Source organism: Strongylocentrotus purpuratus, unplaced genomic scaffold (genome assembly GCF_000002235.5).
Source record: "Strongylocentrotus purpuratus isolate Spur 01 unplaced genomic scaffold, Spur_5.0 spur5_scaffold_19, whole genome shotgun sequence".
Taxonomy (NCBI): Eukaryota; Metazoa; Echinodermata; class Echinoidea; order Camarodonta; family Strongylocentrotidae; genus Strongylocentrotus; species Strongylocentrotus purpuratus.
Genome location: NW_022145604.1, coordinates 17,093,740 through 17,165,828, shown reverse-complemented (window position 1 = coordinate 17,165,828; position 72,089 = coordinate 17,093,740). Strand labels below are relative to the sequence as shown.

At 36.5% G+C, this 72,089-nt stretch overlaps 1 protein-coding gene across 1 annotated transcript; it reads left to right on the top strand.

Moving 5' to 3' along the window:
• Positions 1–43,214: 43,214 nt before the first annotated feature.
• Positions 43,215–71,144, top strand: LOC115926076 (sodium- and chloride-dependent GABA transporter 1-like). The gene is made up of 14 exons (XM_030990446.1): positions 43,215–43,451; positions 45,997–46,128; positions 49,184–49,347; positions 51,132–51,310; positions 53,013–53,151; positions 54,475–54,609; positions 56,010–56,113; positions 58,673–58,797; positions 61,058–61,170; positions 64,446–64,583; positions 65,890–65,992; positions 66,795–66,895; positions 67,905–68,060; positions 69,098–71,144. Exons 1-14 carry the CDS (start codon positions 43,319–43,321, stop codon positions 69,173–69,175), a joined length of 1,800 nt encoding a protein of 599 aa, XP_030846306.1. The 5' UTR covers positions 43,215–43,318; the 3' UTR covers positions 69,176–71,144.
• Positions 71,145–72,089: the final 945 nt, after the last annotated feature.

Here is a 72,089-nt window from a genome sequence, read left to right as displayed (position 1 = left end):
AAAATAAAATAGATGCTATTGATCTTCTAAATATATACTCACCCAGCGTGCCTGTCTGAAAGGGTGTGCTGAAAATATTAGTACTTTTTATTGTGTATAACTATATATCATTATTACCCGGTTGAATGATAACATAATACAAATGTAACAGACAAATAATTGCTCCTGTAATACCCTCATATTTCAAATATAATCTACATGTACAATATTTTCCACAGTAATTTTCAGGTTGCACGTGCGTAATGTTTTCCTTCACATTGAGCTATCGTTGATCTTTGAAAATGTCATTTGCGATCTTTTTTGTATAAACAACTTTGATTTAAGTGTTATTTTAGCATTAAATCAGAACCTCGAACTATTTAAGTCAATGTTCGATGGTTGCACATAATAAATGACTCAGGAGGCACAAACAAAATATATATTGTCAGACCGAGGAGTTTACTCCTGGATGAGAAAGATGAGAAATGTAAAATGTTTATCATACAATTTTATAATTGACTTCATAAAATTAATTTAAATCATATAACGCCTCGGCTCTCATCTGCAATAAGTAACTTCACAAAATGCATCCCTCTAACTTTTAATCGTTAAAAATAGTGAATAGCGATTAAGTAGTGGGGAAACGAAAAAAAAGAAGACATAAAAAATGACCGGAAGAATATTGTCATGAAGTTAAAATTAAAATGCGGTATTTATTGTTGATTTGGTTGCAAGTATGTATTCCACTTACTATAACTTTTTTATTTTTAAATAGCACCGCAATCTATTAATACATATGAATTTTGTTATCCAGCATTGAGTATTGATTGCTAATGTTGATGGGTTTCAGCTCCACTTTCATGCGGCTACTAAATTTAGCTTACTTTGGTTATATCTGTCATTTCGTGTTTTTTTTAAGGTCCGCGTTACAGTACATCGAACTAATTAATTTTTCAAATACACTTAGAGAATTATTACAGTTTGATGAAATGGTTTATATTTCTCATAACAAAGTAGAAGAGATTACCGCTTTCCAATTCCGACAAAAAAAGGTGTGTTTCGTGACAAATGTTGATGTTTGCGTTTTTAACGTCTTATCTTTTCCTTTTATATTTGTTCTCTATTTTCTTCTCCATTGCATTCTTTGAACTGAAAATGCATTTCCTATTTAGGTATAGAATGTGTATCCTAACCTATCCTCTCTATTCTAATGGTGCAATTTGCGGTAACCACTCTGGGTATTTGAAGTGTGTACTTACCATTTTTGTACCGGCGTACATACGAGGAATGGAGAAGAGAGTAGCGATGGGGAGAAAGTCCGGATGAACGTAATGCTTGTTACCTAGCAACGGATCCAAGGTTGCTAGGCGACGGCAGCTGCCAGACGACTACCTAGATTGGGTGACAGCAAGGTAAAGGGTATAGCGAGGGAGTTGGAGAGAAGGAAGGTAAAGGGTATAGAGAGGGAGATGGAGAGGGGGAAGGTAAAGGGTAAAGAGAGGGAGGTGGAGAGAAGGAAAGTAAAGTGTAAAAAGAGGGAGATGAGGAGAAGGAAAGTAAATGGTGAAGAGAGGGAGATGGAGAGAAGGAAAGTAAAGGGTAAAGAGAGGGAGATGGCGAGAAAGAAAGTAAAGGGTAAAGAGAGGGAGATGGCGAGAAAGAAAGTAAAGGGTAAAGAGAGGGAGATGGAGAGAAGGAAAGTAAATGGTGAAGAGAGGGAGATGGAGAGAAGGAAAGTAAATGGTAAAGAGAGGGAGATGGCGAGAAAGAAAGTAAAGGGTAAAGAGAGGGAGATGGCGAGAAAGAAAGTAAAGGGTAAAGAGAGGGAGATGGCGAGAAAGAAAGTAAAGGGTAAAGAGAGGGAGATGGCGAGAAAGAAAGTAAAGGGTAAAGAGAGGGAGATGGAGAGAAGGAAAGTAAATGGTGAAGAGAGGGAGATGGAGAGAAGGAAAGTAAAGAGTAAAGAGAGGGAGATGGAGAGAAGGAAAGTAAATGGTATAGAGAGGGAGATGGAGAGAAGGAAAGTAAATGGTATAGAGAGGGAGATGGCGAGAAAGAAAGTAAAGGGTATATAGAGGGAGATGGAGAGAAGGAAAGTAAATGGTAGAGAGAGGGAGATGGCGAGAAAGAAAGTAAAGGGTAAAGAGAGGGAGATGGCGAGAAAGAAAGTAAAGGGTAAAGAGAGGGAGATGGAGAGAAGGAAAGTAAATGGTGAAGAGAGGGAGATGGAGAGAAGGAAAGCAAAGAGTAAAGAGAGGGAGATGGAGAGAAGGAAAGTAAATGGTATAGAGAGGGAGATGGAGAGAAGGAAAGTAAATGGTATAGAGAGGGAGATGGAGAGAAGGAAAGTAAAGGGTATATAAAGGGAGATGGAGAGAAGGAAAGTAAAGGGTAAAGAGAGGGAGATGGAGAGAAGAAAAGTAAAGGGTATATAGAGGGAGACGGAGAGAAGGAAAGTAAAGGGTAAAGAGAGGTAGATGGAGAGAAGGAAAGAAAAGGGTAAAGAGAGGGAGTGGAGAGAAGGAAAGAAAAAGGTAAAGAGAGGGAGATGGAGAGAAGGAAAGTAAATGGTAAAGGGAGGTAGATGCAGAAGGAGAAATAAAGGGGCTTAAAAAGGAAGGTGGAGAGAAGGACCGTAACGGATATGTGGAGGGGCATTAAGGAAAAGAAGGAGTTAGTGAGTAATATAGATTTTGGTGAAAGGGTAGGATAAAAGGGCTATACTAAAGACATGTCATCCTGCCTTCGATTCACTAGCCTCATTGCGGAGTAAAATCAAGATCACATGATGATGCAGAATGATTATCAGAATGTTCTATTAAAAATTAAAAGGTAGCAGGATAATGTAGGAAAGTAATAAAAAAAAATGGGCAGAAAGAGGGAGTAGGGGGATAAACAAGAAACAAGGAACAAGAGCTTGAGATATTGGCTTTGGTTAAATGATTATAATGATAATAATAATAACAATAATAATAATAATACTTTTGTTTACCAAAGGAAGCCTAATCAGATCCAATTCTGTTCTTCCTGGGGGCCCTCCAATTTTAATTGCACATGCAAATTCCAGTTACCCATTTTCAACCTGGGTAGAGAGTATGTGAATTAATGTCATGCAAAAGTTCCTTAGTACCAGGCTGGGATTCGAACCCAATAACGCGACACCTCCACAATAATAAGTATATATAGTTTGCGCTTATTTACAACGATCTGGTTTCTGTTTACCTTTCTGAAATGAATAATAAATTCAACTTACAGGAAAGTTTATAAAAACATTCTGTGGAGATAGGTGGTGCAGGTTCGTCTACACCATATGAATGTATTTTGACACATGTATCAACCAGTTACCATGGCTTCTGAAAGAGCAAGAGACAGTTAACATCACTACTATCCTCATTAACTGGAGTAGTAGTAGCATTAGTAGTATAAGTAGATAGTAGTACTACATCTACTACTGCTACTTATGATAATAGTAATAGTAATAATAATAATGATAATAATAGTGATAGTATTAATAATAGTGATAGTAATAATACAAGTGATCATAATAATAATAATAATAATAGTCATAATAATAATAGTGATAATAAAAATAGCCCCAAGGTGTAGTTGGAAGATAAACTAGGTTGCTAATGAAAGTAAAAAGAAAGTAAGTTCTTATCTTTAAAGGTGTTTAACCATAATCAGTACGACAAACCCGACACAAACAAGAAAGTCAGACAACTGGAAATACAGCGGCTATCAATCTAAATTTACAACACTGAATAAGAAACTTTATGAATTATGCAAAAGAATACGACGAAATGTAGAGAAGAAAACAGAATCAACATGAAGAATGTTTTTCCAGAATGTCGAGGCGTTAAAGATGTGCGAAAAGAGCCTAAAGCGGTAGGCGAGTGTTAATAGATTACATTTTTCAGGGTAAAACGTCGAGGGGCATTTACACTGTGTTCCAAACACGCCAAAAAAATGCCAAACCGGAGCCTGACCGCGATGTTACCAAGGGCAACTACGCTTTACCGGCAGACATGCCAAGCCCGAAACATTCCAAAACGAATTGTGATCTTTTGGCGTGTTTTGGCGTGTTTGGCAAGTATGAACGCACGCAGTTGTAACATCGCGATGTTAGGTCACTTGACTTGGGGAGCGGAGCTAGCTGCCGTCCTTGAAGAAAATGATAGAAGGAAGAAACAAAGAATAACATAAGGAAACACAGAAAGAGAAAGTGATAGTAGGAAGAAACAAAGAATAACATAAGGAAAGACAGAAAAAGAAAGTGATAGAATGATAAAAAAAAAAGAATAACATAAGAGAAAGTGATAGAAGGAAGAAACAAATAATAACATAAGGAAAGACAGAAAGAGAAAGTGATAGAAGGAAGAAACAAAGAATAACATAAGGAAACACAGAAAGAGGAAGTGATAGAAGGAAGAAACAAAGAATAACATAAGGAAACACAGAAAGAGAAAGTGATAGTAGGAAAAAACAAAGAATAACATAAGGAAAGACAGAAAAAGAAAGTGATAGAATGATAAAAAAAAAAGAATAACATAAGAGAAAGTGATAGAAGGAAGAAACAAATAATAACATAAGGAAACACAGAAAGAGAAAGTGATAGAAGGAAGAAACAAAGAATAACATAAGGAAACACAGAAAGAGAAAGTGATAGAAGGAAGAAACAAAGAATAACATAAGGAAACACAGAAAGAGAAAGTGATAGAAGGAAGAAACAAAGAATAACATAAAGAAAGACAGAAAAAGAAAGTGATAGAAGGAAGAAACAAAGAATAACATAAAGAAAGACAGAAAAAGAAAGTGATAGAATGATGAAAAAAAAGAATATCATAAGAGAAGGTAATAGAAGGAATAAATAAAGAATATCATAAGGAAACACAAAGGAGGAAGTGATAGAAAGAGACACATAATAACATAAGGAAACACAGAAAGAGAAAGTGATAGAAGGAAGACACACAGAATAACATAAGGAAACACAGAAAGAGAAAGTGATAGAAGGAAGTGATCAAGAATTACATAAGAGAAGGTGCTAGAAGGAAAAACAATGAATAACATAAGGAAAGACAGAAAGGGGGAAGTTTTTGCATCGGAGTGCCGCGCATGCGCATTACCAACTAAAACACGCCAAAACATCACTGAGCTTTTCAGTCGGTGATGTTTCCGCACAAGTGTAAACGGGTGCGCGAAACATCGCGACTTTTCAAAATGAGGTATTTGACAGTATAAATGCGCCGTCGGTCGACTATCCCTGGGGCAAACATATGGGATAGATAGGTGTCCCAACACTAAGTTTGTAAGATTAAGAAAAGATAGAATGATTTGTAGTGGATAAAACGTATTAAAAATGTCATTTCTTCGTAGGCCCAGCTCTTTTACAAAAGAGAAGGATGCACTTTACCGCTTTTTCAGTGAAATTTAGCATATGTGTTTTGCTAGCCCGAGGTAGTTTCAGCTTAATCTTGAAGAAGAGCACTCGCGTCTGGCGGGTAAAAGAGAGGAAAAGGTAAACATGATTACAAGTTTTGTTTTCGTGCTACACCTCAGCGTGGAATTTGAGTGAACCATCGTCATCTAATTAAGATCGCTTCGAGCAAAAATAGCCATACAAGGTGTCTTATTGTCAATGATGAATAGTCACTAAAATGAAGGCGTGCTCGTTAGGGCTCGTTCATTGGAATGAGTGTTTTGAGGGTTGCTTGAAAGTGCGTAGAGGTTTGATAATTAATGGGATGGTTTAGACGGGGCATTTGAAATGGGAACATTATCAGCAGCGGTAACAGGGAAAAACAAGGCGGGCCTTATTATTCATCTTTATTGGCGCATCAAATAATACTCCGAAGGCGAGTTGTTTCCTCATATGGCTGAGGTTAGCTAACATCCCTCCCCTTCCCCCTCCCCCCCCCCACACACACACACACATCTTAAAGATGAAGTTGAGTTCTGGTCTTGCGATTGAAACGGTGTGGAATTGACCAGAAAAGGTTGATCATCTAGCATAATAAGAATGTTTGTGTATTGCAAGGTTCTGGAATCATCAAAATGATAAGAAATTGGCCAATTCTTGGTAAAGTTACAAACACTGTACACAGAAAGATGTATATGGGACTACACGAACACGTGGCGTAAAAAACCTACCCCCCCCCCCAGGTTTACGATGTACATGACATATTTAGAATATGAAGGCATTTGAAGAGCCATCCTTTTCAGGGAACATGTCTTATCTGATGTTCTTCCACACTTGCATAATAAGAATGATAACGCTCACAAATTATTTTTCACTTCTTCCCAGAATTCAACCTTCTCTTTAATACCTAACTATTTGGCCATTTTTTTAACGACCAAGCGGAAATAGAGGACGGTTTCTTAACATGGACAACAAAATATTATTTCGTCGTTCAAAGATACTCCAGGGAAAGTATAACATTACACATCCGGGCACCTCATTGCCTGAATAGGAGAAAAACAGTTGCCTGATTTTTCTATTTTCAAAGTTTCTAGGGGGTAGAGCTCCCATACGCCTATGCTATAAAAGTTGACTCGTGCCTTCTTTTTATAAATGTATCTCAAATTGGCTTAGAATGCAAGGAAAGACACCCCTGAATGGTTTTAGGAAACCCTTGAATCCGAAAGGTGTGACGATCGCGATCCATGATACAATGATTATTCAAGCTGAAGTACAAATCGGATACCTGTTGTTCTCATTGAAATGAATAAACTTTACTTTGCTGAACAACGAATTCATCTCGATAGGAGCAATTGTTATCCGAGTCGAGTAGTGCTTTCAGCTTGAATAATCATCGCATCAAGGATATACCCATGTATAGACAAGTAATTTCAAAAGAATTTCATACTGATGTCGCGATCCTTTAAAGTTAAACCTTGCTTCCCATCACCATTCGGACTCAATGTTCAGCATACATTTTTTAGAAATATACATGCAGTACCCTTTAAAAGCATCGATCGCGAAAAAGTATATGTATTCGGATATTTTAGTTTAATGCGTGTAAACAGTTGATATCAGCTTCAATATTTGTATTGTAAAACGATATCACATTCAAGTACGAATGCATGTGCATACAGGTAAAAGCGACTCGTGATAAGATTATTCAATGACCCCGTGCTTGTCTTTCCTCCAGTAGTTTTCATCATTAATCATCTCAAATAATTACATGTTTCATTTATTTTCTGTGTGATTAATGTAATATTTTTTTATAATGGTAAAAGAAAAGATTAAGGTGAGATTTCTTATTAGATCATCTGTGTTAAGATGCCATGTTTACAATTAACGGATTGCTTGTAGTAGTGTCTTCATATTCAAAATATAACCTGTCAAACATTAAAGATAAACTTGAGTTCTGGTAAAAAAGAGAAAATGAATTCTCACAGAATCTAACGAAACTCACACTGAATGTTCAAGATTACAAATAAATGTCATGTGCCAAACAATTTTGGAAGAAAATGTATACTGGCTGAGTAATGAGCATAGAAAGATAAGGAAATCAGGGTAGTACTAGCCCCGACACCATGTGTATTGTCCCATATACATCTTTCTGTGTAAGTGATTGTTACTTTACCAAGACTCTGCCAAATTTATGATGGTTTTGATGACTCCAGAACCTTGCATTACACACCATTACTTACATGCTATATGATCAACTTTTCTGATCCATTCCACACCTTTTCTTTCACAATGCAATCGCATTACCAGAACTCAAGTTTATCTTTAACATTTAAACAAATATTGAAGCTAAATGTGTTTGTAGCCATACCCATATTGGTGTCACGTGCTTTTAACTGTTTTTATTTACATCTAGATAAGTCACTATGTCATTATTTTGATGATTCCGAAATCATTCGACACTTTATTCTCATCAACGTCATAATAAACATTCCCAGTAACTTCAATAGAGAGAGTTACTTTTAAGATGCAATCGATTTAACTTCTGTACTCAACCTCCTTTTTGAGAACCTATCGTAGTTTCTGACGACTTCATCTTCTAGAGACGTCAACGGATAATGGGTGATCACGTAAGTCATCACTAACAAGCAAATTACCGCCATCAAAGCGACTATCCTTTGTTCCAAGGGAATACGCTCATTACCAAGACGTATTAAGGATGAATTGTCTAAAGCGTCAATGAATTTGTTATTCTCTGTAAGTGTGCGTTTGTGTGTATGTCTCTCTCTCTCTCTCTCTTTCTCTCTCTCTCTAACTTTCTATCTGATTTGCTCACCCCTCCCCCCCCCCAGGTTTTTCTTTTTTCTTTGTGCTTTTTTCCATTATATTTCTTTCATCTTTATATCTCTTCTTATTTCTCCCTTTATTTTCTATCTCCCTTATCTCTGTATACAACTTTCGCATCACTCTCTTATTCAACTGTTCATTCTCCTCTTGTCTTTTGTGTGTTAATTCTGTTTCATTTTCTTTCAGTTATACCGTACAATGAATTCGTAAAAATACACTTTCTATAAAATATTCATTATTTTTATAAATATAAACTTGACAATGTTGTCTAAGGTATCATTTCTATTTGTGTTTTATGAATTTATTTATTTTGTAAATCACACATTTCGTCATCCATTCTTCACAACGCTTATTCCATCCTATCTGAAGTTCAAAAATTATCAATTAACAAAAACGATTGAAACTTTGTACTAGAGAAATAGAACATTAAAACGAGAACCATATTTTGCATTGATGATTTACATATTTAATGGGAAAAATCATTTAAAGGTACTATGTCCCATTTGCAGGCCAAAAAAAATGAAAAAGTTAAATTCCAACTGCATTTGAAAGATAATACTAATTTAGAACTTCACTAAAAAAGGTGGGGCTTGAAAATGTCTTCAAGTGGGAAAATAACGACTATTAGTTGTCAAATCGACTTTAGGGCTATAGAGCCCAAAAGTAATAGTCTTGATTTTCAGACAATTGTACCGAATGGTCATACGTTTTATGCTGCGCAAAGATTCAATCAGTTTAATCTTGGCCATCACAAGAAGTGGGTTATTGATGTAGACAAATGCTCATGTAACCTTTACAACTCTTTTCATGTATGTTATTACCAAAGAAGAAAAAAAGCCAGTCAGTCACTCAATAGTGTCTGACAGTGAAGTATAGCAAGTAAACGGGTTTCCTTGCATAATTTGAATATGAGGACACTGCTAACGTTTAAATTTCACAGATAGGACGTACATGACATATTCATAATTCCTGCAAAGTTCTACAGAATTTGAGATGGCTGCAAAAGGGACATAGTACCTTTAATAGCTATGACAAAAAGAAGTCAGATTTATTATTTTGATCGTTGATATCAACCACGAACATTAAAAAAACAGTATAGACATTTAGATTGTAATGAATGATAATCACTATCAAATAAACATAAACATCGAAGCAATACATTTTATCGCAGAAATCTTACACGTATCAAAATGAGAACTTGGTTTGGATACAATCTTATGGTCTCAACGGAGCAGGGAGAGATAATGTCACTACAGGCAAAAAGTGGGGCGATGGGAAGAGGTAATCTTTAATCAAATTCTCATCCAACAAGCCGTTTCAGGCAAGAGTTAGCCGTCACACATCTTCAGCCACTGCAAATATTCCTTGGTTACATATCTTTCATCTTGTATTAAGGTTCAGTTTGGCAATGTTGTAAGTTGAATCATGACGGGCGATAGACGGTGATGGGAAGTGCTTCCTCGCCGTAAGATTGCAAAATACCCTTGGGAAATGCAATATTGCCTGGTGCCGAGTATCACCCAGCATTCAAACAGCTCAGGTGTTTCATTAAGTCAGAAAATCCATCCCGGATTGAATTGGACGTGTCCTGAATTTCATAACAAGGTTTTTGAGATTTCCTCGGTGACGATGGAGTTAAAACAAGATGCTGCCTCTTTGAGGGATTGTGACAACAAGCAAAGAATTAACGACGGGAAATTTACAAAAACCTAACCCAAGTCTTGTTTAATTTCTTGCATATTGTCCCTTTTGTTCTTTCACTGGCAGGAACCTTTGCTCTGTGCCTTTTATGATGGGTTGCTAAATGGAGCTAGATGACCTTTAACGTTTATATATCTTCTTGAATTTTAAAGTGAAAAGGACCGGTAATTTATCTTACATGCTTACTGCTCGGGTATTCAGACGATGTTGACAGATGAAAATGTTAAGAGTGCTTGTCTATAGAGCGAGGCAATGTTGACATTTTCTTCAGAATGGATCATTGCCTTCTCTCTCTCTCTCTCTCTCTATCTCTCTCTCTCTCTCTCTCTCTCTTTACCCCTCACTCTATTTAATCCGACTCTGTGTGCCTCTGTCGCCATTTCCTGTCATGTGTATGCCTCTTTCTTGTTATCCTTCTACCTATTCCTCTCTTCCTTTCCATATAAATGACATGAATGTACAGTATGTATCATGTGTGTGTGTGTGTGTGTGTGTGTGTGTGTGTGAGAGAGAGAGTATGTGGAATATATGTGCGTGTTTTTTGTGTGTGTTTAGTGTGCGTGTGCGTGTGTAAGTGTGTGTATGTATACACTCGCGCACGCGCAGACACTAAAACATATATTTTGTATCTGTATTTCTACACTAGCCTTTCTATATCTGTATTTTATTTGATTTATATGTTTTGCCTACGAGAAAAAACTCCTAGGTAAATGTCACGGCCAAAACCAATAAACATGCAGACATGACAATACACCTGAAAGAAGAGTTCACTCATTCGTTTGTCTCCTTCACGATTCTAAGTCATGTTTGACATTTACAACATGATGTTGATATGTTTTTCTTCCGATCTTCGTTAGGCAAACATTGTTATAAACGCAAGGATGCTGCTAAAACCTTTTTTCAATCATATGGGAATGTTAAATATCAAAGTGTCAATTGACTTTTCTTTTCGGAATTTATGACATCGCTTGAACAGGAAGGAGACAAGGCTTGATCTGAAGGTTACATTGTAGTTATTTTGGTTAGTCTCTCTCTCTCTCTTTCTCATTCTTTCTTTCTGATTCGTTTGTAATAAAACAAATCGAGCGGAAGAACAAATTTAGCATCAAAATGTGGGATACCCCCCTCCCCCCGAGAAAAACAGTGGTTTCATAGTTGTGTCTTAATAAATTATTTTCCAATCGATGCCTTTGTTGATACCTTTTTTAAATGTTGTAAATACGCTTATTCACCTTTGGCCCCAGAAATTTGCTTCCAAAAATATGTTCCGTTCTTAATAACTTCTAAATTTTCATGACAACAATGTAATTTTAGATTAGCTCGTTGCCTACTTTCGATGTTGGTAATAAAACCCTGAACCTCGATTCTGAGAGCAGTGCATTGCTGAAGATATACAAAAATTCCATCATTCATTTCGCCAATCCCTGAGGCTTTCATCATGATTTAATTCCGCTGTGGTCTCGGTTTATGCAATGTTTACTTTAATCAATGTTCATGGGGATATTCTTTATTAAAACCACTTCACGAATGTATGATGAGCTTGTGGCTATTTGTAAAAGGTTGCGTGGAATGGAAACCACAGAGGTTCATAAAATTCATCAACTTTGCCAGTATCTCATCAAAAAGCGAGGGCTTGAACCAATTGCAAGTTAAATAAATTGATTTAGCAATAACTCTAGGTGACCAGGCGTTCTAAAAAAATAACGATGATTGGATTTGTTTAAATATCAGTATCGCCATTGCAATGAAAATGCATTTTTTTATGAAAATTAAATGTCTTCAAAATGGTCATTTGACATGTAAGATTGTGACCTAAGTCAGTAAAAACAAATGTAAAAAGAAATCCATGTACAGTTAAACGTTCACAACAAAAAATGCACATACAACTGGAATATCTGTAATTTAATTTGGAATTACAGTTAAAATTCCATATATTACAGGTCTTTAATACGGAAGAGTTATATCCCTATTTCAAATCAATTTTGTACGTAAGTAATGTATGTTTACCCCTACTCTTCACCCCTCCCCCCCCCCTCCCACACACACACACACACTTGAAAATTACTCTTGATCTGCCACTGACCTCATAAATAATTAGAGGGTGGTTACTTCGAAACACGTCACATTTAGATATGAATGTAGTGAATGCTTGCATGCTTATTGCGAATGCATGGGTGGGTATGCGGTGTTAGAATAGCATTCAGATCACATTAGAAAATATGTATGACGTAAGCTCATGTCTATACATATTAATCAACGTGTGACAATAGAACGCAGTAAATCAAGAATGGTGTTCCGATATTCATGATGAAACCGTCGCATTTCAGATTAATCTCACATGGAATATATTTCGTTTTATGCCAACAGAATATGGCAATATGCTCGTCTCTTCGTAGCATGGGCCAGGAGTAAAGAGAATTATGATCCGAAATTAAATTTTAAATAAAACGTGTGTTTTTGAATACGTCAGAGACCTTTTCGTCGAAATGCAAAAGACCCTTAAAAATGATACTGAGAAAGGTTGCTCACCGATTTAATGCTGAACCGCTCAATCTTCTATCGACGCTAGACTTAGAAAACAGACCTAAATCTAGTCAGTATATCAAGGACAATATAAATATTTCTATTTTTCCTACATTTAATTTGTTCTATTACTGATTTAACATACGGTTGTTCTGGGATGTATACAGCTGATTCCATATGGTTATAATGCTTTTGTTTACCAAGCATAGTTTTAAAAATATAACATGTGCGATAACAAAGCTGAAACAATTTTACTTTCAAGAACTATTATGTAAGGCCATATCAGCATATTACTGTATTGCCTCGTACATCTCTTTGTTTTCTCTATATATTGTTCGCCTTTTAAGACATTTAGACACTGCACAATAAATGTTAAGCCTGTGAAATATCCAAGGTATAACATTTTCGTCATTGTTATCTTTTGTTTTCTATTTACTACGGACCATACTTGGTTAGTAATTCCCCTGAACGCAACATTTACACGATAACTACTTAAGGATATTTGTTTTACACCATTACGTTGTGCTAATTTATACTTATCATATGATATCAAACAGAGTAAACATAAGTAGACTTCTACTTACAATACCCTAAGATTAGCAATTACGTGGTACAATAACTACAGGACATTCTCCTAAGCCCTCACCGCGTTTTACTACTTACTTTATTTATTTATACATGTATAAGATGGTAAGTTCACATAAAGAGATGAAATCAAAAGTGCTCGTGAAGTTCCTCTTGTGTGAACTCCACATGATGTGGTGAACTCTAAAGCTTCCTTCAACACTGCTTACCGTCTGAACTCTGTTCCTTTAAGAATAAATTCTGTATGTATTCAAACGTACACATATCCAGTTTTTTGATACTCCAATATGCATATCACTTACATACAAACACTCGCACTTACACGCAAACACATACACACGCACATACGCACACACCTAGGGAGTTTGACGAGTGAACAAATCATTTAAATACCTGTTTTAAGAAGAAAACAATGAGCAGCTACATCATAAGTACGAGTTTAAAGACTAGCACATTTTAATTTTGTAGTATCCTCGTATTATATCGAAGGACATTCACGGGGAAGATCACTTTGCCTTAACAACAGATCCTACCAAGAAAAAGGAGAATAAATGAAATGTTATTGAAGAGAAAAACCTCGAAAGGGAAGTCAGATTCTTCGAATTTGTCCAAAATATATCGAACGCAGGGGTAATGTATACGAGTGTATTACGTCACTCGTTCGACACCACAGAACATTTTGTTGTATTTCAGTAATAAAAGCCTTTCCATTTAATTTTTTTTTTAACATTGTAGATATTAAATTTACGTTTTAATCTTTTGACCGAAAAAAACATTGTAACAAAATGTTGAAGAAGGAATACTCTTTCTCAATGTCTTAAATATATAATTTTTACTATTCCTCTAATACTGTAATACTGCCAGTACTATTTAAATACAATTCCTTCAACACAAGATAAGTGATTTGATGCGTATCAAAATAATTACGACCAAAATAAAACAATAACGAACGTGTGGAAATCAAACGTATACAAACATAATGAACTAGAAGACAAATTTGGGAAAGAAATAAAAAAAAATTAAAAAAACGCGCGCTTTGAGCATTTCATTTTTAAGTGAGTTTGGCACCTTATAAATCATTTATATTATTATATTAGGACGACAAGAAATCTACATTTTTAAACAGAGAAAAGTGGAAATCATGGTATGGCCTTCAAATAATGTAAACAATTGTTAAAACAGCAAAATAAATGAAATCAGTACATGACCAACGACTGTGTAATAAAAAAAAATAACCATCAGACATTTACAGTATAGAGATATTATTATAAAACCTACACCATCAAACCGATTTCCAAACCAACCCAAGTAATGTTTTTATGGTAATTTCTTCTAGGTAATGGAGCAATTGTAAGAGAAGCATATACATGTGGTATCCCGAATCGGAGGTATAGCTTTCTCTGACGCACTTGTAAATGAGTTCCAATCCTTGCGTATCGTTGAACGTGAATATTGCCGATTCGACTTTCAAACTCAATTCTTTCGTTTTCTTTTCTTTTTTCATTTGTGGGAGGGGGTTGTGGAGTAGGCGTTATTCATTGTTTGGGCGTTTATACCTATTACTCATCCCCAATGAAGCAAGCCAAGTGGTAATGACTTTGGACGATAATCTACTTAGATTTACTTAACAATGTGTTATCTGCATTTGTTTTGTTTCGTTATGAATATCAATAGTTCGTCTATTTAAAGTAGAAATGGCTGGTTACCTATCATTCAGAACGAATTGTAGTTACCACTATTACAAAACAACAACAATAATATTAACATCCCTTTATGATCGATAAACAAAAATTGGTGTACTATATACTCCTTAAATGTCAAGCTATGAAAAAAAATCTTTTCCAGGGTATCAAAAAATGGAACAATGAAGAGTGAAGTATTTATAGAAGCATCTGAGTCAAGGACTTTCAGCCCTTTGTTGTTGCTCGATAACAGCTTCCCATACTGGATGAGAATTGGAGTATACTGGTACTCTAAATGGCTTTAAACGATGTTTGATAATTTATTATCACGAAATCAAGTAATGCTGCCAATTGTATTGTTTTGGCTATAGTGGTGTAGTTTAATTAATTGTATTTGCACTCAGACTCTGTATTAATATATATATGTATATATTTATTTATTTCTCACTCTGCCTGTCTGTCTCTCTCTCTCTCTCTCTCTCTCTTTCTATTTATCTACGTATATATCTATTATATACCTATATATATATATCTCTATCGCTCTCTTTTCTCTCTGAATTTTTCTTTTCTTTTCATTTCGCTAAACAAACTCTCTTCTTCTCTCTTCTCTCAATCCTGTCTGTCATTTTATTTAAATTTTAGCGCTACCCCCCCCCCCCTCTCACCCCTTCTCTTTCTCTCTTTCTCTCTTTCCTTCACTGTCTCTGTCTCTCTCTCATTTATTTTCTCTTTATGTACTCCCCTCTCACATTGTCGTTTTCTTGTTTCATGTTATTCCTGAATGCAACATTCTAATTATTTCTCTTTTCCTAGAAGTGTTTTGAACACAATTCCAGAATGCGTTAAATATTAAAGGACATGGTGTTTGATTACCTGCGCGTGATCACGAGCACGTTATAAAAACAGTACTTGGGATCAGTGTCGAGGGTAGGAGACACGGGGATACTACTTTGCACCCCCTTTGGTGAAAGCTGAAAGAAAGAGAAATAATGCAAAAGGAAGAAAACAACATTTAAAAAAGATACCATCACATCTCATGTACAATTTGCCACTAATTCTATGGCCATGTTAAATTTTATTTTCCCGCCCATTAAAGATAAAGACCAGTTATGGTCATGCGATTGCATTTTGAAAGAAACGGTTGTGAAATCGATCAGAAAATGTTGATCATCTAGCATAGATGTACTGCAAGGTTCTGGAATCATCAAAATGATAAGAAATTTGGCCCAGTCTTCATAAAGTTACAAGCACTGTACACAGAAAGATGTACATGGGACTACGCACACATGCACGACACGTGCGTTTTTATCTCTCATATCCCAATAGATAAAATAATTTACCAAATATATCAATTAGTAAGCGGTTTCCCGGCAAAATTTGTATCATCATGTATTATTCAAAGCATATTCTTTCACATAATTGGTAATCAGAGCTTCCATTTCATTTTTTGAAATGGGGCGTTTCCAATACTGGTCTCTACCTTTAAGGCTGTCACCCATAACGCCATTATCCCCTGGATGGCTAAGCCTCCACTACGCCACTGTTTGGAATGGTAGTGTGTGTATCGAAGCGCGCCAAACGATGCAGATAAATTCAATCTGACCACGTGGTTCACGTTTGGCGTCAAGGCGAGTGAGGTATACAAAAACAACCAACTGAAAATTATAACACACATCAAGCTTTGATTACCATCTTCCAAAAACCAGAATTCGATTTGCCTACAATAGCCTACTTTTCAGTTCCTAAATACTGAAACTCTCTCAACCCCGAAGTAAGAAGATATTTAAAGATAAAGTTGAGTTCTGGTCATGCGATTGAATTGTGAAAGAAACGGTGTGGAATCGATCAGGAAAGTTTATATTGTAGCATATAAGTATTGGTGTATATTGCAAGGTTCTGGAATCATCAAACTGATAATAAAGTTGGCCCCTTTTGGGTAACAGTAACAAGAGTTGTACACAAAAAGATCTAAATGGGACTACACAAACATGTGGCATAAAAATGTGGTCCTCATTTTTAAGCTGTTACATGTCATTTTTAGACTATGAAGGCATTTGAAGAGCCATACTTTTTAGGGAACATTTTATCTCTGACGTTCTTCCACACTTTCATAATAACAATGAAAATGCTCACAAAATATTTTGTACCCCTCCCCAGAACTCAACCTTCTCTTTAAGTGTATTTGGATTGTAAAGAAAACTAATGATGTTTCTTTTGAAAGCATATTACAATTTGTAACACTCAGCTAAAAGCTTCAACTCATTTATATGAAAATGCATTGGATACCGATTTTTGAGTTTGAGTTTGAGTTTGAGTTTATTAACAACAAAAATAATAACAAGTAAAACATGATGTATCAAGCATGATTACATAAAATATAACAATATAACACAAGATCGATAACATAACACATGAAAAATATAAATATTGTTTTACAAAGTATGTCTTATATAAATGGAATAAAATATTATGTGTACACTTTTGTTGTTAAAGGGGGTACCAGAAGTTAGCACAAGTGCTAGTCGAGTCTGGTTCCCTGTCTTTGGCAATAATTTTAAAACTATTTTTTTTAAATATTTTTTTACTATACTACATTATATACATGTAACATAAACTATATAAGTAAACAAAGAAATAGAATAGTAATTTAGAAATATTCCTTACTTAATATACATGGAAGTCAAACGTGTGTTACTTCCGTATCAAAACCAAACATACAGTAAAATAAAAAATATATCATTATCTAGTGATATTTTTAGAAATTCTCTAATCTGAGATTTATTTTTGCCATTTTAAGAAGTCTTAACTTTTGTTTAACTCTAAGTATTTAGATGTTTCGTTAACCCCTTCCGAAAAGCATTTTTAGATCGTATTCCTCTTAAATCGTATGGTATACTATTCCATATTTTCACGCCCATAAATGATATTGAAAATTGACCTTGTGTGGTTTTGATATCCTTTATTTGCATGTATACACTCATAATTCCGTAATGATCTATATTATTATACATATTGCTGTATCATACGCCGCGACTTAAAAATTGACATTTGAAATATCAGCTGCAGATTCAATACAACTTGTTTGACCATCCTTTCTTATCTTGTCTAGTATCCGGTTTATTTATTTTTGTACTTATATTGTGCCAGTGGGGACACTTTTTCAGCGTGAACAATGAATAATATATTAATCTTAATCTGATCATTACAAAAAGTTCTTATAACATAAATGTTTAAAAGCGTTCTTAAAATACATGAGGCATTTTTTGTTTTAACGTTAACATTATTTGTTTTTAATTTTATATTAATATTTTTTTTACTTACAAATAATTATCTTTTTGACTTCCTGCCTGATAAGTCACACGAATGGTGGGTTCTTTTTACATCTTTGTTTCTAATTTAATAGATTTTATAAGTTTAGTACTAGTCACGTTTTTATTCTGCAATGCACAAGTAATTACGCTGTAATTGTTCTTTGTTTCTAATGAATAGGTTTTAAAAGTTCAGTAATAGTCACGATTTTATTCTGCAATGCACAAGGAACCCATTACACTGTAGTGATTCTTGTAGTGATTCATATATCGCAATGTTCATTTGTTTTCACCTACCTGTTTTCTAATCCAACCCACAGATCGTTGGTGAAGAAGTTAATTCTGACATGCATTCACTTCATTAAATTTGATGAGTCGAAGGACAAACTATACTAATATTGCAAACTCCGGTGTTCAATAAGAAAAATTATTATCCCTATCAGACCTCTGAGTAGTGGTATTATAAAATCATATTACCCTCCTTGTTAATGCTAACAGGGCTAAGCATGCAATTTGTTCTTATATTACCCGGGATATTACCCTTCTCGGAAAAGTCTATGGACTTTACGTGTTAAAAAAGCAGTCAATGTAGCCTCATATTGATCGCTGTCTTCCATCCGAGAACTTTACAATCAAACAGTGCAAACCTTTTTTTTTCTTCTCAGCAAGAAAATCTTGCGAACAAGAGCCATTTGCAATAGGTTTAAACGTAAATTAAGCGGATGGCCGCCTCTTTTTGTATGTGGTGCAGCGCTCAGCAGTAATGCAGCACGTATTCGACATTGCTCGCGCAGCTATTATACAAATAATGAATGGTTATGAGTTCAATAGTGCGAATATTTTCATGAGTTGAAAGATTAACATTCTATTCAACGAGGCGTCAGCCGAGTTGAATAGAATTAACGTTAATCTTTCAACGAATGAAAATATTCGCACTATTGAACGAATGAAAAACATTCATTATTTGTTTTACACAACATCGAAGAAGATCTAATAGAACGTTAATCAACAAATTATGCTTTACTCCTTATATTAAGGTTAAATTAAAGTTGGAGTCAAGCCTTTTCGATTACATTCAGATTGCCTTCGCGTCAGATACACGCAGGGATACTCGCGCGCACGGCTGAGAGGTACGCAGTCTGCATATAACCAAAGATGCACGGCGTGTATAACCAAAAATGCACGACCGTGCAATATAACATCTATTGAATATCATGTGACCAACAATCCTCCAATTAAATGACAAGGATCCACGTAGGTGTTGTATAAAATATTCTATTTGATATTGATATTTTGTTTTACTTTATTAATACAAATAACTTTCTTCTTGTATCCCTGCCTGATAAGTCACAGAATGGTGGGTTTTTCACATCTTTGTTTCCAATTAAATAGGTTTTATAAGTTCAGTAATAGTCACGTTTTTATTCTGCAATGCACAAGAAACTCATTACGCTGTAATTATTCTTTGTTTCTAATTAAAATAGGTTTTATAACTTTAGTAATAGTCACGTTTTTATTCTGCAATGCAAAAAACCTCATTATGCTGTAATAATGCTTTGTTTTTAATTGAAAAGGTTTTATAAGTTTATTAATAGTCACGATTTTATTCTGCAATGCACAAGGAACCCATTACACTGTAATGATTCTTGTAGTGATTCATCTATCGTAATATTCATTTGTTTTTCACCTACCTGTTTTCTAATCCAACCCACAGGTTGTCGGTGAAGAAGTTAATTTTGACATGTATTAACTGCAGTACATTTGATGAGTCGAAGGACAAATTATATCAATACTTTACGCTCTGGCCTTTAATATGACAAATTTTCATCCGTATCAGACATCTGAGGAGTGGTTTTACAAAATCTTATTACCCTCGTTGCAAATGCTAACAGGGCTAAGCAGGCATTTTTTTCCTTTTTAATATTACCCTTTTTGGAAAAGTCTATGGACATTACGTATTAAAAAAGCAGTCAATAAAGTCTGATATTGACCGCTGTCTAACATCCGGGAACTTTGCAATCAAATAGAGCGAAACCGTTTTTTCTTCTCCGATCACGCAAACGAGCCTGTGAAAGCAAGCATTTCTATATAATAGTTTTGTTGAGTTTTAATACAAAGTATGGCTTCCAACTTCTATGTATGTTTTCCTCTCTTCATTTATCTATCGACACTTACTTACAGGTAGTCCAAAAGAAAGCAGAAAATGCACAGATCAAACTTATCATAGTTGAATGCAATCGGACAAACAATGAGAAAGATATGAATTTGTGACGGTTGTAATCACTATTATGTATGAGCACTCCAAATTGGTTGAATCGGTAATTTCACTGTCACTGGGAAAATTTCCAATTTGTTTCAATACACGAAATGACGTATAACTCGGGAGGAATATTTCTTAATAATATCCTATAACCTGAAGGAAGCAGAAGAATTCAACGGAACAAATCAACGATTTACGAAATGGGCATGTTAAGTTGGGACTCATAAAAGGGGAGGGAAAACTAGAATATAAGATGTAATGGAGAGGTAGACTACATGAGAGAACAAGAGAAGGAGAAAGAGAGAGAGAGAGAGAGATGGGGAGGGTCGATGACAGAGGGGAATAGAGAAGGGATGACAGATGATGGGAAAATATATTTACAGAAGGGATGGAAGCGATGGGGACAAAATCCACAATGAGATAGAGAGAAAGACAGACGATCGACAGGGACAGGATTGGGGTAGACAGGGTAAGAGAGATGGGAGGAGGAATTGGAGAAAGAATGATGAAGTGATATAGACAGAGAAAGGTGAAGAGAGAGAGAAAGAGTAAGGAGGAAGAAAAGGAGAAAGAGGAGGAGGAGAAAAGGAAAAGTATCACGTCGCTCTATACTTTACAGATACCATACAAAGTTAGTTTCCATGGTAAGGTTACATGGGAATAATAAGACATTAATTTAAAGATAATCTTGTCGGGACCTCACGAAATGCTTATTGAAACTAATGGCTAAATCAGGAATTTGTATATTTAAAAAATACATGTTTTCACAAATTACCTTGCGTGCTTCTCCTTGCTGTCCATATTTTGATAATTTTCAATACTGACTTGAAGACCGTTCATTACCAAAATAGAGAAAAATATCAAAAATTGCCAAATAACAATAATTTTTTCCAAAGAAGAAAGATAATGTAAGAAACACAAAGGTTTGATAAGTGTGCATCTATTCTGGGTTTGAGCGAGCTGTGTTTTATCACTTGTAATCTTTACCATCATTCTATAACATCTCTAATATTATTTACACATCATTACACAAGTTCACTTTTAAACATACGAATTCATTTGAGCGTGACGTAGCAGACATTTTTTATTTAGCGTAACAAATGCCTGTCCCTTATTATACGTGTGAATTAGAACATGACATAACTTAGAATGTTGAACCTTTTAATTGAAAATTGTCTATAAAGAACGATTTATCTCTGATCAATGTCCTTTGTCTCTCTTTATTGCTCCTACGTGACTTGTTCCATCTTTTTGTCAAACACCCCCTCCTCATCCACTTGTTTAGTGTATTTCCATTCCCCTTTATCTGTATCGTTTTCTATTTCTCACCCCTCTCTCTCTCTCTCTCTCTCTCTCTCTTTCTATTTACTCCTACCTTTTTCTACCTCAAAGTTCCTTGTATAATATCAAAATATGGAAATGTACTGAGTTGTAACATCGATGGAATGTTCATATTAATATAATTGGATTTCATGGAAGCGCTTGTTTATTACTAACATACGTTTCATCAAAATGCAGTAATGCAATTAGATTTGTAGCAATGAAGAAGGCATGAGCCTGACTTTTAGCGCACTTCTGTCCCAAATTACCTTAACTCATTTCAGCCAGGATTCATCAATTCCATCCCAACGATGCACCGCTATTTCAATAAGTGTGCATAGTTGAGATTTATTCGCTGAGGCACCCTAAGTACAGCACGATGCAGTCCATGCTTTTACGTCGTTATGTCATTATTCTTTCTCCCAGTCGCTGAATTGCATATATTTTCCTGATATTGACACTACGTCGCATCAGTAGACTTTACTGGTGCCATTTGTTTTTATTATAAACCTTGTGAGAATAAAACTTATTGTGTAGAATACAAACATTGTGTTGGAACTTTTAAACTTGATTAAGAATATTAGTGTGAATGTTGTCAACATATCGTCGGTGTTATCAATACTCTGAATTTGAGACATGTCGTGGAGTCCAAGGTTCTAAGCAGAGAACAGTAGAATAATCAACTTCAAAATGGCGAAGGGGGGGGGCAAAGAATCGAAGCTCACTAAACGAATCTTGTGTCTTATTGTCTTGTAAGAAAGATACACCTTACAAACCATGAATTATATAAAAGCTTAGATTCTTTAAAATGAAAAATGTCACAATAAAAGAGATATACCTTGTACAAAAGAGATTTTTCATTTTGCTCAGTTTATTCCGCATTCAGCAAAGGCATAGCCGTGATGTAGAGCTGTAACCTAAAACAGACACTTGAATTCAGTTACATGATAGCATTGTTTTGCAAGAGGTATTTCTTTAAAATCAACGTTTAAAGGAAGGAATTTGAAGGAAATCTCTTGAAAAAAATTTAAGTATTAGTATTTTGTGCACTCCAGAATAAAATCATGATGATCATCGCTGAAAAATGTCATTTCTCTTTTATATCTATTTATGTGTTAATTTTGTTTCGCGTGTTCATTCATTAACATATCAGACTCTTCATGTCTGTTCTTTTAAGATTGACACTTTGAAACGACAATTATTGTGATGATAGAAACATATGTATTAAAGATCAAACCACAATTTGATGAATAACTAACCACGAACAATATCACTTTTTTTATATCAATCCATGTGTTCATCGTTTTTGCAGTGTTCATTTATAAACCACAAATACGACTCTTTGTTTTTGTTTTTTAAGATTGACTCTTTGAAACGACTGGCCTCGAACATCTAAGGAGAGATGAGTCATACTGCTCAGACGAACGGGACCGAGGATGCGAGCAACTCTTGAGATGGACAGAGAGAGCAAGAAAAAGCGCCAAAGCGGGGAAAGTGTCCCGCCACAACTGCGTATTGTGCACTAGGTATTAGATAACCCCGTTGCTATGCTTACAAGATGACGACTTTTGGGGGCTTAAGGTAAATACAAAGATCTCTGATTGTGTTTAAAGGTCACGGAGAGGAGTGGGAAGCGTCACAATAACAGAAAAATACAAATGTGATCGTATTTCAAATTGAAGATGTAAGCACATCACAAAGAGATGTTTATTGTTATTCACTCTATTGTACAAGGGGATTTTTTTCTTCAATTTTTTCATTTTTCGATACCCCCTCCAATGTGAGATAACGAGGGGAAAATTCATACTAAGTGAAGGTTACCTGTACAAAAAGGTAAAGTACAGGAATACATAAATTATACAATGGCAGATGTATTACATAACGCATTACATCGAAACATGAAATAACCATTAAAAGCATTTTTAAACAAATGGAGCTTAAAGGCCCACTGCACAACTTGTAGCTACTTGCGCCCTCTATATAATAAACAATGCCTAATCGGTGACCATTGGTCCCCCATGATCATCTTTTTCTTATGTTAACTGAGAGCCGAGTTGATGAGATAACCACCTGTCCAGTGACCTTGCAGGGCGGTCTAATCCCTCCTGTAAACTACGGCAGATAAGCTTTAATATACATGCTGAAAGTAAGCTGGGTTGACTCGACATTTCCATCCGTCTAAAGTTCTATTCAAAATTATAATTTTGCACTTAATTAATATTATGATTGACGCTGGAATCTTAGCTGATGAATGGCAAATCTTAATATCGTCACTGAGAAATATTAGGAAAGTAAGTAAGACAATATGAGATGATATCGTGAAATTGCAAGAAATAAATGAATATGGAGGGGAGATCCAAAAAAAAGGGGGAATGTAGAGAGCATAAGCCTTTATTTATACCATCATGAAACATTTTATGTAAGTGATATCAATGTGATTTTTGTTTTTAAATAGATTGCTGCTTATATTGATTTTATACAAAACGCACTGGAAATTGGTTTTGGAATATCCGAATAATTTGGGTCAAAATCAAGGGGAAGATTGTCCATGCAATTATAGTATATTGTTGACGACTTAATTAAGAGCGGGTAAAATTAACCAGTCATCAATTCCGTATAATTAGCGATATTTGGAGGGGAAAAGGGCTGTATAAAATCTTACGGCAACACGCCGATAATCTTGTTTGTAATTTCGGCCAGTCACTGGTTGAAATGTGTTTAAAAAAGATAAACCCAAAAAGTTTGGTATATGTCACATCAAACAGGAATGGGGGAATTAGTAAACTGTCAGAGAAGTCTACTATTACTATCTAATTTGTTATGGATTGGAATGCCATCCGAGAATAGTTTTTTTCTTATTTTTCTTTTCATTTTCTTAAAGCAAGCTCTCAAGTGTCTTTAATGAATTAAATATGATGCATCCCGAATAGTTATGACCCTGTCACAGAGAAGAACCGGTTTAAATCAAGTGTACGTGGTCATCATGGTCATGAAAGCGTGGTGAAGGCATGCCTCTCCCACGTGAAAGCCTTATTATTCCATATGATTAAGATCCATTGGCACTCAATAACACTATCAAGTTAATCTCCTTGGTTTCTAAATTGAAGAACAAATTTGCGGTAGTATTTTGTCATCTTTTTTAAAATTTGTCAAAACGTTTTCATATTGTTAGTCAAATGAATGATAAAACCAAAAAGGGTGATAGCACAACGTGCATACCGATTCGTGATGAGGCGATATGGGTCGGTGGTAGAGTAAAGGTCTCGTATTAAACTGGGAGGATCCGGGTCGAAGCCATTTGGACGCTCAAGTAGCCTTTGATATGTCAATTATCACCGTTACCAAGTCCCTCGGAGAGAACTTAAAACCGTCATTCCTCTGATTGCTTATGCATCCTTTCTTAGCACTCAGGTAAGATAGACAATCAAAATAATCAACCATCAAACCATTGTATGCATTAATGTTACCATACGAGAATCATTTAGACGAGACGCGATGGCTTTAATAGCGATAGAGCAGTGGTCTCGTAGCAGAGGAGTCAAGGGTTCAAAACCAAGCGGATGCGCTAGTGCCCTATATTAAGGCATTATCCTTATTACCAAGTCCCTCGGAGAGGACTTGACGCCGTCGGTCCCCTGGTTGCTGACTTACAAGTCACATGCTTTATTAGCTTTCAGGTAAAACCAAATCATCAAACCAAACCATTTACGAAGGTATTATTACAAGTATGGCCTAAAGTGTACTCGATTTCTAACGGGTACCAGATCTGTTGAAAAACAGAGGAGTTGGGAATTTTATTCGAAATAAGCTCAACAACAAAGTACCATGACATATAAAGGGGTAGGCTCAGAAGTTCTGATAAAGGACCATTCCGTGCAACGTTTCCGTATGACATTAATCCGGATATTTTACACCTGAATGAATATTCTCTTGATCTGACTATGGTTAATGTGATTTGTATGACAAAGCACTAGAATTCATAAAGAGATTAGTTTTGTTTGATTACATATCTGAGAAAAAGACAGTTAAGTCGTTCGGGGTATAACGCATGGAATTGCGTAATAGTTATATAGATGCGGAGCCAGATAGAGTGATGCCATATTAACGGGTTTATATGTCAAGTTTCTTCCGGGTTAAAACGTTTAAGGCGATTTAAACATAAAATACTATACTAAAATGGGTTTTCGTTCTCATATTGTCACTGTATCGATATTTCTTTTTAACATGTCTTATCTCTATCTTCAAACTCTTTCTAATAAATATGCATATGCATCGTAATTGTATAGTATTCTTTTGCTGTCACCTTGGATTGAAGTCTTTCTCAATTTTCTTCCATCATGCGGAATTTTCTGCAAAGAACCTTTATAATTGATGCGTTCCTCATATTTCATGCGTATTTCTTTCAAGGGCCTGAGGCCTGTATTATAATTTTATACGCTCATCCGGAGAAAAGTCTGTCAGGGGAATATACAATGGAATATGGGAATGAAATTATGATTTCTACAAAAGTAGGACGGATAGTGGGCGAGGGAAGACCTTGAAGATAAAGGTAGAATATTGTGATTCTTTTCAACCCATAATATATGCACCTGTGTGATCAGCTATTCAACCACACAGCAGCATTGAATATTGTCTTTTACCCTCCTTCAAGAGCCTGATGCCAACATGGGCCCACGCATCTGACATACACTCTAAGGCTCATAGCTTAAAATGGCGCCCTGGATGTTCACTGTCGTCTACGTTACCGCCATGCAGACGTACAATTTACATACCATGAAGCTCCAGCACACGTTAAAATTCATCCCCTACCCTACATGTTGTTTGCTGATATCATGCATTACTGTGAGTGGTGGTGAGGGGGTGGGTCGATCTAAAGCGAATAGAGAGTAATAAAGAACCATACGTGTGGGTCTAGCTAAGCCTTTGAACAAGACAAACAGGCAATTAGTCGCCGACACGTTTTGGTATCGATTTACACCACGGTGAATCACTGACCAGTCTAAGCTGGTCGATGTTTTAATTATCGTCAGTCTTCGTGATTGGATTACGTGCTTATAATATATGCAACGGCACGTATAATAATCCCGCTACCGACCGCCACTGTTCACGTCTGCTACCTATTTCCATCGTCTGTCATCATATGCTGTTTGAATACATGATGATGTATTTTAGGGTGCGATACCTGTTGACCCCCTGCCCCCCCCCCTCCCACCGGCCGCCATTCCCAACCTGACCAGTAAGACAAACACCAACAACATCAATAACAAACACACATCACAGACTTTCTAATCATCTCCTTCCCATTCCTATTTATTTCTGTCTCATTCATCTGAAATTCCACCATTCGTTAAACCATTCTATATCCCTCTCTCTTTCACTATATATATATATATATATATATATGTGTGTGTCAATCTCTCTCCCCCTCCCTCCTCTCTCTCTCTCTCTTTATCTATCTCTATATCTCTCTCTCTCTCTCTTTTATCTCTCTCTCTCTCTCTATATATCTCTTTATCTCTCTTCTTGATATTCATCGTCGTCTGGTAAGATGTCCTATTTTTAGGATTCCAATCATCTAAATTCTAAGGTAGGTGGGGCTGGATGAACTATTATCTTGTTGCTGTTGTTGAATGAAAAGAAATGAAGCAAGCGAAACAATTAAGAGAAAGAGAGATCGGACGTATAGAAAAAATGAAGAAAAAAAAACTCTCACATCCATCGTTTAGTCGATGACCCTTGTTCTCTCGAATTTATCCATCCATCCAGGAAGACCATTGCCGTCCCACCATTCCCCTCCATGTAAAGAAACATTATCATGGTTGCATTTATTTGTTTCTGACACTACGTCGGAGTCATCAGGCTTCCTTTTGTGTTCATTGTATAGTATGCACATTATTTTGTAGTTGTACTTACCTCGCCTTTATCGGCAGGATTTTCTTCTCAATTTTTGTTTTCATTCATTTAATGTTTTGTTGTTTTTCTTTATTGTTGGTTGTTGTTTTGTTTTGTTTTTGTTTGGCTTTGAGTTTTTGTTTTCATTCAATTAAATGCTTAGTATTAAATCTTGGATAAACCTAAAAGATAGATATTTCATATATTATGATGCATTTTACTTCTTTTAAATTGTAGTAAACAGGTTACACACCAAATCAGATTTATACAATTCATTAATTAGCTCAAGCTTGCGTGATGAGATTGCTTCACAAATACACAATCAGACTTATCGAAAGTTAGGACAAAAAGAGGTTTGAATACAGAAGCTAACTTTGAATCAAACCTGTAATTAACATGATTATACAAATTAAAAAAATGTCCCCTACATGCGTATAAAACCTCACACACACGCACAAACGCACACGGACACACGCGCGAACACCATAACACGTGCACCAGGTGTGTATGCGATATAACAAATAATATGCACGTACTGTTAAGAAACACTAACAAAGCCCATGAATGTTTTGCTTACGATATTATTTTTCGATACTATCTTAAAAGATAGATAAATATAAAACGAAATAAATATATTTTTCAAAAATACAAAAATGAGAGATATAACACATACCGTAAAGTATTTTGGTGACAATAGTCAAATTACTGACTAATCGCCAATAAACCAAAACACAACAACAACCAAAACGCCCACACCCTCGCTTCGGCGGATTACAACAGAGAATATAAAACATCGCCCGACTTTTTTTTTGTTTACTGGTAATTATAAGCATAACTCCAATATTGAGAATATTAATTCTTCTTTGAAATGTATCTATCATGTAATTAGCTTGTCATTATTGGGTCTATTATGCTAATTTGAAATGTTAACAATATTTTATTAAGTAGCTCAGAACGCGTCAATGTGGGGGCTTAATGTCTGGGTTCACTTACGTACTCAGTATTCAAGCGTAATGCTGAATTACTTCTCGAGACCCCTCCTAGTGAGTAGTGACGTATATTGTATCTTAGCCTGATATGAAATATGTGTTCAAGATGACTTAAGGAAAATTTAAATAACTCTGACAGTTGTAGGCATTTTCAGTATCAAACTCATGAAATCGACGTGATATGATATAGTATTAATGACTGCTTTGAGAGAAATAGTTGTTTTATTACGCTCAAGGGAAGGTTAGAATTGTGCTATTCCCCGAGGCTTGCCGAGGGGAATAGCCCAATTGTAACCTTCCCGAGAGCGTATGAAAACAACTATTTCTCGAATATTAAAGCAGTCATTAATACTTTTATATGCCGAAAAAAAATAGATTAAAAAATTAAAAATTAAAAATATTTATAAATTTTGTCGAAGACGGGATTCGAACCCTTGCGTACAACAAGAGGTGTACCGAAAACCAACGCTTAGACCACTCGGCTATGGCCAGCCGTTAACATGCTTGGCAGTTTTTTCCAATATATACATTAAAATGGATTGAAACCGGCTTCGCGTGTGATGAATGCTTCGCAAAAGCTCCATATACGGACTCTTCTTTTACTTTTGCAATGCATATTGGCACGAACTTAGATCAAGATCTATCGGCAGATGTTGTTTTTTTGTTTTTGGAAGTTTATTTTCGTCTTCATGTCAACAATGCAAGATAAAATTGTCGGTAAGATCGATCGAGATTCAATTGTATTGAAATTACCGACCAATCCTTCGCACACATACGGCATCCTCCATCGCTCAAACCATTTTTAACATGTAAACCTATGGGGTAACCATGGAGGCTGACCAACTTTTTTTAATAACCATGGTTATTAAAAATATTGAAATGTTTTATGCATGGTTACCGAGAATTTTACAGGAACAGTTGAAGTTTATGAATGCAATTCGACCAATCAGATGGCTGGATTTCTTAAGTGAGGTATATAATAACAACTATCAATAGGAAGTTATAATATAACTGTCAGTGGAGGAATAACATGAAGATTAACCACTAACCACCACACTGCAGTGATGTTTAAGATTGAGGTATAAGGCTACCGGGTACAGGAAGTGCCAGACCTGGGTCTCATACAATATTCCAGTTAATTCATGATGACATCAATCTTAGTATTAAGCAATTGTTTGCATTTCCATTTTTGGCACTCAATGGATGAATTGCATGAAGATGTCACCTAACAGAAAGAGGAATCAAAAAAGATCATTAATAACAAATAATGCAATTGTTTTGGTGCAATGTCTGTGCGGTAGCCTCACGTTGTAGAATTCAAATGAAGAGTTTAATTCCAAAAGGAACTGAATCAATTTTTGTAACTTCGGAGAAGAAGAAATTGTTAACCAGTTTTTGTACAGGCGTCTAAGGAAAATTGATATTAGAAGGTGCATTTTTTTCATAATTGTTCCCAAAATTTAGGTAAATAATTGTGTTGAAAGACGGGCCGGTGAACAATTTTCTGATATCAATAACTCAATTTTCATCAAAAGTGAATTCAGCTCCTTTCGAAATTAAGCTCTTCAACTACTGAGTGATTTTAATCAAAAAATCGCAGGAATCATCATGATCTAAAAATGATTAATGTGAACAGAGCGAATTTTTAATAAAAAATGCATATACCATACTCCAAACAATGCGTAGTGCGAACACTACTAACAATTTAGACTCTAGAGTGACGCACTTTATTGAATTATTCCTACGTTTGATGATAAACGTAAGAATATTGTGTAAAATACCATGGAATTCAGTCAATTTTTTGATATGTTTATGTTTATTTGAAAAAAAGGTGAGAGATTATCGCGGAATTTTTAAAACATTTTGTTGATTATCTTTCGTGTAAAGATGGAAGTTCGTCTATTACGAGGGGCTGTTCATCTGTTATAATAGTGACCGGTAGATGGCGACATTTTCAATGCAGTACTGTTGGATGATGGTTGTTTTTTATCACCGTCTCTCCTCTCATTGAACGCAAACCTGTTTCATTCGATCAAGAAAAATAGTCATATCGTCTATAGATGTATCTTTAAATGCTTTGAAACCGTGCTTGTAACTAGTTCAGTCAATAAAGCTATCGAATTGTCATAGAAAAGCATTTTAACTCTTTCGTTTTTTTCTGAGTATTCATTTGTAATACATCACCCGGTCTGTTTAGCTTTTTGTTGTATATTTTTAGCACCACATGTTAATTGACTATTTGATTTTCAACCCAAATGAATATCAAATGGTTCCTGTGGATATAGTAGTGCTAAAGTAAATGATGCATAAATGTTACGCTTACATTCAATATATTAAGTCTCTGGTCTTTATAGTGCAAGTTTTATGGATGTGTACTGTTATCATACCTTGTTACTTTAAAAAGGGTAACATCATTGTTTCTTAGAAGTCAGTTCGAGCGACCATACGGACACGTCCTGAAACGGGTGTGCTTGTCTAACCTGCTATTTAGTTCCAACAAATAATTTGAAATATGAATATTATTTCTTTCTAACGTTAGCTCAGTCGTTATCATAACTGCAAGATTGATAATATTCGCTTGAAATTGCACACATTTGTGTATGTATTATTACCTTCGCCTGTACATGTCACTGTAAAATATGACATTAGAAAACAAAATCTGATACTGAAACTTAAAATCCTCGACAACGATAGGATAAGGAATATTGACATGTGATAAATTGGAGCTTTAGTGATTTATCTAAAATGAAACATAAGTGATCCCGTATGGTGATTATCTTTTTCCATTACGGTAAATCCATCCCGGTCATCTCCATCCCTTCTAATTACATGACCTCGATAATGGAATCGGGTGGATCTTCTTTTAAACAGCGGCGGTGTCAGTAGTTTTAAGTGAGGTGAGTTAGAGGGAAATCCATTCTTAAAGTCGCAAACTAATCTGATAGCAAACAAAATAATTAGAGAAGCACACTGATGAATATTTGAACGAAATCAGACGCATACAATCCAAAGTTATGAACTTTGAACTTATGAACTTATGCCAGCACCCACAGCTGTAAATCTCAATTCTTTCACATGTTTATTTTTCTTTAATTCTTACATTCCCACTCATCTGGTTAGCTCAAAGTGTAACTTATTCTTAAACTATATATGTCTTGCACGTCGATTTAAAAAGTATGTAATACCATTTATTTTTTAAGGTGGGGTTTTAATACAAAACACGCTTTATCTTCAGCATTCTATACTGTTATAACTCTTGTCTTTAACCAAAAAAGAGATATTTCGCCAGCCTCGAAATCTCTCGGGGGGGAGGGGGGTTGTACAAATCAAATCAAATCACGAAAAACACCCCCACTCAATTGCAGAAGGTGGCTGTGAGGCAAATGGCATCTCCTGAGAGCATATTCTCTTTAATGTAATCGTTCTGATTCGTCATGAGAACCTCTGTCAATGGTTGATTGATGGTTCCTTCCTGTTGTAGAAAATGTATACTGGCTGAGTAATGAGCATAGAAAGATTAGGAAATCAATGTAAGTAGCCCAGACACCATTTGTGTAGTCCCATATACATCTTTCTGTGTACAGTACCTGTTACTTTACCAAGACCGGGCCAAAATTATTATGATTTTCATGACTCCAGAATCTTGCAGTACACACCAACACTTACATGCTACATGATCAATTGTTTCTGATCCATTCCACACCTTTTCTTTTACAATGCAATCGCATGACCAGAACTCAACTTTGTCTTTAAAACAATTTTTCTCTCCGCTCCTCTAAGACAGATTTAGGGTGTCCTTATTTATATTTGATTTATTAACCTTATGAATTCACTTTGTTAATGGAATACATGTAGAATCTACAAAATTCAGTAATACACATTTAAAAGATAAAGATAATGGAAATTTAATTTTCTAAATTAAATTTCAATGGCATCTGTTTGCTTTGCATGGTGCATTGAAAGGAGGTAAGTCATAATAAACGCTTTATTTTCAGTATGTTATACTATTATAAGTCTTGTCTATAACCGGAAAAGAGTTAATTCATCAGCTTTGCAAACTCTCGTCGCGGGGGAGGGTTGTTCAAATCATATAAAATCATAAGAAAAATACCCCCACTCAATTATTGCAGAAGGTTACTATGAGGCAATTGCCACCTCTTGAGAGCGTAATATTTTTGTCTTCTTTTTTTTTCACTCTGATGCGACTTAAGAACCATTATCAATTATTGATTGATGGTTGCTTCCTGTTTGTGTGAAATTTAATGAATTTCTCGCTTTTTCTTTTTATTTCACCAAAGACAGATATAGGGTGTCCTGATTTATATTCACTTCATTAACCTTATGAATTCCCTTTTTTAATGTAATACATGAAGCATCTACAAAATTAATACACATCACAAGACAAAAATAACCAATGACAATCTTTAACAAAATGTGGGATTCAAACAATTTATTTCTCTTCCTTTAGGAAAGATATAGGGTGTCCTGATTTATATTCACTTCATTAACCTTATGAATTCATTTTCTAAATGAAAAACATAACAGGTCGACAGAAAATGCAAAAATAACCCATGAAAAGCTTTTTCAAATATGGGATTTCAACATTTCGAAAATAAGTGAAAAAATGATGATTCCCTGTTGGATGCTTTTGCCACTTCTTACAAATGTGGCACAAATTATTTGTTTGCTGTGAATGAGCTCTATATTTAACATATTAATAATATGTCTCATTACGGTAATTACATTTTAAAGGTTGCATTCTAAATATCCTCAAATTATTTAGTGTAGTTTGGGATGGGTGCCTGCCAGCCAGCACCCAATCGCAAGGGAAAAGGTAAAATGGGGGGAAATGGAAACGGAAAGGAAAAAGAGAGAAAATGGGAAAGAGAGTGCATCGTAATAGGGGGATAATACGACTCCCTCTCACAATTTAGGTAGGATGCGAACTTCAATGTGGTTGGATTAGCTTGTGCGCGCTTGAAAAAGGCGACCATTGAATGCTCCCCTTGGAGTGGAGAATGTACACCATAATGTGCAGAATAGTAATTGAGTCTGGTGACCTGGGTAATAATAATACTGTAAGTGTTTTGGCCAGCTAATGGTTGAAGCGCTGAAAAGGAAACCCTCATCATTATATGACTAATTCTACACCTACTACCGATCAAAATGTGATTTAAAGACAAAGTTGAAGTCATCTAGCTTATAAGTATTGGTGTGTACCGCAAGGTTCTGGAGTCATCAAAATGATAAGAAATTTGGCCAAGTCTTGGTAAAGTAACAAGCACTGTACACAAAAAAGGTGTATATGGGACTACACAAACATGTGGCATAACAATCGGTTCTCATTTTTAAGCTGTTACTTGTAATATTTAAAATATGAAAGCATTTGAAGAGCCATGCTTTGTTCTTCCATAACAACAATGATAACGTTCACATATTATTTGTCACCTCTTCCCAGATCTCAAATTGTTCTTCAAAGAGAATATTGGGTTCCGATATAAAAGGTTTAAAAATGTGTAAGCTTTTTCATTCTTTCGATGTCAGTATGATAGCATTTGAAAGCAGAAATAATCTTTTTCATTTCATGTTAACACTCTTTCAGTTATTGTTTGTGCAGTAAATGGTCATGTATGCTTCAAAATTACAAATTTAAGTTTTTGGTACGGGGCAAATGGGAGGGGGACCTCGCAAGATACGTCATAAAGTTGCCAATTTGTGTTTGATTAATTGCACCTTCAAAAATTCATAACTATCTTATGTTTAATAATTTTTAGCTCAAAATTTCACTGTCCTGCTTCTCTTATTTTCTGCCTCTATTAAAACCAACTTAATATCAGGGTAGGCTTCCCCTTTAAGGTAGACGTGACGCATGATGTTACGAGAGAAACTACCTCGGAGCGAGTAGCTAATTAGCATAGCACCCTTTTGATCCTACCTATGCTCGGGTAAGAACGAAGCGCACATCTTTAATTTACAAATTGAAAAGTTCCCACGCACTTTTGTTTCTTGCATATTATATGCAGTGTGCATAAGAAGGGGATCTGAAATGAACATCATTTGAGGATTTACATGTCTTTTGCGACTCAATCTGACTTTTTGAATGGACAGAAAAGGGTTTAAAGTGATTCGTAACATTGCTGAAGGTTGATCAAAAAAACGATGTAATTTTGTATGAAATGTTACTTACTATATTCCTTCTACCGTACTAACCCTCTAACATGCAACAATTCTGGGGAAAATTCTCAAACCACAAATAGCCTATATTTTATGGTTTTCTTTGATGGCGTCGCTGTGTGACACCCTCTAACAGTAAATTCTCCCAACCATTTTTTTAATTTCCCCAACCGTTTTTTCATGAAAATGACACGTAAAACAGGCTTTTCAAAATCTGTGAAGACTTAAATGTCAGGAATGGTATATTCATTGCTGTGTGAAGATTAACATTCAGGAATCGATCAGATCAGTTTCCCCAATTTTTATCATTAATAATGGTCTGTTTTCACTCAAACTTTCAGATTATCTTTAATTATACATCTAGCAATGAAGTCACTACCTTAGCACCATTATCTCTCATCTGCACAATGTTATCAAGTCCCTTTAACTAAACATACTCGAACAGCAACTGTATTTGAAAGAATAAAGATGATTCAGATATTCCAACGGATATGTTAATCATGGTATTCTATTATCTCTGAATAAAAATAATGTTATTCATGTTTCTCGAAGGATGTGTCGAATACTTTTGATAAAAATATTACTAAAAATATGAATTAAGATAAGGATATGTTATGTACTTCACAATTTTGTTCTGCTTTTAAGTTGCATGGAACTGTTTTGAGACATCAAAATCTTCTGCATTAGGTTTTAGGATTAGCATGGTAACAGTTGTCTATAAATATGATGTCGATAGGCAACATATCCAAATGGGGAAAATTGATATATCAAACCCCTTTCAGGTCCCTTTATTTCTAGATACAATTAATTTTGATGCTGCTCAGCTGTTGGTAATGATAATGGACTGTTATTTTTGTTCATCTGAAAGGCAATAAATAACCCTTTAAGGGAAAATTAAAATGGAAGGCCTATAGACAGTGCATGAATATATCTGAAACTGCTATTGGGAAGTATCATTGAAGAAGAAAAAAATTACCTCCACTTGAAAGGTATATAAACTGAAGAGAATTTCATTATGAAATGGAAAATTCATATATCACACGAATCTCGAAGTAAAGAAATTATTAAAGAGATGATTCCAGTTCCGAAAATGTTTATAAGAGATCTTTGGGTAGCTTGGCAATTGTCACATATTTACTGTATACTACTTATTGTGTTGAAATATTCATTTTTATGATTTGTTTTTATTTCTCTTCCTTACAAATTATTGGCCGTTATGAATGATGATGGTCATGTCTTAGCCATTGTTTACTCGTTGTTTTGCATTAAAGTTTTCGTTGATGTGATCACACTCATAGAATTTCTTTTTTTATAAAAAAAAAACCTTGTTGAAAGGGGAACACTTTTTGTAAGAATTGTTTGTTTACTTATTGGGCGGGAACATCGGCATCAATAAGTTCTATTTCGAGATAACAGAGACACCATCCCGCGCTTATTTTTCAGCATCCAAAATGCTGAAAAGTGACTCACCGAATAATGAATCTAGTGATGTCTAATTTTCATGAGGTTGAGGAGAGACACAACGCGAAAGATAACAAAATCATTTGACCTATAGCATTTTCGTCATCAACAACTTATACGTTAATATATTAAGAAACCTTTTCAAAGTACCATAAAAATCACCGCGCTCATAAAGGTGTAATGAAAACTTCAGATTTTTAAAAGTCAAGAGAATCTAGTTCAAAACATGCGGAAAACAGAAACCTAGTAATTAAAGTGGGAATAAAGCACACGAAGGACTAAAATAGATGGTAAACAAGCAGACCTGATAAGTCACATAAGTGACTGTCGTGAATAAAACACAACATTGGGCGTGACCTTTTGCAAATCATCTCCTTTGGCCCGACTCAAGTTAGATCCTGTTTATTACGTCGCATCAAAACAACGAGTTCTCAGAAACTGAATTTAGAGGATGCCGAATGGCCTTTACTCTACATCCTCGCCAGAGAAAATTCAATGACCACTATAACACCATCTCGATGGTAAGAATCAATTATTAAATGTTGCTCTTTTCACGGCTACTTCAAGACCATCATGTCCTCTCACCTTTTTTAATAATTTACTTTTTTTAACAACCTCTGCTACTCTGAAATCACTCCCCTCTCCTCGTGTTTTTTCTCACACGTTCGACTTGTTTTACACAACTTTCATGTTCATGCATTCTTTTGGGGCCAAATAAAAGCTTTAATAAAAACCAATTCTCGAGAATAGCTTCCTTGTGAGTGAGAAGAGAAGCCACTGCTCTATTTGATTGTAACTTTTATGAAAATTGAACCAAGGCAGTGAGGAGGTTCATGTAATGATCACATTAGTTATTTGCTACTTTTAGGTACTTTTCTGAAGAAGAAGAACAAATCATCAAGATAGGAATTTCCCATATCAGAATTAGTTCCTATGGAGAAATTTAACTCGATCTGCGGATTTTTCCTTCCCTCCCACGATAACATGTGTTAAAAATATAAATCTTGGAGTTCGGTTTACCTATTTTTATTCCACAAATTATTCAAAATTATGACAAATATTTACCATGATTTCAACAACAAAAAACAGAGCATAATGTGCAGATTGAGATCTGGAACAACAAGGAAAAATGAAAAATGAATGTGTAACATGGGTGATAAAGAAAGAAAAATATGATAAAAGCTCTTAATAACTGATAGATTTGACTTAAGTAATGTCAACAAGTATTCATGTGTATACATGCTCATGTTGATTTCAGCATGTTCAGGAATTGAGTTTAAAAATCCGTATATGCATAAAACGATACTGCAATATACATATTTTTTTTAATTATACAAATGTACTGAGAAACCAAGATAATTAGCCATTTAAAAATACCTTCACTAACTGTTTTTTTATACATTTCAAAAATTCCACTCAATGCGCGATCCCGACTCATCGACTTGACTTATAATCCAAATAAAAGGTTGGGAAGATGAATTTAACATAGCATTTGATTTTACAATAATATGGGGGTGCACTTTCAATGCACTTTGCACTCATGATTAATTACTAACAAGGGGTAAAAATCGGATTATTATCAATTATTTTTTACCTGTACATTCTCAGCTCACAATTTTCTAATAATATCATATGTGCTATAATCATTTCATAAAGTTTCAAATATATTTCGGTTATACAATGCATTCTCTTGCGACAATTTTTCCGCGGTAAATATTAATTCTAACCTATATCTTGGGAGAAGTAAAGCCCGGTGGAGCAATGGACGCCTGATAATAATTATGTCGGAACATAATTATCTCTTACTCTTCGGGCACTCTCCCTTAGATCTGCCGGTCTATATTCACCCCCCCCCCCCTCTCTCTCTCTCTCTCTCTCTATCTCTCTCTCTCTCTCTCTCTCTCTCGCTCATAGGCATACGAGAGGAGGGTAGCAGTACCCCGATGTACAGTGTTAAGATATTCCTGCAGCCATTATTCGTACACTTGTGTAGGTCCATTTTTAGGACAAAATTGTGAAATTTTAATAATGTGTCATTTTTTTCTCTTCCTTTGTGTCGCTCGCAAAATTTAGGAACTTGTAATTTGATTAATCGGGCGATAGGCATTACCTTCTCCCCTCAATTGAAAAATTGCGCGTATAATGCTTTCGCTATACTCTATCATTTTCCCCTTCTATCTCTTCCTTTCTGTTCTTCTCTCCCTCTCTCTCTCTCTCTCTCTCTCTTTCTATCTCGCAGGTACAGGAGGATATCATAATTGTATTTATCTTTCATATTATATTTCTTCTTATTTTTGAAGGAGAGGACATGAAAACACTGTAAGATGATTATTAGGGCATATTATTGATGGTACGTGCCTTATAGTAAAAGTATAAAGAAGATATTCATTGATTTTAAAAACTAACTTTATTTTCATTATTGCAAAGTTGAAACTTTGATTCGACAAGGTTATCAAAATTTAATGCTTGGAAACATTCGAAGTAATGAATATTATAAATCTCAAAACGCTTAAATACAGCCTCGGCATAGCACCTGAAGAGCTCTCCGAACGCTGCTGAGATGTGTGAGATCACAGTATGGACATGACTTGCACAAACAGACGATGTCCCATGACATCTCACACATTTTCAGTGCCCGTGTTTTCATCTTCTCTTGAGTTCTTTCTCTTACTTCACTATACCGTCAGGCTAAATGTATAATCAATTGCCTCACCCTAAACCCCGCGCATGGTTTTATTTTGATGACAAATGCAGCGATACAAAAATAAAGGAATCTGTCACTTGTTAAGGCCCGGTCCCACTGCACTTACGGATGCAACGAGGATGTAAAACGTAAACAAATCTTGCCATCCGTTGGAAAACGCTATGCATCCGTTGTGTACTCATTGCATACGTGTTTCATACGCTCTATCCATCGAGCATCCGTCCACTGTGATTTCATCCGCGCAAAAAGGTTTGAGCTGCACAAAACTTTTAGAACGGATGAACTTCAGCCGTGTACGATGTAAATCCGCGACTAATACGAGCAACAAACGTTCTATGTCCGTTATCATCCGTTAAACGTCCGCTGTGTCCTCTCTGCATCCTCTGGGCATCCTCGCAACTCACATCCGCTGCAGCTGAAAACGGAAAGAGGGAGGAAAGATAAGGTACATGGAACGTCTATACATCGTTAGTAGCACGGAAATAGAAAGGATGTAAGCGTATGCATCTCGTATATAAAGTATTCAAAGCTGTCATCCACTTTCATCCGCTTTCATCCGCTAGGCCTCCGATGAACATCCGTTTAACATCCCCGCTACATACTACCCACGTCCGTTATTTTCCGTTCTGTTTGCGCAAATTTTGTCCATTTCTAGAGCGGATGGAAACGGATGGAGCCATCCCTGAAATTTTGCTCGTCCGCTGTGTCCTTTATGCATATACGTTTTGCGTCCATCAGCCAGTGGGACCGGGCCATAAACAAAATAAGACGCCATTGTATATTCAGCTGCACACACCGGTGTATATTCGGCGTTTTAAGAAGGAACAAATACCGTCCTTAAAGTTGATATTCATTGATTTTAAAAACTAAATTTATTTTCATTATTGCAAAGTTAAAACTTTGATTCGACAAGGTTATCAAAATTCAATGCTTGGAAACATTCGAAGTAAGGATTATTATAAATTACAAAATGCTTAAATACAGCCTCGGCATAGCACCGGAAGAGCTCTCCGAACGCTGCTGAGATGTGTGTGAGATCACAGTATGGACATGACTTGCACAAGTAGACGTTGTCCCATGACATCTCACACATTTTCAGTGCCTGTGTTTTCATCTTTTCTTGAGTTCTTTCTCTTACTTCACTACCGTCAGGCTAAATGTATAATCTATTGCCTCACTCTAAACCCCGCGCATGGTTTTATTTTGATGACAAATGCAGCGATACAAAAATAAAGGAATTTGTCGCTTGTAAACAAAATAAGACGCCATTGTATATTCAGCTGGACACACCCGGGTATGTTCGGCGTATCAAGAGGGAACAAATGCCGTTCTTAATATCATTTAAGGGGGTTTTCAATTTGAAAGTCTGCTTTCTTTGATTGTTAATTAACCCCTATCCCGTGTATAAAAGATTTTAGTTATCAGAATCGGGTCATATCCCCTTTTGAATGGTTTGACATGCCAGTACATTTATATACACTAAACTCATTATAATTTGACAAATAATAGCTTTGCAATTATGTTCATTCTCTATGGGATGTCGTCTGCTTGGGCAGTGTTGGTCCATATAGTGAAGTATAGTGACATCGTTATTTTTCCGGCGAATCTCTCGTATATCCCAGCTGCTATGGAGGTGGTTGTATTTGTATTTTTATAAATCACCCGATATGTAGTTGACCTTAAACTTGTCCGAGGGTCATCTGTTTGCTTACCAGTTTTAGTGATACATTAGTTGACATATTTGTGATCTTCTTTGAATTTCACCTTTTATGTTGCTACTAAAAAGGAGTGAACTGGAAAGAGTAGCACAGCACTTGTTTCACATTTTTAAATTAAAGACTATCCTTGTCAGTCCCACTCGTGTGTCCTAGTTGACACTACATATCCTTTATTCGGAGAAAACCAATCCAAACTCGATCCTAAACGGGCTCAAGCAAGGCTTAGAATTGTCGCCTGGTTTCTCTCATTTTAAGACAAACGATATGTGACTGAGAATAAATTATGCCAGTTCGAATTTGTTTACCTTTGATATCTTTACCTCTGACATTTTTACCACTGATATTTTGATTTCTGACATTTTTACCTCTGACATTTTTACACCGAATTGGCAAGGCAAATTTCTAGCAAATTTTTTTTTTTCAGAGTGAGGGCATCTTGTCGGGAATCTTTAGTAAAGCAAAATGCTAGAGAGTGGGAGCGAGAGAGTGAAAGCAAGAGATAGAGAGAGAGAGAGAGAGAGAGGGGGGGTAAGAGATTGGATAGAGTTTATAATTTACCGAAACCTGCAGCCACCGACTTCATACGCTGATTCCTGCACACACACAAATAGAGGACAAAAGGCCTACCTTTTTAAAGTTCTTCTTCTTTTTGTAGCTCCTCTCTAATAATCGAAATGTTTGCTGGATGAGAGAATGTTTTTCAAAAATAAATGAATTCTTAAATGTCATATCAACAGCGTTAACAAGAATACATAATATGCTTTACTCTACTTGGTCAGTTGCCCCCCCCCCCCCCCTCCCTGGATCCGCCATTGTTGAGTTCTTACTCTTCTTCTTCTTCTAGTTCTACTTTTCCTTCTTCTCCTACTTTCAACTTCATCTTGTTCTTCTTAATCTTCTTCTTACCATTATTATTAGTATTAGTAGTATTATTATAGTTGAAATAGTTGAAATAGTTGAAATATTTATTGGTTACTGAATCATCATAGGTTATAACAATAATGTGACAATGTCTTTACATGAGTATAAAACATAAGTTAAATTACATTTCCACATTCAGTAAATCATAGATACATACGCCCGAAGAGGTGATGATACAGAAGGGCTACAGCCTAAGCGTGACAGCTTGATACGCTTGCAGCCCAGAAACATTTAAAATCATAACGATTGTAAAGTAAAGTAAATTACAGAACATAATTGGGGGAAAATAACAAAAAATAAACAGTGACTTGCAACCAAAAAAAAAAATGGGATAGAGGGTGCATGGGAGGGGGATTTTCCTGCTATATCAAGGAAATGCTGACAAACATATATGATATCATGTGTTAATTTAAGAGATTTGTCAATATTTGCTCAATAAAATTGATTTCACACTTTTCTTGAAAGTATATACTGACTTCAAGTTACGGATGTCAACGGACAGTGAGTTCCAAATATCCGGACCAGAATGTCTTATAGATTTCATAGCCATTGTTGTTTTAGGATTACATAAATGGTATTTATTTGATTGTCTGGTTGGGTATGTATGAATATTTCTATTCAAACAAAACATTGGTGGGAAGTGGGAAAGTAGGGAATCATTATGTAGACGGAACATGAACAGTGCTTTTTGTAAAAAGTTAATATCAGTTACTTTCAGAGTTTTTAACCTCGCGAATAGGGGATCAGTGTGATCGCGATATCCAGCATTGGTACACACACGAATCGCTTTCTTTTGTAAAAGTAGCATTTTATCAGTATATACTTTTGAGTCTGCCCACAGTATATTGCAATAAGACATGTAAGGAAGAATCAAGGAATCATTATTTCATTATTAATCATTATTACAAAGAGGCAAGTAATGCTCATGCGCTAAACACTGAAAAAATAATGTCTGGAAGCTTTAGACCGCTCTTTGCTCACATATTCAAATCGATTTTTGTTTTCTTTCCTAGGGACCTAGTGACGAGTGTTTTCATGCGAAATACAGCTCCGGAACTTCTGAGCGTTCCGATTCGTAATTTTTAATAATAATAATAATAATCCGGGTTTTTATATAGCGCTCAATACACCGATCCAACGATGTACCTAAGCGCTTTACAGATATATTATTACCCCGGTCATCGGATTCAGGCTTACCCGCACACAATGTGTGCACATTTTCCACTCCCTGGGGAGCATTTCAGCCAGTCGCCATTTTACAGGCGCACACTTGCTCGTTCAACCACATGAACGTTCGCATCGTATCGGGTACCCATTTAACACCTGGGTGGAGAGTAGCAAGTGCAGGTAAATATCTTGCCAAAGGATATTAGTGCCGTGTCGGGATTCGAACCCTCGACCTTCGCATCTACAGTCAAGCGCCTTAAACCACTCGACCACGACACTCCCGCTAAAGCTAGATACCAGTATTATTGATGATTTCTAAAAAAAAATATCATTGTCATGTTCGGAATCTCCGTCAAAAATTATTCTACATGTATTTTTTCATTTTTTAGCCCGTTTTGGTCAGAGTGGCCCTTTAAAGTTGACACACTGAAAGACGACACTGAAACGTCATGCTGAGTCACAGCTACCGTACATGTGTTTAACCCCCCCCCCCCCCCCCCCCCCCAGAACAAAATCAGTTTTGGCACGTACTTCAGCCTGGTTACTGAGCGCAGAAGTGGATATACATGACAAGACACTATGACATATATTCGGCTTTCATCATAGCTCGAAATACATCTTGACTATAGGACAGACCTGTATACCAGCTAGACCTATATCATACTGAACTATAGAATATGTCGGACCAGGCAGTGATGGATCGGGAACGGTGGAGTTGGCGATTTGAATCTATTGGGACGAACATCGGCTTCGTAGCCTGCTTTCAGAATTTATGGCGCTTCCCTTACCTCTGCTACGCCAATGGCGGGTGTAAGTAGATGACATTTTATTTAGATTATCTTTCCTTGCTGTGTTGAACTAGCACGTACATCAGGATTGTTGCTCTATGTGGGGGTTGGGTCAGTCAGACCTCAGTGGTATGCAACCGCATAGCTAGGATTTTATTTAAGGGGGCGAAGCACTTACAAAAGCGCGTTCCGAAGGAGGGTGCGTGCGAGGTAGGGGAGTCCCTCCCACCCGCCCCCACACCTCTCTTGCGAAGCGCGGAAGCTTTGACGTTTCATTAAACTATAGAGAAAGAAGATGATTCGTTCTCGACCTTTATAACCCTTGTCTGAAATTTCAAAAATAATATTTGCTTTATTGTTAGGTCTATACAAGATTTCGATTTGTTTTCTTTTAGAATTGAGCATCATGCATGTGATAAATATATTGACCAATCACCAAGCAATCAGTATTTCATCATAAGATTTCCTTAATTGCTTGCGGAAAATATGTTCGTCATTATTTGCCACATTAGTGTGACTTATTTCTTGTTTATTTCTGGTATGAGAATATGAGAGCGGGGTTGTATATACATACTGGCTAGCAATTCCTACACTCTCCTCAACGAATATACAGTAAACACGTAAAGAACCCGGCCCGCTGTACATAAAATATCCGTCGAGCACCGTTGAGTTCAGTTCAGTTCAGTTCAGTTTCAGTTTATTTTCATATTTCACACATGTTGTATAGTATAGTACTAGGCAGTGATCATAATTTTTTTTCTCGTATTTGACCTCGAAAATGTGAAAATCGTGCCGACCAATATCTCGCTCAGTGGGGGGGGGGGGGGGGGGGGGGGGTTGTGAGCATCATTTTTTGGGGGGTATATGACCCCGAAAATGTGAAAATCGAGCCTACCAATATCTCGCTTAGTGGGGGGGGGAGTATGCATCATTTATTTTTTGTATTTGATCCCGAAAACTTTTTTTTTTTTATTAAAAAAAAAAAAAAAGCCAGGGGGGCCCGGGCCTGTCGCCCCCCCCCCCCCCGTAGATCCGCGCCTGCTCTCCCCCCCCCCCTTTTTTTTTTAGCCGGCGTTTTTTTTTTGGGGGGGAGGGGGAAGACCACCTCAACTCTTTTGCTTTCCAGTAATACCTAAAATATATTATTTCAAGTCAGGAGCTAGCCGAATACAACGAGTGTACCGAAACACCAGACGTAGGCGTACTAGAAATCAACGCATCGGACAGCCGATGTTTTTGCGGGGGAATGTGGGAGAGGATGAGGATCGCATGAGGTCACTTTGAGGTCAACGATAGTCGTCGCTCGAAAACCGCCAACCTATATTCTTATCCATCCCGCTCGTTTTTGTCAGAGGATTTTGAGATAAACTATTCTTCTATTCAGGAAAAATGTTTCGACAAAAAATAACTTCGTTACCAGTCAGAAGCTAGCAAAAACACAACGCTATGTCAAAATGTGATTGCAAAAAGAACAAAATTAGCCGAATATTTTGGCTCAATTTGCATTAACTTCCAAGTTCGGAAATATTACAAATAATATACCAAAAGAAAGAGCAAGAATCGTAAATTCAGTAACCACATCATTTTTCCATGATACCTGAATATTTTTTCCAGAGGGAGGGGTTCTGTTGGCTCTTTCCAAATCACGTGACATCTCGCACAAAATCTCGCGATTTGGGTTCGTACGGCCGTACGTGAATCTACAAAATTTGCAAAAAATAGCTCATTAACGCGGGCGCTGCGGTCTGACTGGAGTGCATCAGTGCCCCTTCAAGAGGGTGGATTGATTTCATTTATTGTTGTCATTACATTTATTTATTTAATCACGGTAAATTCGCTTCAGCCTGAACGATAGTTTTTCAAGGAATTTATTAACTGAATAAGGTCTAATAATCATTTGATAATGATTATTCTTTATGATTAAACGATTATTAGACCATGTGGATGATAGATAAAATGGGCATTAGACAATTGGTGATATTAGATAGCTTAGACAGATACCGAGATGTGATATCAATTGCGAGGATCCAAATTGTTATATTTTCCTGGTTGGTTATATTTTACCGGCCGGTGAAATGAATATATTTTTAATCAATACATGTCGCCCTCTTGAGGACTGTATGTCACCAAAGACACACATTACACCATTACCGAGGGTCTTTTTTTTCCTGAATTTTTTTTTTTTTCCCCTTGGAATTATTTTTTGACTTTTTTTTTTCCGATTTTTTTTCCCTCGTGACCATATTTTCCCTCAGCGCTGCGCGCTTTGGGAAAATATAACCACTTGGGAAATAAAACTCCCTTCAACAGTCCAAATAATGTGATATTACACCCCCTGCCAGTTAATAACTGTATAATAATACTGATGAGGCTACTCTGAGTTTATCTTTTCTTTATCATTGATATAATTATCATTACCATTGTATTCACTATTATTGTTAGAAATAGTAATAATAGTGGTGGTAGTAATAGTAGTAGTAGTAGTAGTAGTAGTAGTAGTATAGCAGTATAAGTAGAAGCAGTATGGTTTGGTAACACTTTTGATTATGTTCTCTCTCTCTCCACAGTTATCTTCCTCATCCCATATTTACTATGTTCCATGTTTCTTGCGATTCCTCTCATGTTCCTGGAGACGGCACTCGGTCAATACACCTCCTCGGGTCCCATCAGAGCATGGAAGATATGCCCACTTTTTCAAGGTAAACATAACTAATTAATTAATATTTCTGAAAAGACATACAAAACATATATACATAGTTTAAAACAAGAATTTATTAATGGGAGACCACGAAAAGACGAAATGGCTAAAACGTGATTCCCAGATACGTCAAAATACATGCGTTCACACAAAAGTCTGTAGTTTTAATCTTCAAAGTTATTTTACCCGTTGTAAGGCACCGTGTCGACGCAACTGTGGTTACGAAACTTTAAATGCGTAGACGTGGGCGTAGATGAGAGTTTATATCTTGGGATGCATTTGTACTGACAAGAAAATAAATATATAACAAAATATTTTGGGATGCCTTCATTTTCGATAACCCTCTAACAGGCAAAAAGACAAAAGAAAACGTAATCACATGTTTGATGGTGAATTTTTGCTCTTAAATCACGGTTGGTTTAGAATAGTCTTTATGTTTGTTTATGGAGGGGTGGGGGTGCGTAAATAAAGAACAAAATCGTGAGGGAATTTTGATAGTAATCTCCCCCTGTCCAAATCGGAGGGAAAGTGTCAACCATCCCCGGTATTTCCGAACATGGAAAGACATAATAAACTAGCATTCACTCAGCTTCGACTCCCATCTAAGGGATCAAGGGGGTGGGAGGGGCAAGGAGGCGATCGAATTCTTGTCATGTTCGGCAAACGAGGAAAGTTATAGCGACTTAGCATGAAAGGGTGGTAAGGGGCCACCCCTCCATTCATAAGAAAGAATAAAAGCACATGTAAATAATGCTCAATAAGATTTTCCATAATTTAACACCAGATTGTATCCAGACTAATCTCTTTTACGAAGAAACCAAGTAGGCCTATCCCCTAAGAAATAGGGTGGTGAAGCCTGACGTCTTAAAAAATCTATTTTTAGAATTTCTCAATTTTTTTCGTCATTTTCCGAAAGGGCATCAAAAATAATTTCCAAATGTCTAAAACCAATTGTATATGTTAGGTATTGGCTGAGATATGACCATCTGAATAAATATATTTCCTATAAGAACTCAGTGTTATTTTGCTTTGGCTCCTAACCATTACGAGTTAGTCATTTTAGTAGTTATCAGATTTGTATATTTCTCTTTCTTTATTCCTTTTGAATGATGACATTTCTCGTAATTGATGCTTGTACAGCGCGTAGAGAAACTTTTGTTTTATAATGTGCTTTGTAAGTATTAATATTATTATTATTCCTTACCTCGGATTATTCATTATTTTGTATGAACTACAAAATCAACCTTTTGCGATAGATCAGTTTACCAACATATTTACATTATTGGGATACTCTATAAACAAAGGTTGTTCTTGAAAACACTAATGTTTGTACGAGGGTTGCTCGACATAGCAACAAATGATGTACGCAGACTGGATTCCGCGTATTGTAGTTCATTCATTGAAAACGGATTGATGAAAACACTCGTCACTAGGTCCCTAGGAAAGAAAACAAAAATCGATTTGAATATGTGAGCAAAGAGCGGTCTAAAGCTTCCAGACATTATTTTTTCAGTGTTTAGCGCATGAGCATTACTTGCCTCTTTTACTCTTTTACACGCTTGACTTAACCCTAATAAGGCCGGGCTATTTGAGTTCTTAGTAGGGCCGGGGGGCCGTTATGCCCCCCCCCCCCCTTAGGATCTCGGCCGCAAAGCGGCCGATCCCCGCGAAAATTTGCACGCATGTCAAGTGAAGTGTATAGAATAATATGATAATTTCAATTTTTAGAAAAAGTCACATATTTACATATTTATGGTAATTTATGCAAATAAAGTCATAAAATCACATTTTTACCCATAAATCATATATTATTCATATTTAAGCATTTTTTTTCACTACATATATTTATCAGACCATTTGAAATAAAAATACGACAAAAAAAGTTGAAAGAGCCAGCTTATTCCTTATGTTATTTCTTGTTTTTACAATTTCTTATGTATTTCATTGTTTTGTTAACTTATGTATTTTATTGTTTTTGTTGTTTTATTTCATTTCTTACTATAATTCAACTATTTTTAATCCCAAAACAACCACCTAAACTTTAAACAAGACTCAATAACCAATGTTTAATCTATTTTAGGAAAAATGACATTTCCATATGTTTTGTACACAAATCACAAAAACGAGCGCTTTTCGGGCTGACACGCAAAGACAAAAGGTCACCTGACCTTGTAATTGTAAGTCCGATTTTCATTAAAAAAAATTTAAGATGCGCAAGACTCGAAAGAAAAATGTCAGCGAGCGGCGGGGCGCTATTCATATGCGTTCTCGAGCAATCGGAAAAATCGTGGAGGGGGGGGGGCAAAATCCCCCCCGGCCTTATTAGGGTTAAGATGCAAAGGCCGTGGGTTCGAGCCCCGTACCTGTACCACTGTCTTTTGGCAAGTCATCAGTTTGACATTTCCCACATTCGAATCAACCAAGGTATTTTTAAATATATATTTTATTACAGAGAACTTGTAACTTTTTTATTCTCAAGGGGTCTATAAAATACAAGCCATGCTTTCTTAAATAGACCCTCCACCTTGTTTTCACCATCTTGCCAATCTTAAATGATTCATTTGAAAAATTGTTTAATTATTTGTCGTATCATTTGTTTAATATTGTGTTATTGAACGCTTGTATATATTGCATATTCATTTAATTATATTATGTGGACAAAATATTTAAAAAACTTGAAACCTTGAACCTTGTATTATTACATGGATACCTGGCCGGTAGGAAGTGTTTCATAAATTCTGTGAGCATACAGCAAAATCGGTAGCCTAGCTGGAGCCGGGTAAGTTTTTATAAAATATATGTTGAACGCTTTTTTGTTGTTGTTGTTGTAATACTCCAAGGCTCGTACAGAGATGACGCGGCATAATCACGGCTTTATTTTTTTTTAGTGATGACGTTACGTGGGCGTGTACAATACACGGAGCTCAGTGAATACGCAGAAGTCCTTTGCTGCGCGCAGTTGCCATTTATTTTACATGTACAAAAACCCGGGCGGCTCTTTTTGTGGCGGTTTACCACGCCCACTCCTGAACACGCCTTTAATTTGATCATCGTAGGTATTGGTATCGCCACCACTGTCGTTGCTTGGTGGCGTACCATCTACCATAACGTCATCCTGGCTTGGACCCTGTACTACCTCTACAGTTCGTGCCTTGGCGGTGAGCTCCCCTGGGCGAGATGTGATCATGAATGGAACACAGCTTCATGCCTTAATAGCTCCGTAAGTCTATACTCTGTACATCCCTCCCCTCCCCCTATCCCTCTCCATCCCATTATTTAAAGCTTCCTCAGTGTGGATCGGGGGGGGGGGAGTCGGGCACACAAGTCACCCCCCCCCCCCCCCTGGTAAACCAAATATGGCAGACTTACACGACAACGACAAGTATCTGGTATATCTGTATCTAGGGAACAAACAAAAATGTAATCAAATTTAATGCAGAAATCTTTCTTAAGAGCCTCCTTACAGATTATTCTTTTCACAGGCTACGAATTGTATTTAAATAGACAGAATGCAACTTGCTAACATAATGGCCCGAATTCACAAAGGAGGTTTGTCGACAAACCGAGGTTTATGTACGTCATATGACGCGTTTTGACGCGTTTTTCACAAACCTGGTTTGTAAAAAACGCGTCGAAACGCGTCATATGACGCACGAAAACCAAGGTTTGTCGACAAACCTTTGTGAATTCGGGCCAATGTGTTGTTAGGTAGGACAAGTCATAAGTCTGTAATTCGCATTTCACTATTGAAATACTATTGAAATACAATTATTCGTAGTTAAGCGGGTGAATGAAACAATGTGTAATATTAATAATAATAGATCACATTTATAACGCGCCTAATACATTGTAACGAGGTACTTTTTTTTGCATTTTTGCATTAAATTTGATTCCATAACGAAAATTGTCTATTCCAATACCCTATGGTACATGTATATCACATATAAATTCTATTCAGATTTTCTTATCATACATTTATCGTACATTTCAGTAGGTAATGGACTAGGCTAGTGAGGCCAAGGGCTTCGGTTGAGTTCTCGAAAGTCTTTGTGATCGTGTATAGCTCTAAATGGGAAGGTTGAGTTGAGTTAATGATACAAGTAATGATAAACACGATCGCAACTAATTTCGAAATATCAATTTATTGTATATCCCACAGAAATCCTGTTCAAATTACGTCACACGTCTTTTTAATGTTCGCACATCTCAAAAGGCGATGTATAAATTAAGGCCATTGAAATAAGGCCCTTTTACACTTTCACGGATCATCCCGGATCTTAATCCGGGGTGTTCCGGCGTGCGACACCACGATTTCTTCTCGATGCCGGTGTGGATACGTTCCGAACTGGGTGTATACACGGGCAAGTACGGTGTCTCCACGGACAGACAAGGTCGCAACGCGGACCATGCCGGAAACGCATACGGAGCTAACACGGATTTCAAGGGAGAGCACGGAGGCTACTGGGTACTTTTACGGTCCTTACACGGAGGTGTACGTTGTCTATTGGGATATCTCCGGAATGTTGACGGGTGACTTGAGCTTGTAGGCGCTCATTTGATATACGGAATTCCAAACCCGGATGAAACCGGTGTTAATGCGGACCTCCCGGTGTCTACACGGACTGTCCCGGGTGTATTCGGCGGCTACACGGAGGTACACGGTGCCTACAGGGAAGAGGATGGATTGTTTCATCCGTGAACTCCGGGATGAAAAATTAAGCAAGCTTAATTTTTTCCCCGGATATGCCGGTACGCCAAGGATCACGCCGGATGCCTCCCCGGTGTATATACGGTAATGCCGGAGATAACACGGATGATCCCGGAGCGACGATCCGGGATGATCCGTGATGCGATCCGTGAAAGTGTAAAAGGGCCTTAAGGCTGATTTTCGAAGGTAGTTGCAATCGCGATAATGATGATAATAATGATAATAAAAATAATAATAAATATGGTATTAACAGTTGTTGTTGCTATACTGTATCACGTTGAATTCATTGACTCTAGTCTAAATGGGTGTGCGTTAACGGAACCTATATCATCGGCAACAAGTGGGATACCTATCCAACGGAAGCACCGCGAGCTCCATCGTGGAACAGTTGGGATGTAGCAGGGTCTTCAGATAACCCTGACAAATGTGCTTATAATTACCCTTCAACCACCTACCCTGCCCACGAGTTCTGGAGGTAAGTTTCATGATATTGATGATGATGATGATGATGATGATGATTCTAAAACTCACAGTATCAATACTACTATATCATCAACGTTTCCCACTTAGACCGGTTTACTAACATATTCAAATTGTATACATACTTTTCAGACGAGGTTATTCTTGATAAACCGAACGCTTGTTCGGCGCTTCCCAGACATTTCAACAAGTAATGTATGCATACTGGTTTCCAAGTATTGTAGTTCTTTCATTAATAACAGGTGAATGGGATAACTCATGACTAGGTCCCCTGAATAAAAACTTTCTTAACTTTGAATATGTTACTAAACCAGGCTATTCCTTCCAGTAACGTTTTTCATACTCTATTCGTATGACTAAAATTCACCTTTCATAGTAATAATAGCGATATCATGCTAATATTAATAATAGTAATAATGATAATAATAATGATAATGCACATGTATCATGGCACTTCGATATTTAATTAATACCCCGATTTATAGAGCCGACCCGTAAAAGTAAATAGCGCCCATTTAAAAAAAAATGTATTTACCTCTCCTGGAGGGGAAGCCCTAACATCGAAATTTGATTTCCATTGGGTACCCATTTACACCTGGGTTGGGAGTGGCAATTGTAGATTAACATCTTTTGAAAGAATATTAGCGCTGGCCCCGGATTCGAACTCTCTACCTTGTGTTCTACAATCCGTTCACTTAAAACGGCCCAGGTCAGAACCATTTGGCTAAGAAAAGATGTATGCCAAATTCAATTCAATTCATATTAATTTCATTCCCAACAGAAAGATAAACAAAGGTATTACTTTTTTTTCATACATAATTCATTTGTTCTGGTAACTATACAAATACACTTTGCACATAATAAATTCATTACAAGAAATTCTTGATTTTTGAGGAAATGGGGGGCTCCACTAAAAAGCATTGTTTGTAGTTTGTGGATCCCCCAGAAAAAAATTGTATATAGCATCGCTGAATGTCTGTGAATAAAGTCTAGATTATGTGATATCCGATATGAAACTCAAAATATGCCTAGATCGGAACAGTTCGTGAATGCACCTACACACCGGATTTCCATTAAGAGTATACAAAGGGGCTCCGGTTGAAGTTATGTTTTTTGTTAAAGCTGATTGGCATATTTTCTGAGGGGCGCAGTCACCCCCCCCCCCCCCTCCCCTATCAGGCGAGGAACTAGAAGAATAATGGGGAGGGAGGAGCTTGGAGCCCTTGCATTCATTATCTACATGTGCCTCGCTTAAATTCATTTATATTCAATCATTTGAGGGGGCTTGGAGGGAAGAAGGGTCCCCGAAGCCCCTCTCTTGAACCGCTCCTGCCTGAAAATGAGTAAAGTCAACATCTTTGTCTAAAGCCACATCCGGGTGTATTACTGGTTAAATCTACTGCAGAATATGGCAGAAAAATCTGGAAATATCGAACTTGATGTCACCATGCTTCCTCACTGATACCATAAACTGATGTTGTAGTTTGTTAACGCTTCTGTCAGGATAACTCTGTATTATTTTCTGTATTCTTTGAATCAAAGTGTACTTTGAAAACAAATTCGTATTTCTTCGTAGATACAGAAGTGTCAAGAAATTAGTGAATGTTCGGAACACTCTGATAATAACGATGAAATAAAGATAAAGATGAAATAAAAAATGGGCTCTAGTTTTATCAGTTGTCATTTTCCTTTCCTAGAATCAAGGTGCTTGGCCAAACAGGGACAGACGGAATACATAACGTAGGAGGTATTGTTGGGCATCTTGCCCTAACCCTCTTCCTCGCATGGACGCTCATATACTTTGGCCTCTGGAAGGGAGTAAAATGGAGCGGCAAGGTATTTATTTATTTTTTTTTTTTTTTTTTAAATTTGTCTGTAATTTTATGACGAAAAAAATGGCCCCCAAAATACGGAATTGCAATGATTTGTTTACAGTCCATTCCTTGTAATTGTAATAATGATGACGATGATGCTGATCGGTGCTCGTAATAATGACAATATTATTAACAGTAATGGTAATAATAATACTTACAAAAATAATGATCATAATAGTAATAGTAATAATAATGATGATAATAATAATGATGATGATAATGATGATAATGGTAACGATGATGATGATAATGACAATGTTTATAATGATAAGAAGAAGAAAGAGAAGAGAAAGAGGAATAACAAAAATAATATTATAGTAGGTCCTCCGTTTTTGTTGTTTAAGCCAGTCTAATTGTAGTTGCATCACGTGAGCCCTCTATTCCTCCAAAACGATTAAGCATTGTTATACATTAATTGAGTAAAGTGAATTATAAATTGTGTATTTTTCTTAATCTGAAACGAAACAATTTGGCATGAACACAACTACTGTTAAAGATCTCGACAATCATGTTTTATAACGTCTTTATGTATTATATGTTTTGTATTGTATGCCCTGCTTTGGCAGGTATGAGCCATGGCCTGGACTACTCTTATTATATGTCTGTGATTGTGCAATTCTTTAATATTTATACTATGTTCCTTTATTGAAGATTGATAATAAAGTGATACAAAATCAGTGTAAATAACTTGGTGTGATTAAAACACTACATTCATTTTAAAAGGTGCACTCAATTCATAATTCGTCTAGTAAATCCGAGAAATAATTACTTCTTTTTGTTTTGTTTTCTTATTTTTAATACCAATGATCATTCTTTTATCGTGTGATTTCGATCCGAAATTAATCATGTTTTTTTCTTCTTCAACTTGCCTTTTTTTTTTATTGAATTAAATCAAATGTATTGTCTTGTGCAACAAACAAATCAAATTATATTTCAGCGATACAACATTTGTTTGAACGTGTACAAAGTGTAATAATGAAAAATGTTGACGTGAAAACAACATGTAACTGATAACGCTACCAAGAATTATTCATAAAGAAGTCTGCAGAAGAAGGGCTATCACAGTAAATGCTTGCTTGATAACATGATAGTCCGGGGGTGGACGATAAAATGTTTTAAAAAAACCATTGATGGTGATGATGTTGAAGATAATGAAAAATGAAAATGAAAATTTGTATCGAAATTCCCACTTTATGACCACATTTACATTGAAAATAGTGTAAAGTTGTTGAAACCAGAAACTAGATGTGATTTAATTATTATTCTTACTTCTCTTAATTTGCAGATGGCTTATGTCACCGTTCCCTTTATACACCTTGTACTAGCCGCATTTTTTGTACGTGGGGTCACTTTACCAGGAGCGTATTATGGTTTGCGGTTTTTTTTCCATCCCGACAAATATCTACTCGGACGTCCAGAGGTAAACGGTCTTCAAAGCTTGTATAATATCTTGCATCTGTTGATTTCGCGAAGGTATTTCCTATCGTGTTTTCTCTCTGATTAGAGGACCTGTATTCCCATGTTATGTAATCATTTGAATTTGACTTTTGACAACACAATTGTATTGTTATGCATCGATATAAGCGCATCCCAATCTCATAAAATAAAATCATTACTTGACAAAGTCCTAAGAGCGACAATTTGTGGAACAATATCTTCGTCTACGGAGCATCATTATTTCTTGTATTTTTCTATGATATATATTACACACATATATATATATATATATATAATAATAATAATAATAATATTGTAAACTTATAGAGCGTACACACCGTCCAAGGACGCTCATGGCGCTAGCTCAGCAACAGTTCTCTTTGATACAAGTAAAGTAAATAACTTTGCAATATTTGTATAAACCCATTTCAATCCTCAGCTCTGCCCGATGGGGCCCGGTGCCCTCCAGCTGCTCCGTTCATTGACAATTTAATGGACTAGCCCAGTCAGCACATTATTCATATATATATATATATATATATATATAAACATTATATATATTCTTTTTTAATCATTTGTTTATTCTGACAAAAACATATATATATATAAGGGAAGATGTGAGAGATCATGTACTTTAAACTCCTTTAACCTATATAAATACCATTAACTCGTTTATATGAGGTGGTCTTGAGCTTTTATGAACCTACTTGAGAAAAAAGGTTAATGTGTATAAAAGCAACAACATTATCCATGAACTTTGTAGGTTTTGTTTATTTTAATATAATCAATAATTTATCTTTTTCTTCAAACTAGTCATTCCAATATTTTTTTAAAGCTCAGAACGAGTTAAACTATGCAGCGCTTCCTTAACCATGTCTGAATTTACTAGGCAAAATAATCTCCCTTTTTTAAATCATGATTTGATTTGATTTGATATCTGCATTTTTTCAAAATACAATAACTGAATAACAAAGAAATTGTAAACGTTAGGTATAATAAGAAAATGCAAACAATATAACTTCATTTCAAATTTTGATTAACATAATATATACATATATTAACGAACTTTCTATTTCTATACTATATTATTATGAATTTGAAGACGTAGACTGCCATCATAAGCGACGCTTTACTATGATGACGGCTTAAGATTGGTGTTTTTTTAACGTGTGTGTTCCTTTTTTTTAATTTTGTTTTGTTCGTTGTTGTTTTTTCTTTCGTGTGTTTGTTTTGGTCTCCGTCCACTTTGTTGTCGTTGTTGTTGTTGGTTTAACTGTAAATACCGGCCCAAAAGCTGAATTACATTCAGTTTACAAAAAAGGCACATGAAATACATAGCAATCGACAGGCAAATGACTTTTATTCATCAATTGGTCCGTAAAGGTGTGGATAGCCGCTGGAACAGAAGTTTTCTATTCCTTCTCGATTGGATTAGGTGCTTACACAGCCCTTGGAAGCTTCAACAAGTTTCACTACAACTTCTATAGGTTGGTACAAAAACACTTGCTTGTAATATTCTCTTCTCGTGGCAAGAAAATAAAGCAGCAGGCACTAAGGCAAACTCGGCATCGCTCGATCAGCTATAAGATTTCAAGAGTTTGATTGAATTGCTAGCACCGGAACTCCATACAAAAACAATAAGTTTCGTGGAGCAGTAAGTAGACCAGTAACTGATTGGTAAATAAAATATTTACCTCAACCGCATTGGATGAATCATATTCTTCATGAAATTATTGTTCTCAGGGTTTGCAGAACTTCACCGTCTGAAATTTTCAAATATTACCTTTATTTCATATATTCCACTGTTTTCGCACTAGGTATTTGAAAAAGACGGTTAAATTTTTGTTTAAGTTCATGCAAGTGTAAATTCAGGTCAATTAATCGGGATAAATGATACCCCAACCTCCAAACAAAGTAGCGAACAAACGTCTTTCCACGGTTTCCGGTAGTGGCATCAGGAACAACATGCTATAAACAGTCTAAGAAAATCGGACACCGGAAAAGTGGTTACTTTAAAAATGACGTCCAAGATGGCCGCCAATGAACAGATCATCAATCACAAATTAGTCGGGTCAATATAATTATGGTTAGACCCCCAACCGTTGCGGCAAGAAAAGGATTTCCAACGGTTTCCGGTGGTGTTTGACATCAGAAAGAACATATTAACAATCTAAGAAATTCCACCCCCGGAAAGTGGTGATTTTCAAAATGGCGTCCAAGACATGATATAATCATCTTAAAGATTTAATTTTGGTGTCAATACCTAGGTTTAGGGTTCGAAGAATCCATTTATACCACTTACATTACTCATTAGGTTATACCTACCAGAAAATCGGGAGATCCAAAATGGCGTCTAAAATGGCCGACAGTCTCTCAAAATAACCGAAAGTTAGTTATTATTTACAGGAAAGCTGTAATACATGAAGCAATAGAAGTATGACCCGCCGGAACCACCGGAAACCGTTGAAAAACCTTCTTCTTCTTTTTTACAATTTGGGGGGGGGGGGACAAACCGACTAATTTGCGATCGATGATCTGTTATTTCGGATAATAATAATAATAACACTCAGTTTTTTATATAGCGCTTATTACAATCACTAAGCGCTTCCAAACTTGGAGATTATTACCCCGGCTTTAGCTGTGCTGCCATTACGGCGCTCAAGCATTTCAAGGAATTAATTCCTGCCAGGTACCCATTTACATCACCTGGGTTGAGTGTGGGAAATGTAGATCAATGCCTTGCCAAAGGACATTAGTGCCGCGGCAGGTCTCGAACCGCGGACCTTGTGCCCAGTAAGCCCGGATCCATTTTATTGATTCATTCATTTTTTTAAACTTTTTTACTGATTTCCTTTATCTTTTGTTTTGCTACACGATATAATCTTATAGAGATAGAAAGAGACAGAGAGAGAAGAGGAAATAATGGAAAAGAACACGGATGAATGACCTTTATTATCCGCTCAAGGGAAGTAATATATACTGCAATAAGATCATAGCTGCGGGAAGAAAACATAGTGTATTTTCAATTCAGATATGGTAGACCTACGTTCATTCATTTTGATGATTTTAATTTGTCTCGATTTCTACCCGGTATGTCTTAAAGGTATAGACCAGTTTTGGAAACGCCACCCTCTCAAAAAAAGAAATGGAAGCTCTTATTACTTATCATCTGAAAGAATATGATTTGCTAATACATGATGATACAAATTTTGCCGGGAAACCGCCTACTAATTGATACATTTGGTAAATTATCATATCGATCCGGCCTGGATAGATATATAGATATATATCCAACATTGAACATATTTTGGGCATATATTTCTGTTTTTGCGAATTTAGTTTGAAGTATTGCTATCTAGAACCTCTGAAGGCAATATTTAAACAATATTGAATGGTTATTTTGCACCCAAAACACTTGAACCGCAACTTTACCACTACCGGTCTATGCCTTTAAGAAAAATATTTTTTTAAATAGAAGGTTGGGTTTTCGGACAGTTGAAAAATATTTATGAGCTTTATCATTCTTTGTATACGGTCAGTTTGAAAGAATATCATAGTGAAAGTGTCTCCTGAAAAGGATCGCTATTAAAACGCCGTGATGAACACAAGAATAAGATGAAAAGTGTGGACCAAACATTTATGTGCAGTCCCATAACTGATTTCTGTGTGATATTTCGCAAAATGAGTCTTTTTATTTATGTTATCTAAAGCGGTTCTAGGAAAATAAAAGGGGAGCATTGGGGAGGGGGATTTTATGGAACATGAAAGTTCTTGCTTTCATTTCTATACGTGCCTTTCGAATTTTGTTCAGGGGTGAGGGGGCCTTGAAGAAATGGGGAATCACCCCCCCCCCCCCCCAAGCCTAACCCTAGATCTGCTACTGATGTTGATCATTACAAGCTTTGTTTATTATAAACATCGATTCTCTTGTACTCCATAATCAGCCTTTCCCAGTTGCTTCTAGATTGTTTATTTTACAATGTACCTGCATAATATTCACTCATCATTATCTTCAAGGCTATTTTGTGATTATTGATTGTCTTTAGGGACAGCATGATCGTAGCCTTCTTAAATGTGATTACAAGTATCTACAGTGTTATCATCGTCTCTTCATTCGTTGGCTTCGTAGCGTTCGCTGAGGATATCCCAATATATGGAGCCGTTGATGAAGGTAAGAGTAGTGTCAGCACCACTACCCTAATCATAGCACCACTGTTCTTCTGGTGGGGAAGTGATGTTGAGGGCTATACCCTTCTCATCCTCTAACCTTTACCCTAACCCTAGCATAACTGACCTACTGGTAGGAAAGGGGTTGAAGGCTACACCCCTCCCACCGTCTAACCTTAACCCTAACCCTAACACCACTGACCTACTGGTGGGGAGAGGTGAGGGCTTCACCCCCTCCTACACTCTAACCTTAACCCTAACACCACTGACCTACTGGTGGGGGAGGATGAGGGCTACACCCCTCCCACCCTCTAACCTTAACCCTAACCCTATCACCACTGACCTACTGGTGGGGAGGGGGATGAGGGCTCCTCCCCTCCCACCCTGTATCCCTAACCCCAACCCTAGCACTACTGGCCTACTGGTAAGGAGGGGGATGACGGCTCCACCCCTCCCACCGCTAACCTTAACCCTAACTGTATCACCACTGGTGATTCTGGTGGGGAGGGGTGAGGGCTTCACCCCTCCTACCCTCTAACCTTAAACCTAACCCTAACACCACTAACATACTGGTGGGGAGGAGAGGTTGAGGGCTCCACCCCTCCCACCCTCTAACTTGAACCCTAACCATATATCACCACTGTGCTACTGCTGGGAAAGGGGCTGAGGGCTTCACCCCTCCCACCGTCTAACCTTAACCCTAACCCTAACACCACTTGTCTACTGTGGTGAGGAGGGGTGAGGGCTTCACCCCTCCCACCCACTTACCTTAACCATAACCCAAGCATCACTCGCCTACTGGTGGGAGGAGAGGTTGTATTAATCTGCTACCGGTATAACTTGTGTATGTTTGTGAAAATGCATTCGTCCCAATCTATGTTTCTTGAAAATGTGCCATAATAAAGTAGATATTCATTGAATTTAAAAACTAACTTTATATTCATTGTTGCAAAGTTGACACTTCGATTCGACAAGGTTATCAAAATTTAATGCTTGGAAACATTCGAAGTAATGATTACAAAATTACAAAACGCTTAAATACAGCCCCTGCATAGCACCTGAAGAGCTCTCCGAACGCTGCTGAGATGTGTGAGTTCACAGTATGGACATGATTTGCACAAGCAGACGATGTCGCATGGCATCTCACACATTTTCAGTGCCTGTGTTTTCATCTTCTCTTGAGTTCTTTCTCTTACTTCACTACCGTCAGGCTAAATGTATAATCTATTACCTTACTCTAAAACCCGCGCATGTTTTTATTTTGATGACAAATGCAGCGATACTAAATAAAAGAATCTGTCGCGTATAAACAAAATAAGACGCCATTGTATATTCAGCTGCACACACCGCGGTATGTTCGGCGTTTCAAGAGGGAACACATGCCGTCCTTAATATCATTCCGGGGGGGGGTTTCAATTAGAAAGTCTGGTTTCTTTTATTGTTAATTAACTCCTATCCTGTGTATTTACAAGCAAAAGATTTTATTTATCAGAATCGGGTCATATCCCCTTTTGAATAGTTTGACATGCCATTACATGTACACTAAACTCATCATAATTCGACAAATAATAGCTTTGCAATTATGTGCATTCTTTATGGGATTTCGTCTGCTTGGGCAGTATTTGTCAAATTAGGGACGTCATTAAACATCGTTATTTTTCGGGCGAATCTCTCGTATATCCCAGCTGCTATGGAGGTGGTTGTATTTGTATTTTTATAAATCACCCGATACGTAGTTGACCTAAAACTTGTACGATGGCCATCTGTTAGCTTACCAGTTTGTAGTAATACATTAGTTGACATATTTGTGATTTTCTATTAATTTCACCTTTAAAGCTTACATCTAAAGATATTTAACAATATTCAACCGTTATTCAACCGTTATTTAGCCGTTATTCAACTAGTATACCTTTCCCTCTAGAATTTACAAATTATTAATTAACAAGGGGGTATTACTAACTTCATTTAAAACTGTATATTTTATTCTTGTTTGCGAAAACCGATGATTATGAGGAGTTTGAGGACTTTCTCCCCTCCCCCCCCCCTGCTTCGTAGAACGTTTGAAATTAATACGTTGTGGGCTACTGAGTACCACATTAATCTACCAATGATAAATCTTGGTGGTGAGAAACATTTTCAAAATGATTATCCCCTCCCGCTTAAATATTTTTCATTCTGTATATTTATATGTACGTCCTTTGATATAAATCAGTTATTTCGTTTTCTTTTTTATCATTAATTTTGATTTTGTTTGATTACTTTAGGTGGTGGTCTTTTTTTCGAGGTCTTTCTGCGTGCTTTTGCTGCAATGCCTTCATCAAGGGTCTCGGCAATTTTCTTCTTCCTAGTGGTCCTAAAGATTGGGATAAACTCTCAGGTAATCGGGGAAGGAACAAGGATTGGGGTAGTCCAGTTTCAGTCCGTTCTTTGTTTTGATTCTTCTATCACACGCATCGATCCCACGCACAGTGCGGTCCCTCCACTGATCGCGCGATCCCCCAAATTTCCGTCCATTATCGGGGTACATTCACTGACCTCTAGAGGTCAGGTGGTACATTATGAGGGGAATGGCTAGGTCCACATTCCACGTTGAGGGTGTGTTATTTGATCAGCTGATTAGGCGCGCGACACGGAAACGGTACAGAGGCTGGACTAGGATTTGGCTTAAAGAGATGGTTTATTGATTTCAAACTTGACTGAATTTGGTATCATTGCAATCGAAAAATTACACTGAGTAAAATCATTACATTTGTGTGACTTGTACATTCGAGCGAAATTTATAAAAGTTGATTGAACTTGACGAAAAATCAACCCACTCAACGCCCCCAAAACATCGTAAGTCAGCTGATTTTTTGAAGTGACGTCACAATATGAACAGCGGGCCGCTCAGCTGAAATGACTGAGGACGGTGCGAGTTGCAGTTTGCGTGCTATTCACATGTATTGCATTGACTCTCGAGTACCGTACCCATTTATACCTAACGCTGTTTACCTTCATCAAAATCCCCTGGAAATATGGATATGGACGAAAACATACTTGAGTATACTCCAGAAGGCTCCTCCATGGCATGGTTTTGGTTCTTAATCTGATGTTAGTCTAGATAAATGGTATATAACTTCCAAAAAGCGAGTGAATATATCGTCGATGTAGCGTTCAAGTTTCCCGTAGCTGGTAGCTGTGCGTGCGTACTCTGTGCATGTACTATGTGTGCAATACACTGACCTCTATATGCGTGCATCACATCTAGCGCAGCTTGCTAGCCAGCCTAGCCCGTAGCCCGGCGCTCGAGCTAGCCGTGAATCGCGAGCCGGACTGATCTGTTTCTCTCGGTTTATCAGGTCCTATACAACTTAATTTATCATAAATGTAAATTAATCAGCCTAATCACACATTTTTGTAATGAATATCTGGACAATTCTATATAAATTTGTCGCCTATTTCACTCCAAAAGAGTCGTTAGGTCAGCGTGCAAAATCAGTGGCGGATCCAGGGGGGGGGGGGGGGGGCCGGGGGGCCCGGGGGCCCCCCCCCCCCCCCTTGAGAAAAAATTATGTAAAATCACGTGATTTTTACCTTTTTGGGGGGGTTGGGCCCCCCCCCCCTGGCGCTCAAGGGGGGGGATGCAAATTGAAATATTTTTGAGGATCAAAAAAAAAAAAATGTGCTCACTACCCCCCCCCCCCCCCCCCCCCCCCCCCCCCCCCCCCCCCCCCACTGAGCGACTTTTCGGCCGGCGCGATTTTCAAATTTTCAGGAGCAAAAAAAAAAAAAAGTTGGGCCCCCTCCCCTAAGAAATCCTGGATCCGCGCCTGTGCAAAATGTACTTTGCCTTCCCAGATCAGACACATATACGCTGAAGTGCCCTCAGAATATGTGATTATTTTTCCGATTTTTATGCTCAAATGTGACGGAAAAAAATATAAAAATCAAACAAACATTTGTAGAAAGTATCATTTATTCAGTGTATCTCATTCAAAATACCAGAAAAGAGGAAATATCACCACTGGCGGTAAATATACAAACAACGTTAACCCATATCTGAAAATTGCAATGGATATCCAACATTGTCCCGAATGTGTGATGTAGGTTGTTCATATTGTGACGTCATCGTTGCGCATGTAAAATAACGCCGTCAATTCACTTAGTGAGTGGGTTCAGGAAAGGGTAAACAAAATTGCATTTAATTTATTCCTCACAACAGTGAGGGCTTCAAAAGTACTTTGCTCATTTTGGTAATGCTCTCAGCAATCTGTAAAGGTGTAATTTGCCCATTTTCCACATTTCAATGAACCATCTCTTTAAGTGGGATGGCGGAGGTCAGAATTCTGACAAGAGTTAGGGTACGTTTATGGTCAACTTTTTCTGGCCAGAATGAGGCATTTCTTACGCGTTTAGTTCAAAACACGGTTGCGTCCTTTCTCATTTTGGAGAATCGCAGAAAAACGGCGATCATAATCGCCGATCGTAAACTCACAAAAGGTGCGTTTTGAATCGGCGATTCTGGGGAAGCATAACCGCACAATCATTTGTAAACGCGTTTAAATGGGGTCAACATAGCATGCGCAGTGCAGACTCTGCACTGCACTTAGTCTGGCTCCTCCAGGCATGATTCTGGCTCTCAGCCAGAATCATGCCTGGAGGAGCCAGAGAAAAGAGCATTTACAGTACACCGTGGAACTGCGATTACGATGAGCGTTTACGATGAGCGTTTCAAATCGCTCATTCTGCCTTCAAAATTGAGCATAAACGTACCCTTAGAGGCTTAAAAATCATCAGAATGTCTTTACTGCCCTTTTTACTCTTAATACCTATATCTCACAAGCAAAAACAAAAATCATCACATATTTTCTATCATGATGTGTAGCAAAAATTAAGCTTACAAATCTCAGACAAGGAAAACGGAGCGGTCTGGACCGCATTGACCCCCTCTGGATCAGCCATTGCAAGTTTAATGTCTATCAACGAAATGGCTATAAGAAAGACATTGTGGATCATCATACCAAAATCCTTAAATTTCAATGTTTTTAACTCGACTGTCTTCATTTAACAGTATTTGTACCATAAGCAGGTTTCAGAATGTATTGATTTGAAACAGAATTTAATTTAATCTATGCCTGATATTTGTTTTAAAAAAGACTCGATCGAGAATCTTTATCTATAGATTGCATTTGCTTCACCTAAACCTATACTTAATTTCCCAATAGTAAGACCTATAATTTATTTCCCATTCGCCCTTTTAAATATGTTTAACTTTGAAAACCTTTTAAACCTCTACAACATTGCAACTGTGTAAGGTCTGTAATGGCCGAAAAGGCCAACCCTTCTTCAATTTCTTCAAACTTCTTCCACAATTTCCGACCTTCAATCTTTTTATCTTTTTCTCAACCTGTAAACCGTTTCGACCTTTTTCATCCGCTTAATTTAAGCCTTGTCATTCCTTTCAACATCTTAAATATTTTCAAAAACTTTGAGAAAAAAAATAATTCTTCGTTCCTCTCAAATCATGTAATGTTTTGATACTCTGATAATATCGGCAAAAGACTATGTGGATGTGAAAGCATAGTTTATAATTAATTTTTCTCCCTAAAAACGCAACCAACACTCCCCATTTCATGAACTAAAATTTTTTTATCATCCTTTTTTCTACGTTAGCTCGTCATGGTAGGGGCGTTCATCACGTCTGTCTTGGATCTTTTCCCTACCTCGCTGCGGATTGGGTATTATAAAGGGCTATTCGTGTTGGGAGTCTGCTTTGTAAACTTCCTGATTGGCCTTAGTATGGTAACTCAGGTACGATATCGACACGTAAAGATATTTAATGGTCAAGTACATAAATTAATGAAAACGCAATACTACCAATGATAAACTTATTGATATTGGATATTTTCATAAGGCCCATATGCACCATGCACGGTACGTGCTCATGGTGCCTACCCCGGCTCCGCGAGGCTACCGGTTTCGGTGCTCACATGGCATCCAAGGAACTCGTTCCCACCAGTACCCATTTAACACCTGGATGGAGAGTGGCATATGTAGATTAACGTCTTGCAAAAGGACATTAGTTCCGTTGGAGAACTTTAACTGCGATCCCTTCGATCCACAATCTGAAGACGTTTCCACTTGACCACTACAGCTCTACACTTCTGAGGGCTGTTGATGAAGAATTCATTTATCAATTCTATTTTATAGAGGGGTGTATGATAATATCGGCCTGATAATAAATATTTTATTTTCTTATAAAATGTATAACTTCCTTCTTGGGAATGTCAGATTTTCGTCCAACATTCATTAATCTGTTTATGTCAATTTCCGCCTGCCTCTACTGAGATCAACTTGAAATCAGATTTGACAAAGTTCTCGTTTCTCTGTTGAATCGTTCAAGAAGTATCTTGTAACATATTTGCATGTATTCACATTGTAGTTAACTCTGTGATGTTTATATTGTATTCTTGTTATTAGTTTTTAGTTTACGATCATCAATTCGATATAGTGCTATGAAAGAAACCAGTACTATATACATTTATTATCATTATAATTATTTTCATAAGCATTATATTTACTGTTATTATTATTATCAATACTGTATTTATTTGGCCTTATTGAAAGAGTCAAAAAGCCAGTGAGGAATATGGACTGTACCTCATTATTAAGAAGACAATGGTTATGATATGTGGAGGAAAAAAATTACCATCATATTCAAGCTGATGAAGAGGACATCGGAGTAGTCAACCCTGTCAACTTCCTGGGCTCTCTGATTGTGGATGGTGGTGGAAGCTTTCCAGAAATAAGACGAAGTCTTAAAAAAAAATTACTGGCATTAACATCTGCACAGTTAATCGCTATGCCCAGGATAGAATTGGTTGGAACTTTATCATATATTATAAAGGGTCACAAAGGGTCAGAAGTCATGACTCGTAGGACGATGACGACGACGAGGATTATCACTAATGATATTATCATTAGTAGTAGTAGTAGTTGTAGTAGTAGTAGTAGTAGTAGTAGCGGTGGTAGTAGTTTGTTATCAATATTATTATTATCATCATCATCATTATGATTATGATTATTATATTAGTTGTTATTATTGATTACATTTTAGGGTGGTATCTACGTCTTCACGCTAATAAGTCACTATGGGGATAGTACCTTCCCTATCGTTTGGATATGTTTCTTCGAGAGCATCGCCATCGGATGGTTTTATGGTAAAAATTTATCTTTGATTTGGTCAGAGATAAGGAAACGGAACAAGCCATTACCCAATTTAAATCATTATTATGTATAACTATTACTTTATCATCACCAAATTTAACCATGTTTTGTATCATATTTCTGTTCTTTGTAAACTGTGGATGAGCCTTAATTTTACATGTGGGCGAAACAATTATCCATGTTGAACGTATATATCGGACAAATAAATACATTGAATTGATGCTAACCACCCCTGATCCCAAATAAGTCCGGAGCCTTCTTTCATGCTAGGGACGCGATCAGACCGTGGCGGTTGTCTGGAAGTTGAGAAAAAAAATGATAGTGCCCTGATAGTTACATGATTCGTTATTCACATTCTAGAAGGAAAAAAACAGTAAAGGACAATTACCATCAACCGTTAAAATTGAAGAATACATTCTAAAAAGAGTGAGGCGAAATTTGTACATGTTATGTTTTTTTTTTAATGGAACATGTATGTTTGTTGGGTTTAATTTTACCAAATATTGAGTAAATTGTCATCAATTTTGGTACATGCGTTAAATCGTACCAAATGATTTTCACTTTCCTTGTATTCCCATCATCAGTAAAGATAAAATCGAACATTGTCGAGATTCTAAGATGGAGACACCTTATGGTACATCGTTAAGCTGGTCAGTCACAACGTAGAAAAATTAGATTTATGTGTAAACTTTTGACATCTTATGGCATCAATATGATTATCGAAGACTATCAAAGTATTGAAAGGGATGTGTAACTTTTTGATTTTCCATTTTTACCTCTTTTGTTTTAATTAAGGAGTTAGAAGGTTCTCCCGAGACATTGCCGAGATGCTGAGATGGCAACAGATTGAATGGTACATAATCTGCTGGCCAGTCACTGTTCCTATTATTGCTCTGGTAAATATCTCTCCGAATATAGATGGCCCTTATTCTACTGACATTTTAAGTGTAGAAATCAATAGAATATTTTTTGCTTTGTATGTTGAGGATTCCAAGTTGCTATCCTGCAATCAATATTTGAGCTTCAAATAATATTATAAAGAGATATTGCGAGGTCAGATACTCTCTCACTAGACACATAAGCGCCAATCCAAAAGAGTCAGAAACAAAATATCGGTTTTGTTTTTTATTCTTGTGCCCCAATCCCTTTTAAGTTTTAGAACGAGCAGGTTTTAGAACAAAAAGGCACTTCAAAATGAGACGACTTGTCTTTTGTTTGCTTGCTTGTCAGAATGTGCTCTTTTTTTCTTCTTCAAAATGTTCCCGCCCGTGTTCAAAGATTGCTTTTTCCGCCCCTTTATTTCAATCCCACTTTTTAAATACCTATAATTACCATGAACTTGCACATCATTTATTAACAGATGAATGGTGGTGAAATTTATTTGAATGGAACTGACTTGAATTTATTGATTCAGCTGTCATTGTAACAGAAATTCTTCTTCTATAAATTGTGATATATCACTGTGATTACTGTGGGAAATTACACATAAACACACAATCAACGTCGGCATGCATAGCGCAAACGCGCGAAATAAACAGATCGCGACTTGGTCACCAAACTTTTCCAGAGTTCATTTGAAATAGGACCCGAACGTATACTGGTATTTTTAAAATATTGGCGATTAGATAGCAAGAATTGTAATAGCATATCAACAAATGTACAAAGATGATAATTCTATGATTTATATTATGAGCATGATTTCTAAAGGCAATACAATACTTGGTATTGAAACTGGCCTATACAGCTGATTTCTTGAAAGTCTCTGCGATCGTGTTCATTGTACAGTCTCATGAATAACAAACAAACAAATAATCGAGAAACATGGAAAAAATCAACACGATTGGTTTATCCTGGGAGGTGTTCCTGATCTGTCAAATAATCATGTAAAATTCATTCTATTCTCAGTTTGTTTGGATCAGCAACATAGTTACATGGTCCTTGTTCTCGTTCTCGAACCCCCTTGGCATCTGTATGACCCTCTCATCGATGGTGTGGATTCCCGCCGGAGGGGTCTACTCCATCTATTACCACATGATCAAAGGTGAAGGGCCCACTATGACGGTAAGATTATGAACAGGATTTTAGGGCTTATAATTGCTGATCCTCAAAGGGAATACGGCTTCCCTTTGGGCAACGGGTGTGCCGAGTAGCACAAAAATAATGCATCTTCTTTGTTTTTGTTGTTGTTGTTTGGTATTGTTGTGCCTACAGGGATGTACACAGGGAGCCAAGGGGACTACCATTTTTCTCATGCCGCCTCCTAGGGAAATTTGTAAATAAGTGCACCCCTCCCCTAAAGTAAAATTCTAAATGCTTAGTAGATACGAAATGTAGGCTAGGCCTGGACTTTTTTATTTGTTGGAGGAAATTCACTTTGTTCTCTTTTATTGGGTGGGGGGGCATATAAGTGCCAATTCCAAAGAAGCCTATAAGGCAAGTGTGTGTGAAGATTTCCGGACAATTAGCCTTATGAGCCATGTCACCTGTAAGTTGCTCGTAAAGATCATTCTCAACAGAATAATAATTCAAATTGACAATGAAGTAGGAAAGGAACAGTTTGGTTTCAGACCTCAAAGTGGTACTAGAGAAACCATATTCACTTCGTTTGAAGTCCACTCCATGCTGTCAGATAAATAGTGAAATTCACTCTCATAAGAATTATTAAACCATTCTTCTTCCAGTGCAATTAGTCCAGTCCTCTGGGTAGAGTATTTTCGTACTTTGGTGCAGTTCTGTGAACGAGTGCATCATGCTGCATATCGTGTGAGCCTCAACAAAGGTTCTAACGGGTTAAGGAACTGAGTAGTAAAAGTGCTCCTTGTGCAAGTAAAAACTAGTTCCTTCTCCGACTACTTCTGACCAGGTGTTACCCCCAACCAGCTGCCTCTGAATCTGCTCCATTTCTTTGAAGTAGATTTAAAAACAAACGAGTGATTTGGGGGGGAGGGGAGGGTTTCACTCCTCACATTGCTGCGTTACAATAACATCGTGATTTTTTTTTAATAATTTTTTTTTTTGGTTTTGGGTTTTTTTTTTTTACATTTGTGCCTTTCAACATGCTCAACAATAATTCTTCATTTTGTTTTTCGCCATTTCAGAGACTGAAAATGGTTATCCAACCCACTATCGCTCCTGTTCGTGACGAAGTACAACCAGATGGTGTGGAAATGATGTAATATCATGAAAGTCTATTTAAAAAATAACTTTATGTAAAAGTGGAGAAGATTGAAATAATAATCACTTGCAGTCTTGAAGTTGTATGTTATCTTTGTAATGATACGGAATTATATAAATACTTTAAATTGTTTAATTTTCTTCGGTTTCAATTTATATTTTATGAGAATTCCAAGTCATTGGATCGCAAACTTTAATAATAGGCCTATTCAATTTTACCTCAATAAAAAATTGCGATTTTGAAATATATTGGGCAGAATTCGTAAAAGAACAAAAGCAGTTCAATAATTATGCTTTTTTTTTTTCTTCCTCAAAATTATTATGGTAGCTTGGCTTACAGTAAATTTTATTCGTATTTGAAAAGATCGGCGTAGGCGTAGTTATGGGCGCAATTTTGTTTAATAAGCTAACGTTTAATGCTGTCCAAAATTAATACTTCTTTCGACTTTCTATATCTCGCGAACGAGGAGCAATTTTGACACCATCACGATATAGCCAAATGTAGGCCTGTAGCTTGATTATTACCATATCATGTCGAATTTGTAGTATACCTTTTTTTACATTCTCATATACTTGAAATGCCTATATCATGAAAAAGAGGAATTTAACTGAATGCCCTGAAAAGCGCGGCTGCACGCTGCACTCTGTGCGTTGGAATTACGTGTGTGTGTGTGTGTGTGTGCGTGCGTGTGTGTACATGTGTGTGTGGGTGAGTGTGTTGTAAGTATTTCTACAATATTATTACACGAAGGTTTTGATTCATTTTAACAAGTATTTAAAAACAATTAAGGTTATTAATATGTCTTATTCTCTTTCTCTCTGATGTCATGTGTTCGTTCTACTCTCACCTTCGATTGTAATGTATGTACAGTACTATGATATACTTTACTCACTTTTAATTAATTTAATCTACTAATTTTAAGTGTACTAAAATTGGGATTAGCCTTGACTGTCCAATTGCTTTTGCTAATCCGTCACCTCTACTATAATCAATCCTTTTTGTATTTCTCATGTCAGCTATATATGTATGTGTATGTGTCTTTCTGTGATATGTCATTTTGTATATTAACCTCAAATTGCTTTATTTCATTGGTATTATATATTTTTTAAAGAAATAATCAAATAAACTGAATTGAAAAATGTTGTGGACTGAAATTTATTTGAGATTCAAACTTGATATATATCTAATCATGCTTACGCTTTCCTTGGATGGTAGATTTTCATTTATAACTGGGCCTTTACAAAACCTAACTAAGCTATAATTATAGCTGCAAGGTAAGTGGCATTGGCTATTTACATAACTTAAGTAATTCATAGTACTGGCCCTGGTGCATCAGTAGGCATAGGCCTATGACGTGTGAGACTGAAAGCTCAACAATGTCATTAAACAATTTCCCTTCAAATGGTCGCACATCAAAAGAATGAAATTATTATTCTTGTGTTTAGATATATACAAAATTGATATACTCTGTTTTCTGGAATAACCTGTATATCAACTCAAGGCCAATTTCGATATATCCCATTAAAAAAAAATCATTTTCGGATTAAGTAATATGCACATTTCAATCATGTCATATAGGTGACGAACAAAACTACTGTAATAGCCCTTGATTAATTTTGTTTGTATAATTACTCTCGTGTTCCGTTAACCATAAGAATAGGGAAAAATAAGACTATTCAAACGCCTAATATAATTAAACGACGTCGTCTTGAACTAATGAATCAAACACATTTTAGTTTTTATTATATATTTCTATCTATCTTTTCCTAAATTATATGCTGTTATGTTGAAATTATGTTTTATATTGTATGTTTTTGCATTGTTTTTATATACATAAAAGGAGTTATTTTCAATTTCAATTTGCGCTTGCATGTATGCATAATTCGACCTCTATTATTACATGTACTGAAATGAATTGTGGAGAAACAATAATTGTAACATGTTTTTTTTAGTGGAAAATAAATGATTTGATTTGATTTGATGCTTTTTGAGAGATAGCAATTATTCCTTTTGTGTAGTTTACAGAGTCTTCGGATGTTTAAGGATTATTAGGATTTCAACTTACTTCAATGCGTGAGCGTCAATAATAGGGGGAACAGGGGGACACCCCCCCCCCAAGTATTGCACTGTGTAAGTTCGAACCCTGTGTCCCGTTGTCCGTGGCACACACCTTTGTTATGTTTGTATATAAATTCGAGGGCAGGTCTTAATACCTGTTGAATTTTAAATAAAGCGTGTAAAATTTCACCTGCAGGACCAGAAGGTCTGAGAAGCTAAAAGTGCAATTTGGTATTATTGGCTTTTAATTGTTCTCATTTTACTGCAAATCAATCAAATCAATCAAAGTATATATGTATAGTATTTTGTATTTGCCTCTTAAAGTGTGAAAATCGCACCGTCCAATATTTCGTTCAGTGTTTAAAAAGGGGGGGGGGTAGTGAGCAAAAAAAAAAATTCGTTTTAGCCCCCGGAAATTTGAAAATCGAACAGAACACTATTTTCGCTCAGTAGGGGGGGGGGAGGATCACTAATCGCGCCGGTCGATTTTTCGCTCACCGGAGGGGGCAGCACTAGTTGTTGTGTTTTTTTTTTCCGAAAATTTGAAAATCGCAACCCCCCCCCCCCCCCCCCCCCCCATTGAGCACCAGGGGAGGGGGCCGTCTTCTTTTTTAAAAACAAATTAAGGTAATTAAGGTACAGTTTTGCTGTAAGGTATTGTTCGCTTCCCTTTGCAACGACTCCCCTTCGGCTTCAGTTGTCTTGTATCTGCTAATTTTCTAATTTTATAACACCTGGGGGGGGGGTGTTACACAAAGATCCTTAGCTGAACTTATCTCTAAGTTGGACTTAAAACAGTTATGGAAAGCCGTTAGTTTGTTTGAAAATATTTTGTAAAAGTCATTTTAAAAGGCGTA

Excerpts from the sequence above, each read along its gene's own strand:
- LOC115926076 (XM_030990446.1), top strand. The coding sequence starts at position 43,319 with ATGTCGGACCAGGCAGTGATGGATCGGGAACGGTGGAGTTGGCGATTT. Across the intron at positions 65,993-66,794 it reads CGCCATCGGATGGTTTTATG|GAGTTAGAAGGTTCTCCCGA; the intron begins GTAAAAATTTAT and ends GTTTTAATTAAG. Across the intron at positions 66,896-67,904 it reads CTGTTCCTATTATTGCTCTG|TTTGTTTGGATCAGCAACAT; the intron begins GTAAATATCTCT and ends TTCTATTCTCAG.